The sequence below is a fragment of the Nylanderia fulva genome, unplaced genomic scaffold (genome assembly GCF_048542155.1).
Source record: "Nylanderia fulva isolate GAGA-0341 unplaced genomic scaffold, ASM4854215v1 Scaffold39, whole genome shotgun sequence".
NCBI classification, from domain to species: Eukaryota; Metazoa; Arthropoda; class Insecta; order Hymenoptera; family Formicidae; genus Nylanderia; species Nylanderia fulva.
Window position 1 is genome coordinate 558,396 of NW_028190466.1, and position 72,089 is coordinate 630,484.

General features: G+C 32.2%; 2 protein-coding genes and 2 long non-coding RNA genes across 5 annotated transcripts in view; 1 reads left to right on the forward strand and 3 right to left on the reverse strand.

Moving 5' to 3' along the window:
* Positions 1–9,741: 9,741 nt before the first annotated feature.
* LOC146721974 (uncharacterized) lies at positions 9,742–33,879 on the reverse strand. 2 transcript variants are annotated; one of them, XR_014925418.1, is made up of 11 exons: positions 22,041–33,879; positions 21,725–21,857; positions 21,417–21,526; positions 13,837–13,952; positions 13,462–13,748; positions 13,119–13,265; positions 12,633–12,766; positions 12,216–12,389; positions 12,025–12,115; positions 11,268–11,466; positions 9,742–11,116 (listed from the first exon to the last, which is right to left on the reverse strand). It is a non-coding gene; the product is annotated as an uncharacterized LOC146721974 (long non-coding RNA). The 2 variants fall into 2 exon arrangements; XR_014925419.1 differs by lacking the exon at positions 12,633–12,766.
* On the forward strand, positions 18,808–21,868 carry LOC146721975 (uncharacterized). Its single transcript, XM_085485718.1, has 2 exons — positions 18,808–20,004; positions 21,485–21,868. The coding sequence occupies exons 1-2, from the start codon at positions 18,808–18,810 to the stop codon at positions 21,866–21,868; spliced, it is 1,581 nt and encodes a 526-aa protein (XP_085341844.1).
* Positions 33,880–57,416: 23,537 nt separating the features above from the next.
* LOC114939655 (uncharacterized) lies at positions 57,417–60,134 on the reverse strand. Its single transcript, XR_003821300.2, has 3 exons — positions 59,967–60,134; positions 59,445–59,890; positions 57,417–59,311 (listed from the first exon to the last, which is right to left on the reverse strand). It is a non-coding gene; the product is annotated as an uncharacterized LOC114939655 (long non-coding RNA).
* A 2,230-nt stretch (positions 60,135–62,364) lies between these two features.
* The window catches only part of LOC146721976 (uncharacterized), a 53,327-nt gene continuing 43,602 nt past the window's right edge, over positions 62,365–72,089 (reverse strand). Inside the window, exon 3 of the transcript XR_014925417.1 lies at positions 62,365–64,828. The gene's annotated coding sequence lies outside the window, so the exon portion shown is untranslated. The remainder of the gene's footprint in view (positions 64,829–72,089) is intronic.

The following is a 72,089-nucleotide window of genomic DNA, read 5'->3' on the forward strand; positions in this document are numbered from 1 at the left end:
ATCATGTGAATATTATTGTATTATACAAATATAATTAAAATAAAATTGTATGTCATTATATATTTCATGTGTTTGATAATATAAATAACACAAAATTTTTTCTGTTTTATATATAGTTTTTTATAGAAAAAAATTGATGTATTAATATTATCAAACATAAAATATATAATGGCATACATTGGCTACACTAATTCAGAGGTTATCTTTTTCCTTCCAATGTCGAACAAAAAATACAACCTCTGAACTAATGTGGCCAGTGTAGCCAAAACGAACAGACCTTATAAAAAACAGAAAGAGAGAGAGCGAGAGAAAGAGAGAGAGAGAGAGAAACACGTTGCAGCTCCATCTATCACGATATCACGCAACTAATCTACTGCTCTGTTTTATTCCGCAGCCTCGATTTGCACACACACATATGCGTGAAATGTTTTTTTATATATAACTTTTTTATTAGACTTGCAATCTCATTTTTAATTGCTTACTAATATTTCTTCATATAATCCTTACCGCGCATACTATATTTCATGCACAGACAAACTGCAAAACTTTTTTTATTAAATAAGTATTATTACGAACTGACACAAAGCAGCCGATAACAAAACTGTAATTTTTGATTTTTATATGATTTATATATGCAAACATAGCTAGCGCGGTCCGTTTTTATAAGTACTTTAATCGTGGAAAAGGATTTATTGATCAGTATAGTCAATAAAAAGTTATATGAAAAAAATAAATATTCTCGCATTCGGTCGGTAAAAACATCATTTAGGATCCCCTTAACTTTAATCGTGGAAAAGCATTTGTTATTCTATTAACGCAATAAAAACTACTTGGTGTTGGAAAAATATAATCGTTCGGCCGGTAAAAGTAGACCTCCGGCAGGTATGGTTGCGTATTAACGTGTGAATATTTTTAATATTTTATTATTTTTATAATTGTTCTAATAATTAATATTATATTATAGCACTTGATAAGGGCTGAAATCCACGGCCGAAACGTTGTGAAAATACAATAAATTTAATTATTTGCCAGAATTGGTCGATTGAATTACTACCATTTAATAATCATTCTGTTCCAAATTATTGCTTTGATTATTTAATAAAATGTTATCATCATTTAAAAAATCATTATCATTATTATTATTATTATCATTATTATCATTATTATCATTATTATCATTATTATCATTATTATCATTATTATCATTATTATCATTATTATCATTATTATCATTATCATTAAAATCATTATTATCAATAACAATTTCATTATCAACACTATTATATATTTTTTTACAATTCTGATTATAATATTCATCTAAGAATATTTCATCATTTGCTAATTGATCCGTTTCACTAATTGTTGCTAATGACAGATGAAGTTTTTCATTAACTTTCCGACATTATTTTTCTCTTTGACTTTTTTTATTAAGCATTTTGAATTATATTCAGAGAGACACAAGAAAATTAAATAGATAAAAAGTGCAATAAAAATTTATAGATCCAAATGATTGAATCGAAGTTGAACGTAATATCCAAAAATATAAAATAATTTATAAAGAACCTTTATACTTTATAAGATAGCTGAAACAAACAATATTAGAAAGGAAATTAAAACTTTATATATAGCAAATTGTTTGAATATGTTTAAACTTATACTATTTATAAACTATAAATAACCAATATATATAGATTTTATTCACCACTTACATGTAATGCAAATGTATATTATAGAACTATATATTTTATATTAACAAATTTGCCCATACAGCATGCATATTGAAAAGACGTTCAGAAGATATCTTCGGAATATCTTCTAAACGTCTTTTGAATATGCATGTTGTATGAGTAAATTTATTTATATAAAATGCATAATTCTATTGCTTTTAAAAAGTTGTACTAACTTCTCAATTTTTATACAAATATATATTATTTTCAATTCTGTTTAGGTCCAATTTTTAAGTTATTTTATTTCTTAAATTTATTATTTCTAATTTAGTATCCCAAAGATATCCCGAAGATATCTTCTGAATGTCTTTTGAATAAGCATGCTGAGTGGACATATACTAAATTGAAATTTACTAAATAAAATAACTTAAAAATTGTATATCCATACAATATATATGCGTATAGATAGGTACATTCCTTGGGTTGTTATATCCATGCTTTGACATAAGTAAATAATATTTTTATATATCGAACGACATGTACACCAATTGTGTTTTTGTCAAAACTAATAATTGATTTGTCGAGTTATGTACTGTAACCGTTGATTTTATATTGTCCGTCGGATCGAAAAGGATCCGGGAGATAGGGCCGATGTAAGTGGCCGACGGCACACCTTCGGCGCGGAAAGCGGGAAATTCGCGTAAACACAAAAATTAGGCGCTTGATTGGGCGCCAAGCGCGAGATTCGCGCCACTCTGAAATTTACAAATCGACAAATGACCTTTATAATCAATAAAGTATCCCGAAAATTTCCGCGACGGCGATAATCGACTCGCTCAGATCGTCAGGGGGTAGAGGGGGGAGTTCGGACGGGAGAGAGAACGGAATTCGAGAGAGGCTATTTGAAATCGCTCAAATATAACAAACATTAAATATATTTAATCAATGATGAACGAAGATAGACAGAAAAATAATTGTATAAAAACTTGAATACAATGTTAGGTCAAGAAAGAAAAAATCAATATGCTCTCAATATACTACGGAGTGAACTCCGTTTTCGTGTCGCCGAAATACAAATAAGCGAGGCCGTAATTCGATTCGAACAATATAATACGGCGTATGTACGGCCGAGACGCGGCGCGTTGTTATTGTTCCGCGCCTTTGAGACGACCCGACGCGATTATATCGGACGACACGCGGGACCCGGAAGTAAATTCGCACGCCTACGTGTCGAATAATTATTAACGCACGAGACTTAATAAGGTCCGTGCGGCGTAATTAATTCTGATGGTTTTAGGCAATACAAAATTTCCGTAAACTGTAGTAGGTCCCGCGCGATTTCCCTTGAGATCGATCACGCCGGTCGTCCCTCGCAATATTTTACAAAGAATCAGAAAACTGCGCGGATAATGATATGCGCGAGAAAGAATACGCTATTTCGGATGCGTGACCCTAGATAATTTTCTATTCTCAGATACAGAAACTCTAACAGACGAGAACGACACAATAATCACGAAACGATACGTTTGTTCTACATTAATGTACGAAATCGCGATGACTGTCGGCGTATCCGCGGGAGAGAGAGCCTCTCTTAATATACGCGCGGGAGAGAGCACGCGGTCGGCCGGGCGCCGGGATAAATTCTACGCGGAACGAAACTCTAAATCAAACCTCTCAAAATATCACGAAATTTCCGGTGAATCTAATAACCGGCCGCGGCCGTGACACGCTTCCCTCCCGGATACGGTACTCACAAAAGAATTTAGCGGCTTTACAATATTTTATAGGGCCGTTCGTCTCACCGGTATCGGTGGGTCCTTCGAGACTTCGGCATCCAAACGCAGAAACCTCCGCTCTCGTCGACGCTCCGCCAGACAGTGACGAGCAAGAGGCCTGCCGGGATCACGCCGATAATAAATTTGGCATTTTCCACCCGTGGCGCTCCTTATCCTGGCAAGGCCGCCGGGTGCCCCGCGGGGCCCTGCGAATTTTCTTGATGTAAAGTTTCTTTCGCCGTTCCTCTTTTCTTCCGCATTGAGTTCCGCTGTTCGTCTATAGGGGCCGTCGGGAAGACTCCTACGAGCGCGCCTCTTTGCGATTCCCCTCAAAAATCCGCCAGATCGATTGTTTGATCGATGGTGGAATTTTTGTGTATCCGGATCGGCGGGGGCTCGAGGCAGGGTATCTCCCGCGCCTTTCGTTTCCGGGGCTCTCTCACCTCTCGCGAGAGAGTGGCCATCCCCGTCTCTGGCCGGAATCTCTGCGGAAGAAGGAACATTTTACGGCGGTACCCAGGTTCTTAACAGGAGAAGCAATCCAGAAAATCTAGGTGAAAATAATATTTACCGGGCGTGATCCGGACGTGGTGGGCTCTGCTCGGTCCTAAATCGTCCTCTTCGTCTTCTCCGTCCTCTCACTCTTTCTCTCTATTGGTTTCTCCGGTTGAGACACGTACCCTATGCAAAATTGCTCGCCGAAAACGCCAAAAATCGCTCAAACAAAAATCATACAAAAAGTAATTCGCGAAACGGATGCGCGAAGCGCATCCTCCGACGCGGTAGAAAACGCAAAAATGATTTTTCGGGTGCTCTCTCTCTCTCAAAGATTGGCGAGAGAGCAAAGGTTCCCGAATTTCCCGCCTTCCCGGCCGGGCCTTCGGCCCTTGTGACGGACAGTAAAAAATGTCACGTCACAGTACGTATTTATGAAGTTATTACACACATTTTTCTGTTATTTTTAATAGGTAATATATATAAAAAATTTTTTTACAAAGCAATGTATCGTCAAAATAACAATAATTGTTTATAATTAAATTTATAGTATTTCGTAAGGATTAGCGGCTAAAGATGACATAAGTAAATGTTCGAAACGTTCCGCTGTGTATGATATTTCAATAATAAATAAATTGTCAAAAAATTTGCTCCAAAAAAGGCCTTTGTTCAATTATTTCGATTATATATATTATTATTATTCGAGCCGATCTTTTTTTGTATTATATAATTGTCATTTTAAAAGAACATTTGTTTTTTTTTTTTCAATAACACTTCTTTAAAAATCGAGAATCTCATGGAAATGCATTACCTGATAGACTCTTCCATCTTCAAAGGGATTGTATTGCAGTTGAAAAAAGTTTCTTTAAAAAAAATATAAGTTTTGTCAAAAATATATATATTTAAACTCAGAATTTTTAAAGTATTCCATACAATATACATATAAAAATAAACTATATGTCGATAAAAAATCAATGATCCTGTAATAAGAAATTAATTAAGAATTAACGGGGAATCCCTTTCCAAAAAGTGCATGTTATGTATTCTCGCAATATCTCGAATGTATTGTTGCCTTTTTATCGTAATGCCGATTGGTTGTTGGTTGTCGAGCATTTCGTGCGCTATAACTTTTATATAATATGTTTTGGTTATGCGACTGTCAAACTGTCAGACTGATGATAGTATATGCAATAATTTTGTGTAAAAGTTTAAAGAAAAAATTAAAAAAAAGACAAAGAAAAGTAAAAAAAGAAAATACACAGAGAAAAGTATGTATATTATTATATAATACGTGTGTGTGTGTGTGTGTGTTGTATATATTTTTTTATTGCTTTGTATATTTATATAATTCTATGCCTTATTTTATATTCTCTAGTGTTTATTTATTTATTATTATTTATTTATTTATTTATTTATTTATTTATTTATTTTTTTTTTTTTAATTATTTTATTTAGCGTCTTATAAAGACTAAAATTCTTAGTTTGTAAAACATTTTATTTATAACCATGATTTATGAATATGATTATGTGTGTGTATGTGTGTATATAGTAAATTTATAAAAATAAATAAATGTATAAATTAATAGAAAAAACAGAGTGACAGAGATTTACAGAGAAGGAGAAAAAAAGAGAGAAAGAGAAAAGGAGGCTTATAGAAAAAGGAAAAGAGAAAAAAGGATCTTAGGAAAAGAAGAAAAAAAGAAAGAGGACGGAAGAAAAAGAAGGAAAATAATATTAGGTAAATATTAATTTAACGTATAAGACGGGCAACAAGAGCCAAATCGCGGATGACAATGCGTTATCCTAACGAAACTAAATAATTTTTCGTTAGAATTAAATACCGGTGCACAAGGCACCAAATTTTTACTTGGACACGGCCAAGATTTTAAATATGAAATAATCTCATATTTTGAGATTTAATTTCAATACCCCTTTAACCCCCCTACGGAAAATAAATAAATGAATGCAAGAGAAAAATATAGATCCGAAAATCGCTGAATCGGGAATCGAACCCGAGACCTTTCGCTTGCCGGGCGACTGCTCTTCCAGCTGAGCTATTCAGATCCTTTCGATTCTATACTTTTCTCTGTTATATATATTAATGTTGGTAAACAAACGCATTTTTTAAGCCAGCGTGTATCAAATATAAGAGTTTTAACAAGGCTCTGTAATATAAATATAAATTTAACGTATAAGACGGGCAACAAGAGCCAAATCGCGGATGACAATGCGTTATCCTAACGAAACTAAATAATTTTTCGTTAGAATTAAATACCGGTGCACAAGGCACCAAATTTTTACTTGGACACGGCCAAGATTTTAAATATGAAATAATCTCATATTTTGAGATTTAATTTCAATACCCCTTTAACCCCCCTACGGATCTTTATTTTCCGTAGGGGGGTTAAAGGGGTATTGAAATTAAATCTCAAAATATGAGATTATTTCATATTTAAAATCTTGGCCGTGTCCAAGTAAAAATTTGGTGCCTTGTGCACCGGTATTTAATTCTAACGAAAAATTATTTAGTTTCGTTAGGATAACGCATTGTCATCCGCGATTTGGCTCTTGTTGCCCGTCTTATACGTTAAATTTATATTTATATTACAGAGCCTTGTTAAAACTCTTATATTAGGTAAATATTGTTTAATAACTCATAAATATATTATACTTATTAATTAATATGTAATTTATATATATATGTAAATGTTTTATTTATAGTTAAAGAAAATATGTGCAAATAAGCCTACTGTGAATAAGATTACAGTGGTAGATAAAAAGAGAAGAGAAATAAAGCAGAGAGAAAGAAGAGCGCTTTACTTAAAGTCTAAGAAGACTAAGAATAAACTAAAAAGAAAGAGGAAAAAGGAGAAAAAAAGAACGAAAAATATAATATTAGGTAATAATAATTTATAAAATAAATTGTTAAGTCTATAATGCAGTGTTTAACTTGTATTTGATAAGGAAAACAATTAGATATTTAAAGACAAGGCTCGTGTGATATTATAAAATTAAGATTTAGAAAGACAGGGCCAACTGTAACGAGCATATTAAATTAGTGAGAGATGTAATGTCTACACATAATTGATTTATTTCTTAGTAGATACAATGATAATAAAAATAATAAAACGTTTCGGCTGTTACCTCAGCCTTCTTCAGTAAATATAAAAACAATAAAAATTCTTTTAAGAAAAATTATGACATATTACGCATTAGAGTCTATTTTTTAATGAACATTTTGGTTTAATAAGTCGATGAATTTAAATTGGGTTACGCTTATAACATTTATTAAATTAGATATTTTTTCTAATCGGCTAACCATTTTTTAGTTAAGATGGTAAACTTTTTGATTATGTCAAAAAACATGTAAACGAGTTCCCTGTTGTTAGTAGAACAGGTTGACGGCCCATTCCACGTCATCAATTTTTTTGAACATTATTAGTTAAAATTATCGTCAGAACCGCTTGATATGAGAATTGAAAACAATTAGATGTTATCCAGCATCAAAAAGTTAGTCCCCATCATCAAGGATATTTCCGAGTAAGTTCGTCATTGCAGTATATTTCACCGTGATTGTCTAAGTATATTTTTATTTTTTTAGTATATTAATTTATATTAATAAGTTATTTTTTTATGTGAAAGATCTTAATTGTGTTTAGAATTGCTTACTTAAATTGATGAGTAGTCAAGATTCCGCCAAGTTGATGTGTTCACTATACAAAGTCACAGTATGATGTGTCGAGTTCAAACTGTGACTCCTATTATTATTATTATTTATTTATTAGATAATTCTTCTAGAATGTCAAAATATGACTCGTCAAGCATATCGGTATCTTTTTTTAAGTTTAGACCGTTTTTTTGTTCCTTTATATGGATCATTTCAGAAACATTTCTCTTCTGGAAATTAGATTCGGAATCTAAAATTTTTATGTCTTCCCAATTAAATGAGTGTTGGTAATTAAGGATATGTTCCGAGATGACCGAATGCTTTGACGAATCTAACTTTATATTATTTACATGTTCTTTAACTCTCGTTTTAAGTTGTCTTTTGGTTTGGCCAACATATGTCGCATCGCAGTCGTGACAAGAGATCTTATAAACAACATTGGAATTAGTTGAAAATTGATTTTTATCTTTATGAACCTTGATAAAACGATTGAGTTTATCCAGACAACGATAACCTATAGTCATTTCTGTTTTTTTGATAGTTGATGCAATTTTGTCAGAAATGCTATTCACATAAGGAATAACAAAGAAATTCTTTTTTTCATTATCTCCATCTATTTTAGGAACCTTAGTAGTATTATTATCATTGGTCAAGATATTTAGTTTGGAATTAATAAGATACTTAATTCTTTGATTAATAGCGGAGAAAATAAATTCATCTCGGAACATATCCTTAATTACCAACACTCATTTAATTGGGAAGACATAAAAATTTTAGATTCCGAATCTAATTTCCAGAAGAGAAATGTTTCTGAAATGATCCATATAAAGGAACAAAAAAACGGTCTAAACTTAAAAAAAGATACCGATATGCTTGACGAGTCATATTTTGACATTCTAGAAGAATTATCTAATAAATAAATAATAATAATAATAGGAGTCACAGTTTGAACTCGACACATCATACTGTGACTTTGTATAGTGAACACATCAACTTGGCGGAATCTTGACTACTCATCAATTTAAGTAAGCAATTCTAAACACAATTAAGATCTTTCACATAAAAAAATAACTTATTAATATAAATTAATATACTAAAAAAATAAAAATATACTTAGACAATCACGGTGAAATATACTGCAATGACGAACTTACTCGGAAATATCCTTGATGATGGGGACTAACTTTTTGATGCTGGATAACATCTAATTGTTTTCAATTCTCATATCAAGCAGTTCTGACGATAATTTTAACTAATAATGTTCAAAAGAATTGATGACGTGGAATGGGCCGTCAACCTGTTCTACTAACAACAGGGAACTCGTTTACATGTTTTTTGACATAATCAAAAAGTTTACCATCTTAACTAAAAAATGGTTAGCCGATTAGAAAAAATATCTAATTTAATAAATGTTATAAACGTAACCCAATTTAAATTCATCGACTTATTAAACCAAAATGTTTATTAAAAAATAGACTCTAATGCGTAATATGTCATAATTTTTCTTAAAAGAATTTTTATTGTTTTTATATTTACTGAAGAAGGCTGAGGTAACAGCCGAAACGTTTTATTATTTTTATTATCATTGTATCTACTAAGAAATAAATCAATTATGTGTAGACATTACATCTCTCACTAATTTAATATGCTCGTTATAGTTGGCCCTGTCTTTCTAAATCTTAATTTTAACTTGTATACTTGAATAACTTTTAAATTATACTTTGCATAAAAAATTGTTTGATTTGGAAAAAATGACTACATAACTTTTTTTTAATTTTGTAACTGAAAGTTTTTTTTAACTGAAAAAATTTCAAAAATTTAAATATCAACTTCGTTTTTTTTAATGTAGGAACTATTTTAATTTTTTTAAGTAAATCGATTATTTTTCGTAATATTTTGAATAATAAGTATAAAGGTTAAAAAAATAGAAATTAGATGGTATAAATATATATATATATATATATATATATATATATATTATATTCTTCAGTTTATCGTAATTTCACATATTAGATGTATTTGCAAAAGTTTTAGTCTTGTTTTCTAATTATCTTTTATTCATATATATATATATATATATATATATATATATATATATACTCGTATATATATGTATATATATATATATATGCATTACAAATCAATTTTTAAAATATTTTCTCTTATTTTCTATAACTTTTGTTATCTTTCTGGCAAGTTTCAGATTATGTTGCAAAAAAAGATATTAATTTAAAAACAATAAAATTATCAAGTCATTTTCGTATCCCTGTTACATTTTCCATATGCTGTCCAGCTAAGACATGCTGCATCAACTGAAATAAATATTAACTCGAAGACACTAAATTAAGTACGTCGCGTGTGAAAGCATTATTCAGCTTAATTAATTTATTCAGCTTATTAAGTTTAAAATGGTTTGTTGAGTGATTTAGTTGGTTACTTATATCAAAATTTAAAATAATGAAATTAATATTTATACATATTGTTCTGCTGTTGATAAAGATATTGTGTCTCGCAATACGTGCAAATCCCAGAAAACATTTTGATATTCAATGAATATACATTGCATATACATCAATGGATATTGTAAGATATATGCGTGCGTCCGGCGGAACTCGTCATATTGCGTATTATACATCTTTTACAACTGTTCATTGCGTGCGCATCCGAGCAGGTGCAACACAGGAGCGTGACAGGAGTGGGGCACTGTTCGAAGACCCTGCTCCAAAAAGACCGACGACTAACGGACTCTCTCTCTTTTAAGAAGCGCTATATAGTTGTCGATAAGAAATATACGTGCGGGAGTCATTAGTTTGTACTTAGGAAATAAATTGATTAAGAACAAGAATCTTCTTTCAACTTCAGAAGTGGGATTCAGCTCAGGCTTCACAGAGATCCAGAAGCAGAGGTCATCTGGGACAAAGGGAATAATAAAAGAGTTGTTAAAACACAGAGACTCATGGTCCGGTCGAGGAGATGATGCAGTTGGCTTCTCCGAGACCAACGACTTCGGGTGCTATTCCGAAGAAGGCTGCGCAGCAACGACGAGACTCCCAGGAATCGGCGGATGTCCTTAAGCAGATGCTGGTGGCGATGCAGAGGCAGCACGACCAGATGGGAGCGGCGATGCAGCTACAACACGAGACATTAGGACAGATTCTCCAGTTGCTAACTGATCAGAGGGAGGCGAGACCGGCGCAAACGCAGGCAGGCATGGCGAGGGAGGTTGAGCGAGATACTTCATCTCGTGTGTCCCCGTCGGAGGAAGCAGGACGGCGCTCGACGGAGTCGTGGTCGTCAGGATCGGCGGTGCAGGCGTTGGCTCATCAAATCCCGGAGTTCGGTGGCACGGAGGACGACAACGTCCACTCCTGGGTCCGCAGAGTGGACAAGGTTGCTCAGGTCCACGGAGCGACGGACGGAGCGACATTATTGGCAGCATCGAGCAAACTGACCAAGTCGGCTAGGCGATGGTTTGACGTCCAGGGAGATCTGGCCGTTGAATCCTGGGTCGGCTTGAGGTCAGAGTTATTAAAAATCTTTGACAGGAAAATTCCATTTTATAGATCCATGCAAAAAATTGAGGCAAGGAAGTGGACTTCCAACAAGGAGACATTCAATGATTACGCCATTGATAAGCTGGCGCTATGCACCAGGTGGACATACCTGATCGTGACAGGATCCAGTTGCTGGTGAGCGGAATAATGCCGACATCACTCAGAGCGACGGCGCTGGCGGTGTCCGACGACACTTTGGAAGGCTTCTTGGCAAGGATGCGGACAATCACCCAGGGCGCCACTGACTGGGAGAGGAAGCCGTCATCCCAAGGGCAGCAGCCGAAGCCGAAGGACGGAGCCTGCCGGAACTGTGGAAAGAAAGGGCACACGTTCAAGAAATGCAGAAACGAGGTAGCGTGTTTCTATTGCAAAGAAAGAGGGCATAGGCGATTCGACTGCCCGATTTTAAAAAAGAAGGAGTCTAAGACTCCCGGGCGAGCGCAGAATTCCTCTGGAATTGCGGCGGCGAGTGTGTCTGCGGATACTCATGCGTCTGATAGCGTCGCGGTAGTCCAGGCGGAGCGGACTTTATTGTCAGTTACAGATCCGTTTATTAGAGTTAGTTACCTGGAAAACAGGCGTTGTAATTTGACCGCGTTAGTGGACACCGGTAGTCCGGTATCATTTATAAAGAACAGTATTTTGGAAAAATTTATAGAGCCGGGAAATAAATTATTAAAAATTAAAAGTCCGTTGCGAAACTTGTCAAATGAACCACTTAAAATTTTAGGCATATATAAAAGTAAAATCGGGATATCATGCCTAGAAAACCGGGTAATTTCAGTAAATTTGTATGTTCTCGACTCGAACACCTTTCAAGGAGACATAATTTTGGGACGCGAGTTTATAATTGAGGAAAAGCTTACATTTGTTTATGAGCCAGGCGCGAAGAACGACCGAGACAAAGCCAATTTGTTTGCGTATTTACCGCTTTGTATCGAGGCCGAGCAAAACAATCTGGAACAAATTATTAAAAATCACAACATAGATTTTGACACCGAGACAAAAGACAAATTAAGTAAACTTGTTTGTCATATAAAAGACCAAAATATCGTACCGGTCGAAGATAATAACACCGTTGAAGTTCATCTTAAAGACCCGTCGATTTACGCGTTCGCTCCGAGACGTTTCGCGAATGCTGAGCGGTTGGAACTCAGAAAAATCACCGATGATCTTCTCGAACGGGGAATAATTCAGCCTAGTATCTCCCCGTATTGTGCTCGAGTAGTTCCTATAAGGAAAAAGAACGGGCAAATGAGATTATGTGTAGATTTGAGGCCGTTGAATAGTCGGGTTATCAAGCAGAAATATCCGTTTTCAATTATAGAAGACTGTCTCGCAAAACTCAGCAATAAAAAAGTATTCACATTGTTAGACTTAAAAGACAGTTTCAATCAAATAAAAGTACACAAGGATTCAACTAAATATTTCGTATTCGCTACGCCAGACGGTCAATTCGAGTATACTCGCTTACCTTTTGGTTATTCAAAATCACCCGCGGAATTCCAGAAAAGATTGATACGGATCCTCAATCCGTTGATTCGTGAGGATAAAATACTTGTATATATAGATGATGTTTTGATTCCGTCCGAATCCGTCGAGGAAAATCTTGAAATGTTAGAACGTGTATTAATTATTTTGAAAAGCCATAATTTTCAATTAAATTATGAAAAGTGTAAATTTTTGAAAAAAGAGATAGAGTTCTTAGGATATAGGATTTCAGAAAACGGGATTACACTTAGTCCGCGACATACAGAGGCAATAAGAATCTATAGTCCTCCGAAGGACCGATTACAATTGCAAAGGTTCTTAGGCCTCACCAACTATTTTAGAAAATTTATCAAAGATTACGCTATTAGAATTAGGCCATTGCAAAATCTCATGAAGAAAAACGTGCCTTACAGTTTTGATAGTTCGTGCCTAGAAGCGTTTAACTCACTAAAGAGGGAATTGACCTCACCTCCGGTGTTGAGTTTATATAATCCCTCCGCAGAGACTCAGCTTCATACAGATGCGTGCAGTCTAGGGTACGGGGCGATTCTGTTGCAGCGGCAGCAGGAGGGGAAATGATCCCCAGTAGCGTACTTCAGCTCCGGCACCAATGCGGCTGAAAAGAATTATCACAGCTACGAGTTAGAGATGCTAGCTATAGTGCGTGCGATAGAACGATTTCACGTGTATCTCTACGGTATTGAATTTGCAGTTATTACGGACTGTAATGCTATTGTTTATGCAGTTAATAAGGCAAATCTGAATCCGCGTATAGCCAGATGGACATTGGCTCTTCAGAATTATACTTTTACCATAATGCACCGTCCAGGAAGTCGCATGGCTCACGTTGACGCCCTCAGCAGATGCGTGGCCCATGTAGACGAGCTTCCATTGGAGAGGCGTTTAGAGTTTTTACAGCTGTCCGATCCAAGAATTCTGGAAATCAGTCAGCACCTAGAAGTAGAAGATAGTGATAAATTTGAGTTAAATGACGGTTTGGTATATAAAAAAATAGAAGATAGACTTAAATTCGTAATTCCGGAGTCAATGGTGACAAATATGTTGCGTGTCCACCACGATGATTTAGCTCACTGCGGCGCTGAGAAAACATATCAAAGCCTTAGTAAAAATTTCTGGTTTCCGACAATGAGAAAGAGAGTACAGGATTATATAAATAATTGTCTCACCTGCGTGATGTCAAATAGCTCTTCAAATCGTTTTGAGGGGGAAACACAAGTGTACCCTTTCCCCACGATGCCACTTGATATTATACACATTGACCACTTCGGTCCGTTACAAGAATCTGCAGACAATTATAAACACATTTTAATAATAATTGGCGCCTTTACGAGATTCACATGGCTTTTTCCTACAAAGTCTACTGAAACTAAAGAAGCTTTAATTTGTATTAATAACATAATATCAGTTTTTGGAAAGCCTCAAGAAATAGTATCAGATAGGGGTTCGGTATTTACATCAAAAGAATTTTTAGAATACATTAAAAACAAAAATATCAAGCATCGGAAAGTTGCGGTGGCAGCACCTTGGGCAAATGGTATGGTTGAGAGGGTGAATAGATTTATTAAGTCATCTCTCACCAAATTAATAGATACTCCAAGCGAATGGAAAAAACGGTTAAACACAATGCAATATAAAAAACCACTCCTCAACGTTTAAAGTCGACCAGACTGGCGATAATTTATTATGAATAATTATTTGAAATACAACGTTTCGGCTGTCATTGCAGCCCTTTTCAAGTACATCTATAAAAAGTTCCATCAAAATAATTATAATTTAATACACTTATTCGCAACAAATAATTATACATTTAAAAACAAAAATGTGTTACATACCAAATTTAAAACAGTAAATCAACTTCCATGCAAACAACCGACAATGTTAACGATTGTTTTGATGAACAATGCAAGACTGACAGAAGTAAGCACAAAATAAATAGATGTTAACTGTTCGCAAGAATCTTAGTCACTAAGCGTTAAGAAAATAGAGACGAAGCTAAATGTGTCTTTCGCAATTTAAATCGTCATAATAAAGTCAAATAAATAAAAATAAATAAATAGGTGGATATAAAAATAAAAATAAAAGTAAAAATAAAAACGACTTAAATAACGTCAAGAACACGATCATAAATCCCACTAAAATTCTCCGTATCTTTCTGTAAATTAATACTTTTTCCTTGTTTTTTATGTAAAACATTTCTGCAATTTCTCTTTTTCTTGTTTGTTTTTCTTCATGCAGAATCACCGGAGAGTCCCAACGGAACTCATGATCGTTGCATGTCCGATGCAAACTAACGACAGAATGCAATGTCGTGTCTTTTTTTATGTTATTTCTATGTTCTTTAATGCGCGTTTCTAAATGTCTCTTTGTCTGTCCAATATACGTCGAATCGCAATTCGCACATTCAATTTTATAAACAACATCAGTTCTTTTTAAGTTTTCAATCCCATCTTTACCTCTTTTTATCAATGTGTCCAATTTTTTTGGGACAATATATAAAGCATCAATTCCATTTTTATTTATACGACGCGTAATATTCTCGCTCAGATCTTTAATGTAAGGTAACACAATGCAATTTCGCGTATCAAATTTATTTTGATTGGGTGAGTTAAGATTACCGCCAAATTTAATCGCTCGAAGTCTTTTATTAATGTTTTTGTTTATAATTGTTAACGGGTAACAATTATTAATAAGAATTCTTTTGATTAAATTAATATTTTCTTCATGAAACATAGGGTCAGTGAGTAAAATAGCCCTATCAACTAGGCTTGTAATCACGCTGATTTTATATCTAATAGGATGATTTGACAGAAAATTAATATAGCGGCCTGAATACGTAGGCTTGCGGTACCAATTGGTCGTCAATCTACCACCAATACGTATAACGTTCGTATCTAAAAAAACTCAGAGAACAATTTTTCTCTAGTTCGAACGTAAACTTAAGTCGAGTGTAGAAATCATTGAACACACTAAGCATATCCTCAATTTTTCCCTTCGGAATAATTGAAAAAATATCATCGACGTACCTAAAATAACAATAGGGTTCGAAATCCAATTGACGCAAACAATATGATTCCAAATCGTCCATAACAATGTCAGAAAGAATCGGAGACAAAGGAGACCCCATCGGAGAACCGAAAACCTGTTCGTAAAATTTTCCGTCAAAAACGAAACTCGTTGAGCGCATAACCGTATCAATGGCGTGTAAAAACTGCGCAAGGCTAAACGAAGTAAATTGTGAGATGTCATCCCATCGGTTTTCAATTGCTATTTTAATTAATTCCCACGGGGTGTTAGTAAAAAATGAAGTCACGTCCAACGAAATCATAACATGGCTGTCGTCGATGTGTCTGTCTTTAATAATCTCCACAAAGGACCAACTATCCCTGACCCGAGATCGAGGTCTCTTGCAACGATCATGAGTTCCGTTGGGACTCTCCGGTGATTCTGCATGAAGAAAAACAAACAAGAAAAAGAGAAATTGCAGAAATGTTTTACATAAAAAACAAGGAAAAAGTATTAATTTACAGAAAGATACGGAGAATTTTAGTGGGATTTACCCATACAGCACCGTTAGATTGCAAAAACATTACAACAATCTTTCACCGCAATATTGCAATATTGCAAATTCACTGCAAAATGTTGCTACATCATTGCTGTTGAATTGCAGCAATGTTAAAATGTCCGCTTTTTGGAAGATAATAAAATTATTGATTATCGTTAACATCTTTTATTGTATAATATTGCAAAAAATTATTACAGTATTATATCCAGCAAATACCAAGTTACAGTTATATAATTGTTAGTTGTAATTTTCCACTCAACAATATAATTGTTATAATACACGTATTATATTTTTGAGTGGGAAATTACAACTAACAATTATATAGCTGTAACTTGGTGTTTGCTAGGTATATGTATATATATTACAATATATAAATTATAGAATTTGGATTACATGCAATATTTCCGAATATTAATGTCATGTTGCTACAAGTGTGCTGGAATTTTGTGCACCTATATCTCTACAATGCCTTTATAATGTTGCATTGCAACTTGCAACATTGCAACGTTGCTGCAATATAATTGCAATAATCTGTGCTGTATGGGTATGATCGTGTTCTTGACGTTATTTAAGTCGTTTTTATTTTTACTTTTATTTTTATTTTTATAAAAATCTCTCCTCCAATTTTAAAGTCGACCAGACTGGCAATAATTTATTTTAAATAATTAGTTTAATTTACAACGTTTCGGCTGTCATTGCAGCCCTTTTCAAGTAATCTATAAACAATTATATACATATAAATATAATCTTAATGCGCTTAATCATACCAATAATTATAAATTTACAAAAATATATATGTTTACATACCAGATTAATACAATAAATCATATTTACAGCAAACTCCCGACAAAATTAACCATTGTTTTGATGAACAATGTATAACTGACAGAAGTAAGCCCGAAATAAATAGATGTTGACTGTTAGTAGAAAACTTAGTCATTACGCGTTGAGGAAATATAAAACCAAAGTACTGTGTCTTTCGCAATTTTTAAACCGTCAATACAAAGTCAAATAAATAGATAAATAAATAAATAAATAAATAAATATGTAACATATGACCATATAATATATTAAATAGCTTCAAGAACGCGATCATAAATCCCACTGAAATTCTCCGTATCTTTTTGTAAATTAATGCTTTTTCTTTGGTTTTTTATATAGAACATTTCTGCTATTTCTCTTTTTCTCGTTTGTTTTTCTTGATGCAGAATCACAGGAGAATCCCAACGGAACTCATGATCGTTACAAGTCCGATGCAAACTAACAACTGAGTGTGATGTCGTGTCTTTTTTAATGTTATTTTTATGTTCCTTAATACGTGTTTCTAAATGTCGCTTTGTTTGTCCAATATATGTAGAGTCGCAATTCGCGCATTCGATCTTATAGACGACATCGGTTCTTTTTAAGTTATCAATACTATCTTTTCCTCTTTTTATCAAAGTGTCTAATTTTTTTGGAACGGTATATACTACACCGATTCCATTTTTGTTTATGCAACGAGTAATATTTTCGCTCAAATCTCTAATATACGGCAACACTATAACATTTCGTGTATCAAATTTATCTCGATTAGACGCACCAAAATTACCGCCAAATTTAATCGCCCTAAGTCTCCTGTTAACAATTTTGTTTATGACTGTTAACGGGTAACAATTGTTACGAAGAATTCGTTTGACTAAGAGGCTATTTTATTGTTGTACAAAGAGGCTATTTTAATTATGTGGCGGAGAAATTTAGTAGGCAAATGTCCTTGATGCTTAAATCGTGGATCAAGACTAAGAAGAACATTTGTAAAACATACCAACAACTGATCTTTTTACTACGTTGCAGACGGATGGATATTTCACCTCCGCATATTAACAACGGTATAGCAATTAAATCAAATATTTTCCAGAGCAGAAATGTCACACGTAAATGGCTATATTTCCAGCATCGTAACAAAATCGTGTTATTAAACTTAGAGATAGAGGATATTAATTGCAAATTGCGTGTCTTGCGTGCCAATTTGAATCAGATAGAGAAACGTTTGTACAATAATTTACCGTATGAATTTGTCCTCGGATTTATGGATTATAATAGGCATATTCTCTACAAATATAATAATAAAGAAAAGTGGCGTTTAAGAAAGAAATTCGATTACATTTGTCGGAAGTATTATGGGGTTCGAAATCCATTGACAAAAATAGATTACAGCAAATGGATTGTTAACATTAGTAATTATCGCGTTCCGGATTCAGTTATGAATTTTTTAAGTTTGGGTGACAAGTTTGGCGTGCCCATTTTTAGAAATAATAAAAATGATAGGAAAATCTCGGTTTTGGAAAACATAAAAAATATAGAAGCAAATTATAGAAAGTTTCCTAAGGATAACATCGACAATGTGAGATTTTCAGTAGCGAGCTCAGTACAAAAATTTTTAAGTAAACAAAAGCATGTGAGTCATATTGATAGTTACATTTTTAATAGATACGCTTATTGTTCAAAATTTTTGAAATCTAATAGTAACATTTTCGTAACAAAAGCCGATAAGGGCCAAGTCACAGTATTGATGAATCGGACTGACTATGTGGGGAAAATGAATTGTTTACTGAAAGATGTTTCCACTTATGAACCACTTAATAAAAATCCATTAAACGCTCTCAACGCAAACATCACAACTTTATTAAAATCTTGGTTGGATAATGGACTCATAGATGATTCAATTTACAAACAATTGAGATGTACTAATGGCAATTTGCCTCGTGCCTATGGTTTACCTAAGATCCATAAAGTAGGTTACCCTCTTCGTATCATAATTTCAACGTTGGGAAGTCCGGTTTATTACATTGCATCTTATTTAGGTGAGATTTTACAAAATGCAGTCAAGAAACCTCGATCTCACATTAAGGATAGTTGGTCCTTTGTTGAAATTATTAAAGATAAAAACATTGATGACGATCATGTCATGATTTCGTTGGACGTGACTTCGCTTTTTACCAACACACCGTGGGAATTAATAAAGGCAGCAATAGAAAACCGTTGGGATGATATCTCACAATTTACTTCATTTAACATTGCACAGTTTTTACATGCTATTGACACGGTCATACGCTCGACTAGTTTTGTTTTCGATGGAAAATTTTACGAGCAGGTTTTCGGTTCGCCAATGGGGTCTCCTTTGTCTCCAATTTTGTCTGATATGGTGATGGACGATTTGGAATCATATTGTTTGCGTCAATTGGATTTTGAACCCTTTTGTTATTTCAGATATGTTGATGACATTTTTTCAATTATTCCGAAATATAAAGTGGAGGATATGCTTACGATTTTTAATAGTTTTCACACTCGACTAAAGTTTACGTTTGAATTAGAGAACAATTGTTCCTTAAGTTTTTTAGACACAAGCGTTATGCGAGTTAATGGCAAATTGACGACTGACTGGTTCCGTAAGCCTACGTTTTCAGGCCGTTATATAAATTTTCTTTCGAACCATCCGATGCGTTATAAAATTAGTGTGATCACAAGTCTCGTGGACAGAGCTATTTTACTCGCTGACCCTATGTTTCACGAAAAAAACATCATCTTAGTCAAACGAATTCTTCGTAACAATTGTTACCCGTTAACAGTCATAAACAAAATTGTTAACAGGAGACTTAGGGCGATTAAATTTGGCGGTAATTTTGGTGCGTCTAATCGAGATAAATTTGATACACGAAATGTTATAGTGTTGCCGTATATTAGAGATTTGAGCGAAAATATTACTCGTTGCATAAACAAAAATGGAATCGGTGTAGTATATACCGTTCCAAAAAAATTAGACACTTTGATAAAAAGAGGAAAAGATAGTATTGATAACTTAAAAAGAACCGATGTCGTCTATAAGATCGAATGCGCGAATTGCGACTCTACATATATTGGACAAACAAAGCGACATTTAGAAACACGTATTAAGGAACATAAAAATAACATTAAAAAAGACACGACATCACACTCAGTTGTTAGTTTGCATCGGACTTGTAACGATCATGAGTTCCGTTGGGATTCTCCTGTGATTCTGCATCAAGAAAAACAAACGAGAAAAAGAGAAATAGCAGAAATGTTCTATATAAAAAACCAAAGAAAAAGCATTAATTTACAAAAAGATACGGAGAATTTCAGTGGGATTTATGATCGCGTTCTTGAAGCTATTTAATATATTATATGGTCATATGTTACATATTTATTTATTTATTTATTTATTTATCTATTTATTTGACTTTGTATTGACGGTTTAAAAATTGCGAAAGACACAGTACTTTGGTTTTATATTTCCTCAACGCGTAATGACTAAGTTTTCTACTAACAGTCAACATCTATTTATTTCGGGCTTACTTCTGTCAGTTATACATTGTTCATCAAAACAATGGTTAATTTTGTCGGGGGTTTGCTGTAAATATGATTTATTGTATTAATCTGGTATGTAAACATATATATTTTTGTAAATTTATAATTATTTGTATGATTAAGCGCATTAAGATTATATTTATATGTATATAATTGTTTATAGATTACTTGAAAAGGGCTGCAATGACAGCCGAAACGTTGTAAATTAAACTAATTATTTAAAATAAATTATTGCCAGTCTGGTCGACTTTAAAATTGGAGAAGAGATTTTCATTATTTATTACTGGCGACTCTTAAGGATTATCATTTATTTTATTTTTATATCCACCTATTTATTTATTTTTATTTATTTGACTTTATTATGACGATTTAAATTGCGAAAGACACATTTAGCTTCGTCTCTATTTTCTTAACGCTTAGTGACTAAGATTCTTGCGAACAGTTAACATCTATTTATTTTGTGCTTACTTCTGTCAGTCTTGCATTGTTCATCAAAACAATCGTTAACATTGTCGGTTGTTTGCATGGAAGTTGATTTACTGTTTTAAATTTGGTATGTAACACATTTTTGTTTTTAAATGTATAATTATTTGTTGCGAATAAGTGTATTAAATTATAATTATTTTGATGGAACTTTTTATAGATGTACTTGAAAAGGGCTGCAATGACAGCCGAAACGTTGTATTTCAAATAATTATTCATAATAAATTATCGCCAGTCTGGTCGACTTGAAACGTTGAGGAGTGGTTTTTTATTAATTATTACTGGCAACCTTAAGGATTATTATTTATTACAATGCAATATGTACTTAACAATACTTACCATTCCGCTATAAAGGCTACTCCGGCAAAAATTATGTTTGGCTTTGACCAACGTGGCCACAATGATAGCTCTCTAGGTTTACGCAAGCTCTCATCAATACTGACGTAAATCTGGAAAAAGATAGAGAAAATAGTAGAGAAAATGCATTGCGGGCAACTGAGGTAGTCAGAGAATATAATAAGATGTATCGGGACAATCATTCCAAAAAACCGACAGTGTATAACATAGGAGATTGTATTCTCGTTAGGGACGATCGAGGAAAAATAGGAATCAGTTCTAAATTAAAACCGAATTATAAAGGGCCTTACCAGATTGCAAAGGTTCTAGAAAACCATCGGTACGTAGTGCAGGATATTCCGGGTTTCAATATAACCCAAAAACCTTTGAACACTATACTATCTTGCGATCGTATTAAACCATGGGTTAAGGCGCCGGAAAAACCTATAGAATAAGTGTTAATTAAATGTAAAATGATTGTAGTAAATATAAGTGAATGTATAGTTATAATAGTAGTAATGTAAAAAAGAGAAAGAATGTAATTCGATAACGTAGTCTAACGCAATGTACATATGATAGGCTAGCGATGTATTGTTCATCATTAAATATTGTTATCTGTAAACTTACTAATTTGTTTAAAATAAACTTCGAGGCGAAGTTCATATCAGGCTGGCCGAGCTGTAAGATATATGCGTGCGTCCGGCGGAACTCGTCATATTGCGTATTATACATCTTTCACAACTGTTTATTGCGTGCGCATCCGAGCAGGCGCAACACAGGAGCGTGACAGGAGTGGGGCACTGTTCGAAGACCCTGCTCCAAAAAGACCGGCGACTAACGGACTCTCTCTCTTTTAAGAAGCGCTATATATTTGTCGATAAGAAATATACGTGCGGGAGTCATTAGTTTGTACTTAGGAAATAAATTGATTAAGAACAAGAATCTTCTTTCAACTTCAGAAGTGGGATTCAGCTCAGGCTTCACAGAGATCCAGAAGCAGAGTTTGTACATCGTTTGTAGATCACTATTGTTCAAAATATTAAGAAAAATATAAGCGAAAAATAAGGTCATTTCGAGATATATCGTTCTGCTTAACGGTTCTTAGATTATTTTCGACATCACGCGCTCGAGGAAAAAAAACACGTGTTTTCTTCCAATGTTTTCGATACTCGGCCCGAGCGCCAGCGAATCGGAGTCGAGCACGTACGTGCCACGCGCTTTGTTTGTGATCTATCCGAAGACCTCGTTACCGAATTCAAAAGGTGACAGTCAGTCTGTCCAGAGAATTAGCGGAGCAAGGTGCTCCCTTATCCGCTTTCGAAAAGAATCCCGCGTTGGACTCTGTATTTTAATTGAACGAGAGCGTCGCGCGTGATATGAATCGCGAGTACATTTGTTAATTAATTACTCCGACCGGGTTTAATAAACTATTTAATAAATAGCTTGTGAAAAAAAAGAATCGTTTCTCTCGCTCATTATCCAACTGTTCCGTATCCACGAATCCGCAAAATAAAATAAATAACTTTTGTATGTGGAGAAAATGTACCGAAGGTTCTCGCACGTATAAAAATGGTCCTTCGAGCCGGATAATTAAACAATACGAACAGTGAAGTGCGCGTAAGAGATTGAGAACAGTATCGCGTTCGCTCTCAAAAATCAGGACAGACTCCGATTCGAGTCGTGAAGTCGACTAATCGTAACACAAGTTTTGTGTTGTATTCATGACTGCGTGAAGTAAGTACAGTGCGGTACAGTGAGACAAGATAGTAAAGTCTTGCGTTACGCTATTCTTTTCGTGCGCCGAAATTAAGTCAGCCGCGAGTTTATTACCGTCGGCGCCGCAGTTAAGCGCCCGGTCTTTTTTGTACAAAGTTAACGGAGACAATTAATCGCGTTTCAACGACAGATTGTTCGCGAAATTCGCTGCCGTCGGAATTGTAGAAAAGTGCCCGGCAAAATCAATTTAGTCTAATTAAAGACATTTTTTCGCTTCTCGCTTCGACGCGGAGTCGTTCGCGAGTGATTAGCCGTCGGCTCAGCTATCGTTCCCGGCATAATTTGTGCAGTCTGATTAAAAGACAGTTTGGTTTCGCGCTTCGACACGAAATCATTCGCGAAAGAGTTGCCGTCGGCAAAGGCGCTCGTCTGTCAACTCAGTGTATTCTTAACGAACAATCAGCATCGCCTTTTTCGACAGAACGTCGTTAGCGAACTCATTGCCGTCGGCGTCGCAGTACGCGCCCGGCATTTTCGTGTGGGACACACATTATACTATTCTCGCGCCTCGGTATTCTGCGTGAAGTTTCTGAGGACATAATTCTTTCGCGTCGATACAACATCGCTCGCGAGCCACCGTCGGCGTAGTTACTCGCACGGTGCGTTAATCAAGTGTTCGTCACGTTTCGACAAAAGGTGACACGTAAACTTCGTTCCGACGGCACAGCTACACGTGCCTAGGAAACCCTCGCGACAAGTATTGTGAATTCTCGTTCGCTAGTGAAATTCACAGTTATTTTTTGTGACAATGTCGGAGGCGAAAGATCTGCTGATCGCGCAGATAGACACGATCGCTCAGCTAAAGCGAGTGATCGTGAACTTTAAAAAATTGGCAAAGGCCAATGTGACGCTGCCAAGGACTCAAGGTCGACTGGACGAATTGACGTCCCTCTGAGCATCTTGCAGAGAACTCCACGTCAAGTTGCTGCAATCTACTACGCCCGAGAAAAAGAAGACTTTGGCATACTTCGTCGATGAGAAATTTTTGGTCGCTGAGGAAGCTTACTACGAGACGGCCGACGTCCTTCGTGATGCGATAAGTAGATTAACAGTTGTTACGCCGCCTCCGCTCGATCGAAGTACTGATTCCTCCTTTCGCGATAGTAATAATAATTTTCAGTTGCCGCGGATTTCGTTGCCGAAATTTTCGGGAAAATTTTCCGATTGGGAGAATTTTAAAAATACGTTCGAGTCTCTCGTTGCAAATAATTATGCACTTACTAATACTCAGAAGTTTCATTATCTAAAAACGAGTGTCATTGGAGACGCTGCGTTAGTAATCAATAATTTAAAAATTTCGGACGCGAATTATGATTCCGCGTGGCGACTCTTAGTCGACGAATACGACGACAAATTAACTTTGATTCATTCGCATTTACATGCTTTTATGAGCATACCTGTCATGAATCGCGAGAGCGTGGCAGAATTAAAAAAATTGCGCGACACAGTGGCTGCATCGCTTGCCGCGTTAAACAACATGCAAAGACCTGTAGATCATTGGGATGATCTCCTGGTGTATATAATATCACAAAAATTTAGTGCGAGAACACGCAGCGAGTGGAACTTGAGACGTTCCACTATGAATTCGATTCCGTCTTATAAAGACATTCACGATTTTCTCACAATGCGCATCCGCGGATTGTCGGATTTCACTGACATTTCAAAAGAGAGCGGCAATGTTAAATATGACAAGCAACGGTCGTCAGTTAATAATATCGCAGTTCTAAAATGTATTTGCTGTTCGGGAAATCACTTCATTTCAAAGTGCAAGGAATTTCGCCAAAAGTCAGCAGCGCAACGCATGGAAATTGCTCGTACAAATAAAATTGGTTTTAATTGTTTGAAATCGGGACACATGTCGCCGAAATGCATAAGCAAACAGCGATGCACCCAATGTCGTCGTCCACATCATACATTATTGCATTTCGCGAGTTATCAAGGGCCGGACGTCAATAAAAGTTCGACATCAGAAAAGGCGAGCGTATCGTCGAAATCAAAAACCGACTCTTCGTGCGTTTCCGATAACGCGGCCGTCGCTAACGTTCAAACGGTGAAACCGCCGGACGTCACGACTCCGACCGTGCTTCTCGCGACTGCGTGGGTTGACATTCACACTGCCGAAGGCAGATGTTTTAAAGTACGCGCCTTGCTAGATCAAGGATCGAATTTCAGCTTCATTTCGGAAGCATTAAGTCAAACTATTCGTACAAAAAAGGAAAGAACCGACTTGCAGATTAAAGGTTTCGGCGAAAAGTATACCGGCTCTGCAAAATCTCGCGTGTCATTGCGATTGACGCCCTGCTCAAAAGCGAATCCTGCGTTTCCTATGACAGCATATGTCTTTCAAAAAATTACCTCGTACGCTGCGTCACGGATTCAGCCTGTCGACTCATGGCCGCATTTACGAAGTCTTTCGCTCGCGGATCCGGATCCGTCGAGCCATCATCAAATTCATCTGCTTATCGGAGCAGACATCTACGGTTCACTGTTGAGGCGCGATTTGAGACAAGGTCCGCCCGGTACACCCACCGCTCAATTAACCGCGTTTGGTTGGATTCTCTCCGGCCCTACCGGAAGTAAAAAACGGGTCTCCGCGGAGACTGCCGTTTTAAATTTCGTTTTGGCTCACCGAGACGTAAATGCTCTTCTCCAGAAATTCTGGGAAGACGAAGAGATTTCGTCGACCACCCCCCTCACTGAAGAGGAAGATAAATGCGAACGACACTTCGTACAAACTCATTGTCGTTCTCACGACGGTCGATACATTGTTCGACTGCCGTTCAGGGGAGATCCGCCGATCGACATCGGGGATTCTCTGCCAATAGCGCGGTCTCTGTATAACCGTATGGAAAACCGATTAAAAAATCAATCCGATCTCTGCTCGCAATATAACGAATTCCTCGCGGAATACGAGTCACTCGGACATATGACTCAAGTCGATGAGTCAGAAAAGACGGAGAATTCGCCTGTCTACATCCCGCATCATCCAGTGGTGCGGGAAGATAGTCGCACCACGAAATTACGCGTCGTGTTCAACGCCTCGTGCAAGACTCGAAACGGCACGACGTTGAACGATCATTTATTCACCGGGCCGAAACTACAGCAAGATCTTCCTGCCGTCTTGTCTCGATGGCGAAAATGGCGATATGTGTATACGGCGGATATCGCAAAGATGTTCCGCCAAATTCGCGTGCATCCTCAAGACGTCGATTATCAAAGGATTCTTTGGCGTCCGACGGATGACACTTCGATAAAGCATTTTCGACTGCTTACAGTGACATACGGTATGGCTCCGGCTCCGTATCTCGCGATGCGCGTTTTAAAGCAATTGGCTCTCGACGACGGTGCTCATTACCCCGCGGCGGTTCCTATTTTAAATGAATCTATCTACGTCGACGACACGTTGTTTGGAGCAGACGATGTAAATTCATTAAAAGACACGCGTATTCAATTAATCGAATTAATGAGAGGAGGAGGCTTCCAGCTTCGAAAATGGGCGTCTAATACAAGCGAGCTTCTCGACGAACTCTCGCTCGATCAGCCGGAAGTCACTGATCATCTCGTATTACAAGACGAATCTTTAAAAGTCCTCGGACTCTCGTGGCTTCCTTCCGAAGATTCATTTCGTCTCGTCGTAAATTCAATAAACCCGATTGAGCCCACCAAACGATCAATTCTTTCATTCGTCGCGAAACTGTACGACCCGCTCGGTTGGGCCGCCCCGGTCGTAATTAAAGCTAAAATATTTTTACAAGAACTGTGGATGTTACATTGCGATTGGGACTCGCCCATACCCGACGAATTGAAACTTCGGTGGAGCAATTTTGTTTGGGAAACTCTCTGACGTTTGGATTCTCGCGTCTTATTCGCCTCCGCGAGTGACGCGTAGCGCGCCGGAAGAAGAGGCGCTACGAGAGGCCGTTAGTGCCTAGGACGAACGCTTGAAGCGCTAGCCTCTTCCTTCGTCGTCCCGCTAAGCCAAGTCGGCTTCTGTTCGCGATCCTCTCTTGAAAAAAAGAAACGTGATCGTTGCTTAGGAATCTTTGTTTTGGTCGATTCTCTACTGTCCGTTGAGACGCTTCTGTTCAGTAATAAAAAAAGTTTCCGTTCTGTTCAGACGTTAAGAAGAGATTGATTTGAATATATAATCTTTTTGGATAACTACGAGCTTGGACGCTTTGGAACATCTTAGATTAACCATGAGACGGGAAATATCCCTTGGTTTGGAGGACAAATTCCTTTGAGTTTGCCGGATGAGGAAAGAAAAAGAGCCGTTTGTATTCTTATTTAAAAGGATTAGGATTCGACAAGGTAACAAATCTTTAAAGACTGGCCTAGCCAGGATTCTTTCAAGACTGGCCTAGCCAGGATACNATTAAGACTGGCCTAGCCAGGTTTCTATTAAGACTGGCCTAGCCAGGATACTATCAAGACTGGCCTAGCCAGGATACTATCAAGACTGGCCTAGCCAGGATACTATCAAGACTGGCCTAGCCAGGATACTATCAAGACTGGCCTAGCCAAGATTCTATTAAGACTGGCCTAGCCAGGTTTCTATTAAGACTGGCCTAGCCAGGATTCTAAAGAAGTGGGCTTTTCCCTGTATTCATGATTTTACTAATTTGATTATGAATCTTAAGACTGGCCTAGCCAGGATACTAAAGTCATTTATATCTGTTTAACGTATTGAGTCTATTCGCTGCTACGATACTTTTTGTCTGATTTAACTTACTGAGTTTTTTTATTGCTGCGATACTTATGGTTGTTTAACGTACTAAGTTTATCTTTTTTATAAAATACTAACGTCACTTATGGTTGTTGAGCGCACAAAGATTATATGTTTGTAAGATACTAATGTCAATTATATTGATTGAACGTAATAAGTCTATATGCTTGAAAGATACCAAAGTCATATGTATCTGTTAAATTTACTAAGTCTATTTACTTCTCAAATATTAAAGTCATTTACATTTGAATTATCTTATTGAGTCTATATGTCTGAAATATACTACAGTCATTCACATTTGAGTTAATTTACTAAGTCTATTTACTTCTCAAATATTAAAGTCATTTACATTTGAATTATCTTATTGAGTCTATATGTCTGAAATATACTACAGTCATTCACATTCAAGTTACTTTACTGAGTCTATACGTTTCTAGAATATTAAAGTCATTTTTATTTGAGTTATTTTAATTGATTTATATGTGTTTAATACTTATGTTTGATTTGACGTCTTGATTTATATGTGTTTAATACTTATGTTTGATTTGATGTCTTGATTTATATGTTTAATACTTATGTTTGATTTGATGTCATGATTTATATGTGTCTAATCCTTATGTTTTATTTGACGTCATGAAATTATCATATCTTTAAGACATTTATGTTTGACTGATTTAAATGAATTTCTATATACCGTTCAGATATTTTGTTTTCTACATTTAACGGTGACTTATGATTTGGATATAATATCTATTATATTCCTTAAGCGTTAATATATATATATATACATGTGAAGATTTGATCATAATGAGTAAAGTAAATTGTATGCCTTTCTCACAATAAATTTCTGTTATTATATTTTATAAAAGTCCACCAACTCCCTAAGTATATCCGGAACAAATTTCGTATCGGATTTTAGTGAATTGACAAAAATCAAAATTCCGAGATGGACCGGTCAAACTCCAGATAATTTAACACTCGAAATTCACGGGTTTGCAGACGCGTCAACTCGGGCTTATGCCGCTGTAGTTTATTTGCGCGTCTTTCATTCGCTTTCCGACTATACGATCAGTTTGATCGCGGCTAAGACAAAGGTCGCCCCGGTAAAAACTGTTAGTATTCCGAGACTTGAATTAAATGCCGTCGTACTTTTAAGTCGACTTGTTAAATGGACAACAAATTCGCTTAATTTACGTCAAATTCAGATACATTGTTGGACGGATTCCACGATTGCGTTGGCGTGGATACGCCAGCATCCATCTAAGTGGACTACTTATGTAGCCAACCGTGTATCTGAAGTACAAAATAATCTACCGTCGGCTCGATGGAATTACGTATCGTCAAAAGAAAATCCTGCAGATTGTACGTCACGCGGTCTTTCCGCGTCCGAATTGCTTTCGCATCCACTATGGTGGACTGGACCACCCTGGCTCCAGAAGCATTCTACGTCATGGCCGATTCATGACGCCTCAGTTCCGCTATCTTCCGATGCAATTCACAAGATTGCAATTGAAACTCGACAATCTGCTGTCCTTCACGTAGAAAGTGTAGAAGAATGGGATTTAGTTTATAAATTCTCGAACTGGACGAAGCTCGTCCGCGTGACAGCTTACGTTCTTCGATTTGTTTCTTTGCTCAAGAAACCAAGAAAATTTTCTTGCGCCTCTCCGGCACTTAATGCTGACGAGCTTAATGATGCCGAGACGTTTTGGTTGAATTATGTTCAGAAGAGATCATTCGACTCTGAAATTGATTCTTTAAGAAAAGATAAAAGTATCTCAAAAAAGAGCTCCTTGAGAACTTTTAGTCCTTTCCTCGGGGAAGATGCATTGCTCCGTCTCGGCGGGCGGTTAAAGAATGCCGCTCTCGCCTATGATGAGCAACACCCCATCATTGTTCCACAGGGTCGAATAGCATCTCTGCTTATAGCTCATACACATAAAATTACTCTACATGGAGGAGTCCAATTAATGCTCCGCACTCTTCGCCAAAGATATTGGCTTTTAGGAAGTCGAAACGCTGTAAAACGCCATATCCGTCAGTGTATTGTTTGCACTCGTTATTCCGTTAAGCAATCAAATCAACTCATGAGTGATCTGCCTTCGCCTCGTGTTAATCAGTCTCCACCGTTCACTCACACGGGAGTTGATTACGCCGGTCCCTTCCTCATCACACCGTTCGTAGGAAGAGGACAGAAGGCGAGAAAAAATTGGGTAGTCTTGTTCATCTGTCTAGTAACCAAGGCTATTCATTTGGAGCTGGTTGAAGATTGTTCAAGTGCTGGATTTCTTTCCGCCTTTCGTAGGTTTGTTAGTCGCCGAGGTTTACCGAAAAGCCTTTATAGCGACAACGGTACGAATTTTCAGGGAGCGGACAAGGAAATGAAGAGCACATTCGAAGCTCTGATGAAAGACCCGGCATTGCACGACTGTCTTGCAAATGATCGCATTGAGTGGAAGTTTATTCCTTCTGCTGCTCCGCATTTTGGTGGATTGTGGGAAGCGGGCGTGAAAAGTTTCAAATCGCGTCTCAAGAGAGTAGCCGGGTCGCGTACCCTGTCACAGGCTGAATTCGCGACCCTCCTCTGTCAAATAGAGGCGTGTTTAAACTCACGACCTATCGCGGCGCTCAGCGACGACCCGAGCGATTTGTCCGCGCTCACACCGGGTCATTTTTTGATCGGCCGACCGATCATCGCGGTACCGGAGGAATCAGTACTCGCGATAAACGCTAATCGACTGCAGAGATGGCAACTAATCCAAGCGATGACAGAGCAACTTTGGCGAACATGGTCGCAAGATTATTTGCACTCTCTGCAACAGCGTCAAAAATGGACGGAAAAAACTTCATGTTTTCGCGTAGGCGAGTTAGCATTGTTAAAGAACCCTTTGCTCCCTCCGAGTAAATGGGAACTCGGACGAGTAACTCAGATTAAATCATTTTTTTACAATAATAATATATCATTACAATTATAATAATACAAAACATTTATTATACGCTGTAGAATTTCTACGGAAAATAATTTTATGAAAATACAACGGGAAACCACAAAGTATACACAAGGAAATTGAATTGAAAAATCCAGTCTAATTATTTACGCCAAGTAATGTTTTTGACACAATCCAAATGTATGACTCAACTGTGTAAGTTATATATTAATTTCATTTTTAAAAATGCTAGTAATATTTTTTCTATCATTATCTAATTGGAAACTAAAGTTTCTCTCATTTTCGGTAATAACTGATTCAAAATTATATTGTGGCAGATCAAAAGCCATTGTTAACAATTTTAAAATATTCTTTAGATTTAGCGTCATTTTAAAATGTCCAAATTTTCCATCTATAAGCGGAGAATTCAAAGCGGAGAAATAAAAAAAATCAATTCGATACTATTCGAAGCAGTCACGCGTGTTTGTACTTACATTTATACGCAAAACAAATGAATTTATATATATATATATATATAACAAATAAATTTATATGTGAGAAAGTACAGTAGTGGGGATGCTGCGTAGTTTTTTGCTCAACCTGAATATGGCAACAAATGAATTATTTCTTACGTATTACGTTTTAAAGTAAATGATAATTGTAATTTCGGTAATAATTTACCAGATTCCATTTCTAAACTCTTTTGATTTTCCAATTCCTCACCTATCATTTGATAATATTGAGCAAATACATTAATTTTCCGCATTATACTTTCAAGATTTTGTACAATTTCCAAATCTAAATGTGAATTTAGATTAAATCGATGATCAATCGCTTCATTAGAATCTACAATAAAAAGTTGGCCATAAGTAGGACTTTCATTTTTGTACAATTTCCAAATCTAAATGTGAATTTAGATTAAATCGATGATCAATCGCTTCATTAGAATCTACAATAAAAAGTTGGCCATAAGTAGGACTTTCATTTTTGTACAATTTCCAAATCTAAATGTGAATTTAGATTAAATCGATGATCAATCGCTTCATTAGAATCTACAATAAAAAGTTGGCCATAAGTAGGACTTTCATTTTGTTCAGGATATAATGCTGTATTAATTTGATAGTAAATTTGCCCCTGTATCTTGAAACAATATGGACCAGGTCGTCTATCTTGAAAGTTAATTAAATTTGCGTTAAATGATGCAAACGAAAATGAACTGTTATAACTACGAATATGTTGAAAAAAATTATTAGATTTTACATGAGTTCCATCAAATAAAGAATTAAGAAATTGAGGAAATTTAGGCAATAATTGCAAATACACAGCGCCATGATTACAACAATCATGAAATAAAGTTCTTTTATTAAACATTTTTTTAGACGCAAAATGTTTTGCATTACAGTGAATACAAGACACAGAATACAGTCCATAAGTCCAATATAATATTCAACGGCGTTATTAATTGACATTGTATTATCATTGTATTATCATTATTTAGATGAGGTTGCTTTTTTTGTCGCGATCGATAACGAGATTGACGTTCTACAAAAGATTGTTGACATACTGATTTATATTTTTAAAGTTTTGTCCAATTATTTCTTCATCTAATTCTATTATTACATAATTATCATGTGATGTACCAGCAATACAAATAGTATGATTTTTATTATTAACTGATTTTGGTATTTTATTTGCTACTTTCATAATTTGATTACGTCGATATTAATTTTCTGCTTTTCTTTCAGAACGTCGTCGTTGAATTTTCTCTTCTTCTTCTATATAGTGCACTGTATTTTACGTTTCGGCATTTTACAAAAATAAATATATATCAATAAATATGTTAATTAATAAATATATGTATATTTATATAAATATACAAATATAGTCAGTCAAGTAAGAGCGTGGTCGGGTAAATTTATGAAAAAACTTATTAAATGGTATTTTTATATTTATATATATATTGTACTGAATATAAACAATGATGCAATTATATTAATAATGTGTCCAGTCACCATCGGCGTCGATAATTGCCTGGCATCTCCGAGGCATGCTTTCAACTAATTTAATTGCATATTCTAGGGGCAACGATCTCCAGATACGACGAATCCTATTTGTGGAAGTTGACCAGGCTCGCGTGGGGGCACAACGTGCCCATATAGAACATTCATCGGTAAAAATTACATTATCAAAATCTCTATCGATATTCTCATGCGCCCAAGCGAGTCGATTCGTAACATGTTTTTCAGTCAACAAAGGCTTCTTCATTGTGGGGCGAAATTTCAGGTTATGAGCACGGAGATGAGTTCGGATAGTTTCGTGCGATATATCTAAACCTTTCGACTTTAATTTTGCCTGTCCTTGTCGCAGTGTTAAAGAAGGATTTCGCAAAACCAGATTCACTATTTTTTTTTCGTCTTTTTTGTTCACTTTGCCTATTGAGCCACGTTCTGGTAAATCATCGACATTTTTTGCCACTTTATATCGCTGTATCCACTTCTGTACAAATGTTTTCGACTTTCTCATGTATTTAGCAGCCGCTGATTGTGACATTTTTGGACCTTTCGGATGGGTACACAGGAACACACCTCGTAGCGCGACGCGTACTTAGCACTCATGACGCTTATCGTGTTTCTCTTTCAAAGAATCAAAGACAACTGAATATTTTTTGACAATGCATCAAGGGCAAAACTTCCCTTTATAGTCTCACGAAGGATTTAGAGCGAAATCCTTTATTACCTGTCAATAAAATCGACCACGCTCTTACTTGACTGACTAATATATATCGAACACAGATTAATAATTATGTGCTACTTTATTCATCTCATTAATCTATACATAAAAGTATTAAAATAAGATTACCAAAAGATGAATGTTTTAGAAAATATTTTGTATTTTTTATATCGAAATAAATGAACTTTATAAAAAATATAATAGAAATAATATTTTAATGTTTCGAAAACGTCTCGAAGTCAGCTATAAAACTACGTAATAAAAAATTGAAATTTCCATTAAAAAATTAAATTTAATCTTGTTTTAATCTTTTTTAAATTTTTTCTTTCTTTAATTTTTATTTAATCTTTAATCTTTTTTTAATAAAATATAAAGTTTGCAAGATATTCGACCGTTTCTAGATTTTTGGTATCTTGTACAGAAAAATTTTTTAACAAAATACAGTCAATTATATCCTTTATATACACACATATTTATATAAGTTAATTTACATACAGGCTGTTTATAAAGTCTATCTCTACCCTTTATATTTCAAAAAATTGTAAAATAACAAATAATCATGAAACGTATTCGATTACTTGAAGAAAAAGACTACAGCGTATTGTACTCTCGTCGACGACGCGTCCAACAATACGCTTTCGCGTATTTCTGTAAATGACACTCTCTACGTCCTTGTTTATTTTCATTATATTGCATAGAAGAACATAAAAAAGAAAATTTTTGGGCAAGTTAAAAATTAATACATTTATTTATTCAGAAATTATTTGAAGTCAAAATTCTAAGGCTAATTAAAAAAAAATAGTTATTTGCGTTTAGAAATCTTAAAAATAACGTTAAAAAAAAAATGCTTATCTTTTTATAACAAAAAATCAAATTTAATCTTAAATCTCTTAGATTAAAAAAAGCATCCAAAAAATGATTAAATTCACAGGACAATTTTTAATATTTAATAGAATACAAATAAAAGAAACAAAAGATTTTTTTAATATAACCGTGTACTTTTTAGTAAAATTTGCACCAAGAGCATCTAAAAAAGAAGACTTTTAACGTTTGTCATTATTAGAAAAAAAATGTTCCTTTATTAATAATTTTAAGTATAATTATTTTTGATAGTGATAATTATAAAATCTTCATATATTTGGCTTTTTTCATATATTGTTAAGATTTCATATAAATTCTCATTTTATTACCATTCCAAAAAATTAAAATTAAACTTATATATGAAAAGCAATTTTTTTAAAATAATATATACATATATTAAGTTTCTTTTTTTCAAACACTTATAATATTAAAAAACTTTTTGAAGTACAAAATCATATTAAAAAACTCCCTCAGCTTTTCAAAAATAAGCTCTTGATAAATATATGATTTTCTTAAATTAAATATTTTATGGAAAGTTTTCACGACCTAAAAAAAATTCAAGTTTAAATCTATTATATTTAAAAAAAAATATAAAAAGACAAATATTTTTCAATAAGAACGTAGATATTTGAGAATCGCCAGACAGAATTTAAAAAAGGTAAAATTCTTCTCTCGACCGTACTGGCAAATATTATTTATTCAATCACAACGTTTCGAAAAATATTTTTCAACTTAAACGTTTTTTTAAATATTTTTCAAATATATAAAAGTAATAATTTTATTTTAAAAAATTGTTTTTTTTTCTAGAATTTTAACATCAAATATAATTTGAACAGATCAACATATTAATATAATTTGAACAGATCAACATATTAACCTGCAACTTGCAGGGAAAAAATTCTTTTTTTATATCGTAAAACAATATACATGATGAAAATGTTATTTAAAATTTTTGAGTTAGATTTCTCTTGAAACACTCTTTCTTAAAAAAGACAAATTAAAAAAATTTTCCCAAAATAATTAAACATACATTTCATGATTTTTTATAATTTTGAATCGTTAAAAAAATATAGAAAAAGAAGACAGACTTTATAGACAACTTATATATGTCGACATTATATGTATACAAAATAAAGCATTTAATTTGCCATCTGAATAACTTATAAATTATATGTTGTATAAAGTATTATTAGATATACATTACAACACTAATCACAAGAATACGAATCATTCAGAGCATATATATATTATATATATATATATATATATTTGTTCCTAAGAGTCCGGTACGTTTTTCATCATATCCGTGTTGGTTTACGGAGGAACTGATAGATCTCATAAAGGCAGAAAAAGCTGCTCACCACCGCTATAAAAAGTCTAATCAGCTTTCAGACTACACAGAGTTCTCCGCGTTGCGAGCACAGTGTAAAGTGCTTACATCTGAATGTCTTGCGAATTACACTCGGAAAGCGGAGTTTGAGATTGTTAATAATCCAAGGTCATTTTGGAAATTTGTTAAATCCACGGTGACGCCAAATAGTATACCGACAGTTATACACCAAGATGGTGAATATTTGGATGATTGTGTGGATATTGCGAACTGCTTTGCGGGTTTCTTTGAGTCAGTGTATACGGTCTCCGATGGTCAGGAGCGAGAAATATCATATGAATATGATTTTTGTCTCTCGGGTCTCGATATTGCAATAAGTGAAGTTTTTAATGGCATAAAAGCAATTAGGGGGGATACATGCCCGGGCGTGGATGGGATACCACCGTTGTTTCTGAAAGCGTGCAATTTTGTTATGTCCAGAGTTCTATGGCTTATATTTAACAAATCTTTGGCGGACGGTAGGTTTCCAGGTGTATGGAAACTGTCGACTGTCACGCCGGTGGCAAAGGGGTGTGATAGATCCGTGGTTACCAATTATAGACCTATAAGTAAGCAAAATATTATGCCGAAAATATTTAAAAATATAGTGACTGGTAAACTTGCATTGTTGTTGAGGAACGTGATCGTAGATCAACAACACGGGTTTGTTGCAGGGAGATCAGTAATGACGAATTTGCTGTTGTATCACGATTTTTTGAGCACTACAGTTGAGAGTGGCTCACAGGTGGATGCCGTCTACACTAACTTCAGAAAAGCGTTCGACAGTGTTGACCATACGGTGTTGCTTTGTAAACCGCGCGCGCTTGGCATTGGGGGTCCGTTGTTGAAATGGTTAGTGAGTTTTGTAACAGATAGGCAATTGCAGGTTAAATATAAGAACTGTTTCTCGAGAGAATTTAAAGCATCGTCGGGGGTTCCGCAAGGTTCGCATTTGGGACCACTACTATTTAATTTATTTATAAACGATATTGCTAAAGTCTTTGAGCATAGTTCGTTCTTGCTCTATGCGGATGACTTAAAGATTTTTCGAAAAATCGATGACTGTGAGGATGCAGCACTGTTACAACAGGATTTCCTGCGTTTGAACCAGTGGTGCAAAGATAATAAATTGTACTTTAATCTATCCAAGTGTCAGGTGATAAATTTCGGTAGAAAGAGAGCCGTCATTAAAAATAATTACAAAATAGAAGCAAGTGAATTGACGACGGTTGAGTCAATCCGTGACCTGGGTGTTATTTTTTCCGCTGATTTGTCTTTCGAGAAGCACGTAAACTTATGTACGAGTCGTGCTTACAAGACGCTTGGATTTATAATGAGAGCATGTAAATATTTTGTAAATATTAACACGGTGCGGCTATTGTTTTGTGCGCTGGTTCGGCCGAAGCTGGAATATGCATCGGTTCTGTGGGCTCCATATCAGCAAAATCTTTGTGTCCGGATTGAAAGAGTCCAACACAGACCGTCCGATGTCTTACTCTGATCATACATATGATATCATTCTTAATAAAGTTAGATTAATTACATTAGAAGATAGAAGAATTTTTATGGATTTAATGTTCCTATATAAATTAATTAATGGGCGAAGAATTTGTCCGGAGTTACTGGCCAGGATCAACTTGCATGTTCCAGCTAGGTCTCTAGGAAATAACGCGATTTTCCATGAGGAATGTCACCGGACGTTATACGGTAAAAATAAACCGCTAAATAGATTGTGTATGTTAGCAAATTTATATGCGAATCGGTGCGATTTCTTTCATTCTTCTGAACATGAGTTTAGGCGTTCTGTATTGGCGTGCATCAGCCGACAGGTTGAGGTAGCAGTCAAATAGAATTTTCAAATATTTGGATGCGTGCATGCGTTTGATTTCTTATCGTAATCTTGGCCTTAATCTTGATCTTGCTCTTAGTCTTAATCTTTCCGTATAAGTTTAATTTATATTTTTTTTGTTTTGTTTTATTTCTACTAATCTTTATATATTTCTATATGTCATTGTATTTTTCTTTTTTTTTCTTTTTACTTCTTTTTATAAACTATTGTTTGTACTAGAGGGAATTTTTTCGTTTACATGAATAAATAAATAAATAAATAAATATATATATATATATATATATATATATATATATCATTAAATGTGTTTTTATATTAAAAAAGAGAATTTTTATTTTTATATTTATTTAATTATCATAACGATTACTGCGCACTGAAGAAGACCTAGTACAGGTCGAAACGTTTGGTTTTGTCAAATTAAAAAAAATTTTTTTCTAAGAATTAATAAAAATTTTTTGTGCTCGTTACACAGGGCCTAATAATATTTAATAATTTATCATTGTGTTTGTTTACATACGAGCTTAAGCACTGTTAGAGTTTAGTTGATTTTGTATGGTAATTGTTATTGTATATTAAAAAAATTTATATGTTTAGACATTTTATTTTTATATTATTATATATAATAGACGTTATATTTATTGTATTGTGTTGTAAACATTTAAAAACATATTTAGTAATAAATATAAGTTATTAAAATAATTATATATATAGTAAATAAAAAAATATATAAATATGTAATCAACAGCTATATATATATATATATATATATATATATATATATATATATATAATATATATATATATATATATATATATATAAATGTATGTATGTATGTATGTATGTATGTGTATATATAAGCAGGATGTCTTGCAACGTGATATCCACAGTGAAATTTTGTATTCTTGAGATCATTCAAAAAATAAAGATAATTTTAAAATTTGCAAGATTTTCTCCATCTATAAATTTTTTGCGATATTCTAATGACACCTCCTTTATTCTTATGCAATATTTATGTGGTTCAATTTTTATAAATTTTTTTTTACATAAATTAATATATATATATATATATATTTATATTTTTTTCAAAAGTAACAATTTCTGAAAAATAAAGCAGTCTCTTGCTTATTTTAAATAGTTGTTAATAGTAGAATTATAGTAATAATAAAATAATTTATTATAGTAATAATAAATAGTAGTGTTACAATAGTACAATAGTAGTAATAATTGTTATAAAGTTACAGTAGTAACAAAAAAAAGATATTTTATATCAGAGACGATTTATTCGTCTGCTAATTGCTTTAAAAATATTTTCTCCCAGAACGATTTGCATGTGCGTTCTGGAAGATATTTTATGCCAGACTTATTTATTCGTAAACTGCTTCTTTACATCAGATACGGTTTATGTACCCTCTGCTTAGTATAAAAATAAAACATTTATATTGAAACTTTATTGTATAATATAATATAGTTTGAATAAGATATAGATTTATAAACAAGAGACTGCATTTATTTTTCAAAAATCTTCTTTTGATAATTATATAATAACTGATACATTCAATTTTTTAAACAATATTTTAACATTATTCTTTTTTGCAGGCGACGGATGCTGAAGCTAAAGAGACAAGAGGAAAATGACTCCAGGTATAGCACATTTAAGGATACTAACAATGAATCCATCGATAATCAGAAATCGGCGAAATTACTATCCGATACAATGGATTCGAAAGTTAGTATCCAATCGTTAGTACCCGTGATGCAATGCCTGGAGTCAAATTCAAATACAGATACGTGTAGTAAAAATGTCGAACTTTGCGAAGATAACAATCATTTTGTTATCGAGAATAGCTCTCTGGATATAAATAACATTCAGGAAAGCATGCCTCAAGGGCGTCGCATTGTCGACTTTTTTCATATGTGGAATGAACTTCAGAGATCATTCAATAATCATATGAAAGAAATAGAGTGCCAATTTAAAGATTGAAAACTCATAAAAACTAAAACCAAAGGCCAAGAGGAAAATGATTCTAGGAATAGCACATATAAGAATACTAACAATGAATCCATCGATTTTTAAAAATCGGTGGAATTATTCTCTGATACGATGGACTCAAAAGTTAGTATTCAAAAAGTGCAATGCTTAGAGTCAATTTCAAAAACAGATGTGTAATGAAAATGACGAACTTTGCGAAAATAACAATCATTTTGTTATCGAGAATAGCTCTTTGGATATAAATCATATCCAGGAAAGCATGCCTCAAGGGCGTCGCATTGTCAATTTTTCTCATATGTGGAATGAACTCCAGAGATCATTCAATAATCATATAAAAGAAATAGAATGCCAATTTAAAGATTGGAAAGTCATAAAAACTAAAACCGAAGGCCAAGAGAAAAATTACTCTAGGAATAGCACATATAAGAATACTAGCAATGAATCCATCAATTTTCAAAAATCGGTCGAATCGGATTCCGATACAATAGATTCTAAAGTTAGTACTTAAAAAGTGCAATGCCTGGAGTCAATTTCTGAAACAGATATTTGTAATGAAGATGTCGAACTTTTCGAAGATAATTATTTTGTTATCGAGAATGGCCTTCTGGATATAAATCGTATCCAGGAAAGCTTGCCTGAAGGCCGTCGCATTGTCGACTTTTCTCATGTATGGAAAGAACTCCAGAGATTATTCAATAATCATATGAAAGGAATAGAGTGCCAATTTAAAGATTGGAAACTCATAAAAACTAAAACCGAAAAGTTTAAGACGCATTTTACTTTCAAGTGCCAAATGTGCAATACCGAATTCTGGTCAGAACCCAAAGATCCAAAAATATTAAGCATTGATATGGCTGCTGCAGTAGGAACTATTACAGTAGGAATTGGCTATACCCAATTGGAAGAGCTGTGTGCAGCTATGAATATTTAATGTATGTCCGATAAAAGTTATATTCAAAATCGAGATATGTTAGTAGACGAGTTTGAGAAAACAGCCATGGAAAATATGAAAATGGCTGGCCAAACTGAAAAGCAACTGGCTTTCGAAAGGAACGATGTTATAAACGGTATTCCGTACATAACTGTAATAGCTGATGGTAGTTGGAGTAAAAGATCGTATGGCCACGCCTACGATTCTCTTTCCGGTGTTGGTACTTTAATTGGTTACCACACGAAAAAAGTTCTTTTTGTCGGTATCCGCAATAAATATTGCACGATATGCGATGTAGCGGAACAAAACGGAATCGAACCAAAAATCCATAAATGCTATAAAAATTTCGATCGTAACGCAAGCTCCACAAGTATGGAGAGCGACGCCATTGCAGAAGGCTTTAAAAGTAGCCTGGAAATGCATGAATTAATTTTTAGAACAGTTATTGCCGATGGCGATAGCAGCGTCTATCAGGCCATTATTGGTAGCAGACCATATCGGGAAAAAATGGTGAACGTGAAAAAAATAGAATGCACCAATCATTTGCTTTGCAATCTATGCAAAAAGCTGCAGGTGGTAGCAGGGACAACTCAACCAAAAATGCATAGAAAGCACGATTTCGTCCAGCTACGAAATATTGTAAAGAACAATATTATGAACATACGAACAGAAGAGATAGAAGCAATTAATTTACGAAATAAACAAGAGCAACCTCACCATGATAAAGCTAGAAAAAGATATATTAAACATTCCTAGTCATATATTTGGTGAACATAAATGATGTAAAGAACGCGGTCGTATATGTGACCTTGATGAAACAAAGAAAAATTATGTACCGTTTCTCAAGTTACACGATCTTTACCATAAAATAGAGAAGGCTATCATATATTTAAGCGCTTATTCCGACGGTTTGTTGTACAAATACACCAACAATCCTGTAGAGTTGTTCAATTCGATAATCTGCAAAGAAATTGCTGGTAAGCGCATTAATTTTAATAACCGAGGCTCTTACAATACTAGAGTTGCGGGGGCAGTTTTGCAACATAATTAGAAACAAGGTCTTACGGAAATGCATAAAAGCATGGATAAAAATGTTCCTCTTACTGTCAAGATTCTGGAAAAGCGACGACAAATTAAAGTTGCAAGAACTAGAGAATCTCGGAAAATGAATGAACGGCAAAAATGTAAAAGGAAGTCAGAAACAGATTGTCATTACGGTCCGCAATCACAAAAACCTGATCTTCTACCCGAGGTTTTTGAACAACTTCGACAAAATCATTTGGAAAAGTTGTTTGAAAATGGGAAAAATTGGAGACAAATTGAACGTAATACAATAGAGCAAAGTAATTCAGATTTGTGGCATTAACTGAGACAGGAACTGTTGACGGCGTCTAATTTTGGAATTGTATGTCGCATGAGACCGACAATTTTTTGCGCCGCAACCGTAAAAAACATTTTATTTCTTCTTTCTATCGATACTGCGGCTATGAAATATGGTCGCGAAATGGAAAAAATTGCGAGAAAAGAATTGGTCGTAACATTAAAGAAGATAAAATTTTGCGGATTATTTATTGATATTAAAAATCCGTGTTTGGGTGTTTCTCCAGACGGACTCATAGATGAAGATGGTCTGGTAGAAATAAAATGTCCTTTATCAGCTGAGCATTTAACAAGCCATAAAAATATTGCCCCATTTGAAAGGCATCTTTGATAAGAAAAATCCAGATAAAATGAATCAAAATCACCGATTTTTCTATCAAATTCAAAGCCAGTTAAATATAACACAGCGAGGTTATTATATTTTCGCTGTGTGGACGCCAAAAAGCTTGAAAACAGTACGTGTTAATAGGAACACTGTATTTTGGAGTAATCAAATGCTGCCTTTTTTAACACGTTTCTATTACGATTGCATGCTTCCGGAAATCTTGGACAATCGGCATAATCGACATATGCCAATTAGAAATCCAAGCTACATAGTAGAAGCTCAACAAGAAGTAGCTAAAAAAAGAAAACGAACGAGTCTTCCACAATGTAATGTAAAAGATAAAAATATTGCCAAAGAAAAAGAAATGTATCGAATCAAATATTTCATCAATGGAAACAACTATAACTGCTTTGAATGCAGAACAAGATGATTGCATCGTAGTTAGTTCTTTTGATTCAGTAAAGGAAAATGTATTACCTTTAGATAGTCAAATAAATGACAAATCATTGGACCAATTTTTGCGCGTCATAAGAGAGAATTCTTGTTTTGAGATACAAAGTGTGCAATATTTGGAATATCCTCGTATAATTGAAGCAAGTTGTAACGACAAAAACTTACAAATTATTGGAGGAAATTGCAGTAATCACTGGCGATGTATTTCTTTTGATGGCACCAAGCTTCGAGTGTACGACAGTCTATCTGGCTGTACATACGAAACATTGAAGGCTAAAGAAAAAAATTACATTCATCGCCGTTATCCACAAATAAATAAAAATAATATAATATTTGAAAAGGTTCAAACACAACCTGATGGTATATGTTGTGGAATCTTTGCTGCCGCATTTGCTACAACTATAGCTTTAGGAGGAAATCCCTGTAATGAGACATATTCTACTGATGTTAAACGTATGAGACAACATTTCTTTAAAATTATAGCAAAAAATAAACTGTTGCCTTTTCCTAACTAATAAAAATTTATTATTATATTAGAAATGTGTAATTCTAATAAATATTGTTGCAAAAAAGTGTCTAATACAAATGTCTCATTTGCAAAAATCGGAGAGACAAAAAAAATACATACATGTATATTATGGTTGCGTTCTTACGGGAATGGGTGATGGAAGGGCCCATTTCATTCTATATATGCATAAAAATGTTTTGTATATTATATAATATTCTGTTATATTATATAAAAATATACAGCTGGTTGTTTAAATATATTTGCTATTTTCTCAAATATTGATAAGAGGAAAAAAGCGAATTGTGCGTACTGCATACATTGTAATTTATAGAAAATTACAGGTAATATCAATATACGTACCATACACGTATGCTTATACCATACACGTATGTGTATACATGTATGTGTATATGTATTTGTATATATGTATGCATCTATGTATGCATTTTGTTTGAGATGTTAAGTAAAATTTTTGTAAATTCTAGAATTTTCCATCCGCGTCAATAATAAAAGTCACGGTCTTTTTTGTATGTTTGTCACGGAAAAAAGTTGTCATAAATTAAACCTGTCATCTCATAAACATTCTTTGCACACAAACAATTAACGGTATCACAACCGTTTCGCCGAATAATTATTTTCAGTGAGCATGCGCGGCTTACCACGGGCGCCTCTTTTCACCAATAATTATCGCGATCGCCCGCGCGCGCATGCTTTCTGCCAGCCGTCTTCCGTTAATTTTGACAGCGGCCATAATGAGCTGTGCCCTCGAGTCACCTCGAGCACACTTAAAATTGCTCGCAATAATTGGCGCTTCCCGAAAAAGTGGGTTTTCTTCGGAAACCCATAAAAGAGAGCTCGCACCCGAAATCCGGGTCTTATCGCTTTCCGCAGTGACCGCATAACGCAACCGCATATTATTTTGATCCGCTAAAATCTCGTTGACGACCGCCGCTTATTCCGCACTTTGTTCTCGATTAGATTTTCACTGAAATATTTAATGTTATAAGTCTTGTTCAAGTATTTTGTAATTAAGTGTGTATTGAAATTAAACTTTTTTAATACAAAAGAAAGGGTGACTTATCCTATTGTGTCGCGCGATCCTCTCTCACGCAGCGCGTTCGCGAACACATTTATATATGTAAAAAATATATACATATATATACATGTATATAGATGCATATATCCATGCATAAACATATATATAATATGTACATGGTGATTCAAAAGTCTGGCAATGACCAATTATCTCCGAAAGTAGTGGTCTTATGAAAAAAATACTAAAGGTGTTGACTTTTACTTAGGTGTCAAATTTTGAGATCATTTATAGGTCAACTTAATTTTTTAAATTGAAATCCTTTATTTTTTATTAGATATTCTTGTAGCTTATCTCGACAGCTTTCCAAAGCATTATAATAAAACATTTTTTTATGAAGTACTTTTTGAATTATAAAGATTCGAAGCAATTGTTTGACATAAAATTATATCTTTGTAAAATATTCAGTTTTACGTTATCATACTTTTTATTTTTATGCACAAAATAATGAGACCAATTAATTGGTGTAAAGAAAATGCACCCAACAAACATAAAATATAACTGCTATGTTACATGTATATAACGTGCATGTTACATGTAACATATACGGTAATTTCTCACTCATAGATGTAACATTTGTAATATGACATATGTTATTTATACATATATTGTAATTACATCCCAGATAGCATCGATATTGTAGGATGCCGGAAGATAATCTTTCGCTAAGTCACTATCCTATCTGGGATATAATTACAATAAATAATAGAACATATGTTATATTACAAATGTTACATTCATAAGTGGGAAATTACAACTAACGTGTTTGTTACATGTTACATGCACGTTAATTACGTGTTATATAGCAATTATAATGTTGTTTGCTGGGCAGTTGCTTCTTGAAAATTACATACGTCTTTTGCAACTGTGTTTTCTTTGCATCTATTGATTGGTCTCATTATTCCCTGCATAAAAAGTATAAATGTATAACGAAAATTGAATGTTTTACAAGATATTGTCAATTTTATAAAATAATTGTTCACTTCAAACCTTTATAACTCAATAAGTACACCAAAAAATATTTTATTAGTGTTTTAGAAAATTCTCGAGATAAGCTACAAGAATATCTAATAAAAATAGGGGGTTTCGTTTAACAAAAGTTAACCTTGAAATGACCCTTACGTCAAAGTCAAGGTCACCATAAAATATCTTATTTTCCCTAGAAACAATTTATATATAACAATATAAAATTGTATAGAAAATAAAATTATACATATAATTGCAAAATTATATATGAAATATGTCCATATATAATTAGATAAAAGAGCTTTTTATATACATATAATTATATAAATTTATATATATTGTTACGTCCCTGGTTTACATCCCCTGAGCACATTCATCCCTTTTCATCCCCTGAGCATCATCGCTAGGAGGGTTGTTTATAGACAACCGATGTTCGAATGTTTTCGGGCGCCATGATTAGATTTGGTCTAGCTGTCGCACCGTGCGGACGCTTACGAGACATGGATGGACATTCTGGCCTATTACATATTGTATTTCTTCACTTTATTGTATTGGGTCGTTTCATTAAAACTCCTTTTCATATTACGAGAGTTTATTCATTCCGGGCGCGAGTGAGAGTGTGTGTGATACCTTTTTGTGAGACAGCGCAAGAGACGTCGCGAGGACGTAACATTTTGGGGGCTCGTCCGAGATCGAACGAACAACGAGCTACGAAAAATAATTAAGAAAATTCGCGCGAGAATCGGTTTCAAAGTAAAACCCGATACGTTTGACGGGAAAGTTCTGCTGCGGGAGTTCTTCTCCCAATTTCTTTTAGTCACGCGCGCGAATAATTGGGACGAATCCGCGAAGACCGTTGCTTTGACCGCGAATTTAAGAGGAAAAGCGCGAACTGTTTTAGAAAATATAGAGAATTTAGATAACCTCAGTTTTGCCGAATTAAAATCAAAATTAGAATTACTTTTTGGGGAGGGAAATCTTACTCAAAACTATTATTCTTTCTTTACAAATCGGAAACAAAAATTTGGGGAAGACCTCGCTTCTTTTGGTGCCGAATTAGAAAGATTGTCACGACTCGCATATCACGAATGTCCTTACGCGGTGAGGGATAAAATCGCGTGCACGCAATTTATCTCTGCTCTCTATGACGGTTTCTTGAGAAGGACCCTTCAATTAGAGGGGATAATCTCTTTAAATTTGGCCGTTGAAAGGGCAAAAACTATAAAAATTATTCAAGGAGAAAATTTTGAAAGAAAGAAGGAAAATTTCGGAAAATTTAACAGCGCGAATTTCCAAAATGTGGGGAGGAACGACGCGCGAAAGGATTTTGATAAAAGAAACGGGAACGATAATAAGAACAATGAAAACAGCGCGCGAAAATCAGATTATGAAAATAGAAATCCTTCGAGAGGAGGATGGCGAAGAAATAATTTTTCCTTGAAGGGCAAAGAGTGTTGGACGTGTAGTAAAACGGGACATTTTCGATTTGAGTGTCCTAAGGAGAAGGGAAACGCGGTTTAGTTGAGCTGTGCGGGGTGAGCTCGACTTTTTCCGAAAAAGCCCCGATATCGAATCGATTTGTAGATTTTAGTATTGATAGAGTTAGAGAAAATGATTTTTATTATCTCGGAAAGGTTAACGGTGAAAAATGTTCTTTAAAAATAGACACGGGCTCCGATGTTTTACTTATAAATGAAAAATTGTTGAATAAGGATGTAGAAAAGATTCAAATTAAAAATTGTAATTTAAAATATCCTACAGAGGAGAGAAGTTTTAATTAATTTTCTAGTAGAAGTTAGAGTAGAGATTGGAAGATATTGTGTTTCTATTCCTATGTTTGTCGCCGCCATAAATGATAATTGTATTTTGGGAACAGACTTTCTTAAAAAGATTAATTTACAAAATATTTTTGATGATGAATTTAATGAATTAAAGTCATAAGAAAATAAAACTTTTAATTGTTCTAGAATTGAAAACTCTTGTAAAGTTCCAATTATTTTAGAAAATCTTTTTGAAAATAATTCTTTGAATTTGAAAGAAACAGAGAAAGAAATTTTTGCAAAACTTTTTAAATGATTTCTCTGATGTATTTTCTGAAAACTGTAGGCTGGCAACTGTAGTGTTGTAGAACATGTCATTAACATAAAAGACTCTCTCCCCATTAAGCAGGCACCTCGTCGAATTCCCATTCATTTAAGGAAGGAAGTAGATAAAATTATTGAGGACATGAAGAAACAAGGAGTAATAGAGGAATCGCAAAATCCATGGATCTCTTCGGCCGTTATGGTGAAAAAGAAAAACGGCAGTATAAGATTTTGCATTGATTATCGGAAATTAAATAATGTGACGGTAAAAGATTCATACCCTCTTCCCAGGATTGACGATATTTTAGATCAACTCTCAGGTAACTCTTGGTTTTCCACATTAGATTTAAAGAGCGGTTATTGATAACTAAAAGTCCGTTCCAAGGACAAAGAAAAGACGGCTTTCTCGATCGGCAGGGGTCTGGCAATTTACAGTAATGCCGTTTGGTTTATGTAATGCTCCCGCGATTTTCGAAAGATTAATGAAAAAAGTCTTACATGGCCTTTTATCAAAAAAATGTTTAGTATATTTAGATGATATAATAATTTTTGGAAAAACTTTTGATGAAATGTTAGAGAATTTGAATTTAGTATTTTCGCGATTGAGAGAAGCTAATTTAAAAATGAATCCCAAAAAATGTATTTTCTTTCAAAGAAATACGAAAGATTTGGGACATATTATTTCAGAAGAAGGCATTACTACGGATTCCGAAAAGATTATAGCCGTGAGAGATTGGCCGGTCCCCCATACTAGAAAACAGTTACGAAGCTTTCTCGGTTTTTGTTCGTATTACCGAAAATTTGTGAAAGGATTTTCTTCTTTGGCAAAATCTCTTTACGTGTTAACAGAGAATCAAATTAAATTTGTTTGGGGAAAAGAATGCCAAGATGCTTTTGAGAAATTAAAATCGATGTTATCGTCTTCTCCGATATTATTCTTTTCTAAGAGAGAAGATGAATTTATTGTAGATACTGACGCGTCTAATATCGGTATCGGTGCAGTGTTATCCCAGAGACAGATGGGAAAAGAGAAAGTGATCGCTTATTTTAGTAAAACGCTTAGTAAGACTGAGCGGAATTATTGTGTGACTAGAAGAGAATTGTTAGCAATAATAGATTCTTTGAAATTTTTTTGTCATTATCTTTTAGGTAGAAAATTTGTAATTCGTACGGATCATGTATCGTTAAAATGGTTGATGTTTTTTAAGGATCTAGAAGGACAATTGGCTCGATGGCTCGAAAGACTTCAAGAATTTGAGTTCAAAATTATTCATCGAAAAGGACAATCTCACGGGAATGCCGATGGATTATCCAGGCGGTCATGTGAGGCTTTCGGATGCGAATACTGCGCTACAGTTGAAACGAAAAACGCAGAAGAAAGAGAGAAAATGGTCGCTTGCATTATGCTTGCGGGAGAAGATCTGGAAGAGTGGCGTCGTGCTCAGCAAAAAGATCCAAACATTTCATTTATTATACGAGGAAAAGAAACAGGAAAAAGACTATTGCATTCGGAAGTTCCTACCAAGAATGTTTCAACTCAGATTTATTGGTCTTATTAGGATTTTCTCGTTCTAAAAAATGGAATTCTCTATAAGAGATGGGAAGCCCTAAATCTTCAAACTAGTCTCCTTCAATTAATAATTCCTCAAGATCAAAGAGATTTTACAGGAAACTCATGATTCTCCGTCCGGAGGACATTTCGGAGTTAACAAGACTCTTGAGAAGATTCGAAAAAGATTCTTTTGGGCGAATTGTAAGCAAGACATTGAGAAGTGGTGCAGAACCTGCAAGATATGTATATCAAAGAAAGATCCTTCTGGGAAAGGAAAATCCCCTTTGCAAATAACCGTATTTTAATCGCGCTCTACTCTACATAATGTATAATGCAGAAGGATATTCGACACACTTTGACATTATTTGACACAATATTTCTTGTCGAATAATCTCACGTGAAATATTTTGTGTTTTCACTATAGTAAAAATTAGCCAATCAAGAATGCTTACTTTTGTCATTTTCACTAGGTTTTGAGATACACAATCGACTCCCTCGTGTAAGATTCTTAAAGTTTTTTAAAATGGAGATTACTTCGTCGGCGGTCAAATCGTCCGTCATAAAATCACAAATGACGCCAACTAATGCTTTGAATAACAATTTTAACATAAACTCGTTTATAGTTCTACCGACAATTGTGCAGTTCATTTATAATTTAGAAAAAAAGATCAAAATTGTCCTCGGGATATCTTATAATTTCTACTCTTAATTTCCCTTTGGGAATTATTAATAATATAAAGATTTTCTACGAGGACTGCGAACAAATCGGCATCTATTAATCCTGTAGCTAAGTCAATTAATAGTCCAATAATAATATCAATAATAGAATAAAGACCTATTTTCCTGAGGTTTTGTACAGTCTTATCCTAAAATTTAGGTTTCATTTGAAATAACGAATAGATAGTTATATTTCATTTTATTAAATATTTTATATGAGTATACAAATGTACATCTCTAAAGTAAAATCGATATTAACGAATAATTGTTTTCCGTCGGATATTATTAATAAATTTGTGAATAATAGGTTAAAATTGCTTAAGACACGAAATAATGACGATCACAATGTGGATAACGACAATTCAGTTAGTAAAAAATTTGACCGTATTATACAATTACCGTATGTCAAAGAACTTAGTGAGGATGTTTCGAGATTATTACGATTTACTGGCATTCAAAGCGTTTACTGCATACCGAAAAAATTAAATACATTAATTAGACGCGTCAAAGATCCATTACCTTTAGAAGAAAAAATAGGAGTAGTATATAAAATTAATTGTGCAAATTGTTCCTCATCATATATTGGTCAAACTAAACGACAATTAGGCACACGTATAAAAGAACATTTTAATAATTTTAAATTACACAATAGTAATTACTCAGTTATAAGTAACATAATCATAAATTGGATAATAGTCATGATTTCGATTGGTCTACTCCAGAAATTTTACATCATGAGAAATACGTAAGTAAACGAGAAATCGCGAAGATGTTTTTTATCAAAAAATTTGACAACACAATTAATTTACAAAAAGACACGGATAATCTAAATAATGTTTACGAAAAACTAATAAAGGTCGTTTAGTTTGATCAAAATAGTGAATATATAAGGAGCTCGAAATCGACACGATAACATAGTTATTTCGTTTTATACTATCATGTTATTATATGATGTCATATTCTAAGATCAAATTTTTGTTTTTTAAAAAAAGTTGTGATTTACTTTGATTTAAGAACATAGGTATGGTTGCGTATTAACGTGTGAATATTTTTATATATTTTATTATGTTTATATTTATTTTTCTAATAATTAATATTATATTATAGCACTTGATAAGGGCCGAAACCTACGGCCAAAACGTTGTGAAAATTCAATAAATTTAATTATTTGCCAGAATTGGTCGATTGAATTATTACCATTTTTTAATCATCATCTGGTGACTTCATAGTTTTATATCAGTACTTAATTTAATTTTGCAAATAGGCTGTGTATTGGTCTATTTGCATATCGCTTTCTAGTAATTGGTCCTTTAGTCTCGTACTTAAATCGATAGGTAATAACTCTTCTTGTGAGGTATCTTCTTTAGGTTTAGATTCCCTATTTAATTCGAGGTAAGTTAATAGGTCTGAAGCGGCTGCCGGTAGATCTGGAGTGTGGCTTTCCGTAGGCTTAGTTTTAATTCTATTAGACGCGGGTGTTAAAGCTGATTGTGAGTTGGTAGAGTTAGGAGAGATGCTAGTCTTCCAGAAGCTGCGCAATATGTATCGAGGGAACGAAACCGTCTCGATTGTTTTGATGCGAGGTTTATTGGTAATCTGTTCGCGTGTTAACCAACGCAGGCACGCGGCTGCGTGCTTTGCACGGGTCTTTACGCCGGCTCGATGGTTTTGTTTATTTCGCCGTTCGTTTTTAGCTTTCCGGTTGCTCATCTACAATGGAATTAAAATGCGTCTAGATCAAAGTATTTATTTGGTTTTATGTAATAAGGGGGGATAAATAAGTAGTTCTCGGGAGGTGAAGGAAGTTCGATGGTTGGAAATGAGGCAAAATCATCAAGGGCAGAATTGTACTGTTCGATAAAATATAATTACATAAAAAAATTATTTTTTATATTTAAAATAAATAAACGTAGGAAACTAGAAAAAAATAAAAACAAATAAAATAATAAATAATAAAATCTGATATTTATTGAATCACTTATTTATTTGGATGGTGTTCAGGCTAGGACCACAAACGTAGCCAGTTTAATTTAATTTTGTAATTAAATTGTTGACTTACACTATGGTTTATTCTCTGATGTTATATTTTCTTGACTTTTTACTATTTCCTATATTTATCTTACTAAATATGTATAATAAATAAATATTTATAATTTAAATTTAAGAATATTGTCAAAGTATGAATTTTCTCGGATTTACCTTTCTCTTTATTAGGAATCAAATTAAAAATCATTATAAAGAAATTAATTATAATTTATATACAATAATTATATATATACATATATATTTGTAATATATATTATAAAATATATATTATATATAATAATATATAATAATAAATTTTATTCAATTTTTTAAAAAATTTCATATGAAAAATATGTATTTTTTTTATATACAGTTAAAGCAACAAAAATTGTGTATAATTTTATTATTTATTTAGCTAGAATGCATAAATGTATTCTAGATTTGTTTAAATTACTTGAATCAATATGATTACACGCGTTTTTATGAGTACATTTTTTATAATTTATGATATTACTTTTTTTTGCGTTCTTTAACAATTATCGTCTAACATAATTCGATTATTTATCTTCGATCATAATATTAAGAATTTTTATATGTCTTTTTGTTAATAATTTATTTCTCTTGTCTTCTATGAATCATTATTCTTAATCGTTTCTAGCTTTTATAATTTATAAATTATTTAATGTCATATAATATTAAATTTCTTTTAAATAATTTTTTTTATAATTGAATAAAAATAAAACAATAAGATTAAATCATTTTTTTACAATAATAATATCATTACAATTATAATAATACAACATATTTATTATACGCTGTAGAATTCCTACGGAAAGTAATTTTATGGAAATACAAAGGGAACCACAAAGTATACACGAGGAAATTGAACAATTGAGAAATCCAGATGAATTATTTACGCCAAGTAATGTTTTTGACATAATCCAAATGTATGACTCAACTGTGTAAGTTATACATTATTTTCATTTTTAAAAGTGCTAGTAATATTTTTTTTCATATTTTATATATTATATAAAAAAAATCTTTTAAAAAGAGAAAAAGAGAGAAGTATTTTTTAATTATATATTATCTTTTTTCCTCCATTTTTATATACATTAATAATAAATTATTTTTAAAAAATTTTATTTTAAAACAATATACTAATTAAATGCTCTTTAATTCAAGTAAAGTATTACACATATAAAAAGCTAATAAGAGCAGAAGTAATATTATGGTTATAAAAACTAATTTGTTTTAAAAGTAAAAATAATATTAAAATTTTTTATTTATTATCGATATATACAAAACAAGGATGATAACTATATATGTATATGTATATTCATATGCCAAATACTTTTTTATCTACATTTTACAAAATGATATTTTATGTATGAATTTATAAATAATTTATGTCTGAGACATTTTGCTCTAAAATCAAAACTAAAAGAGTTATGTGGAGTGCACACTTAAAATGACACATCCTGTATATATATATATATATATATATATATATATATAAAATTTTTAACTTCTTGAATTTGGTAATTTAAACAAAAATTAACGAGATATCAAATGTTTAATGTTTTCAATCTTTAAAATTCTGAAATAAAACTATAAGTTAAAATAAGTAAAAAATTATTATAAAAAATAAAAATAAAATAATATTTAAAAAATGGGTTCCTCCAGCGAAGATTTGGAAACATTACAATAAGATGTTGAAAATTTATTAAGTGATGAAGATAAATCTAAAGTCGAATCAATTGACAATGAGTAAGTAAATTACGTATATAAAGGTTAAAAAATATCATATGAAAATTATATATTTTTCTTAAATATAGTTAAAGCAACAAAAATTGTGTATAATTTTATTATTTATTTAGCTAGAATATTTATATAAATAATAGAATTTTATATAAATAAAATTTATATAAAAAAAGAAATTAATTATCTTTCCTTTTTTTTGCACTTTTGATATAATAGTATATATTTAATTAAACTTTATTCTTCAACTGGCAATCGAATCATTTTTTTATTATAGAATATATTTAATTAAATATATATATTTAAAATAATCAAACGTAGAAAACTAAAAAAAATAAAAACAAATAAAGTAATAAATAATAAAATCTGATATTTATTTATCCACTTATTTATTTGGATGGTGTTTAAGCTAGGACCATCAAAAGTAGCCAGTTTTACAAAAATAAATAAATAATTGATGATTATAAGTAAAATATATAACTTTTCTATAGCGCTGAGTAATAAACATTTTAAAACAAATAAAGATTCACTATTTTTGAAAAAAGTTTATATTTAATTCATTTGCTTAATTTATAATAAACAATAAATATTTTAAAGTAAATAAAAATGCAATATATTTAAAAAGTAAAGTGATTGAAACTATGTTTAATTATTATATTATTATATTATTATATTATATAATTAAACAAATACTTTATAAATAAATTTTTTTAAAGAGGTGCAATATAAAATATTAGATTATTTGATTAATTATTATATATAGAATATTAAATATTTGATTAATTAGAAACTAAAAATAAAACATTAATTAGATTGTATAAAATTGTCTATAAAATATTGATCATGCATTTGGATGCACGCATTAAATATTTTATTATGTATTTTTAATATCTTTTTTAAAAACATAACATTTTACTAATTTGAATTTAAGTAATCCAAGTATTTCTACATTATATGCACAAATTTTTTCGATGGTTATATAGTAAAATATTTTTTGCATAACATATTTTAGTTTTTTTTAATGTATACAAAAAATGTAGTTAAACTCATAAAAATAACAATTTTTATTTGTATCTGAATTTCTGAGTAAAAACAATTTTGTAAAATTTTATATGACTTAAACGAAAGTCAAAATATATGCGAATTGGATCTTGTATAAAATTTCAACAAAATTCTTCACTGATTAATATTGAATTTTAGTCAGTGGAAATAAAACATCTTTTATTTTCAAAAATTTTCCAATCTATTATAAATTAAAATTTTAATATAGATAATAATCTCAGGACTTCCTCATCTCATTCTTGAAAAGAATTGCGTGCTAACATGAAAATGTGAGATATATTATTTTATTTGGATCAATAATTATTATCAAAATAACTTGAGAACATTATGTAAATGTAAATGAAATATTATGCTTTATATTCTCGTAAATGAAAATAATATTAAAATTTTTTAATAATTATCGATATATACAAAACAAAGATGATAACTATATATGTATATGTAAGTTTATATGCCATATATTTTTACATCTACATTTTATACAATGATATTTTATTTATGTATGAATTTATAAATAATTTATGTCTGAGACATTTATCTCTAAAATCAAAACTAAAAGAGTTATTTGGAGTGCACACTTAAAATGACACATCCTGTATATATATATATATATATATATATATATATATATATAATAGTATATATACATATATACATATACATAAATCGTTAAGTGATGTAAGTCATAATGCACGATTAAATTTTAAACTTCTTGAATTTGGTAAATTAAACAAAAATTAACGAGATATCAAATGTTTAATGTTTTCAATCTTTGAAATTCTGCAATAACTATAAGTTAAAATAAATAAAAAATTATTATAAAAAATAAAAATAAAATAATATTTAAAAAATGAATTTCTCCAACAAAGATTTGGAAACGTTACAAAAAGATGTTGAAAATTTATTAAGTGATGAAGATAAATCTAAAGTCGAATCAATTGACAATGAGTAAGTAAATTACGTCCCTCTCTCTCTCTCCCTCTGTCTCTGTCTCTCTCTCTCTCTCTCTCTCTCTCTCGCTCTCTCACTTTCCCTCTCTCTCTCTCTTTCTCTCTTTCTCGCTCTCTTATATTTTCTTTACTTTCTCCCCAGTACAAAAGTTTTAGTAAAAATAAGAACACATCTATTTAAACATTGTATTAATGTTTTGAAATAATATTTTTTTTATTTTTTTTTAATCTTTAATAAAATATATATTTATTTAAAATTCAATAAAAGTTTAATTTAATATTTTTTAATTATTATCTCTATTTACACGATATAGTTAACTCTCAATGCCTTCAAAAAATTTTAATATTTAATTTAATTTTGTAGTTAAATTGTTGACTTACACTATGGTTTATTCTCTGATGTTATATTTTTTTGACTTTTTACTATTTTCTATATATATCTTACTAAATACGTATAGTAATTATTTATTATAATTTAAATTTAGAATATTGTCAAAGTATGAATATATATATAATTTTATTTTTTTTCATTTTCTCGGATTTACCTTTCTCCTTATTAGAAATCAAATTAAAAATCACTATAAAGAAATTAACTATAATTTATATACAATAATTATATATATATATATATATATGTAATATATATTATAAAATATATATTATATATAATAATATATATCAATAATTTTATTCAATTTTTTTAAAAATTTCATATGCAAAATATATATTTCTCTTATATATAGTTAAAGCAACAAAAATTGTGTATACTTTTATTATTTATTTAGCTAGAATGCATAAATGGATTATTAATTCGTTTTAACTACTTGAATCAATGTGGTTACACGTTTTTATAAGTAAATTTTTTATAATTTATGACATTACTTTTTTTTGCGTTTTTTAACAATTATCGTCTAACATAATTCGATTATTTATCTCCAATTATAATATTAAGAATTTTTATGTCCTTTTGTTAATGATTTATTTCTCATGTCATTTATGAATCATTTTTCTTAATCGTTTTTAGCTTTTATAATTTATAGATTATTTAATGTCATATAATATTAAATTTTTTTAAAATAATTTTTTCTATAATTTAATAAAAATAAAACAATAAGATTAAATCATTTGTTTACAATAATAATATCATTACAATTATAATAATACAAAACATTTATTATACGCTGTAGAATTCCTACGGAAAGTAATTTTATGGAAATACAAATGGAACCACAAAATACAACCCTTTTTAGTCAAATTTACGGAATCCTAATCACATCAAATTTATATGATAACTAAAAGAGAAACACTAATTCTTTCAGAATTCATACTGAAACGAAACACGATTCTGTAAGTGCGACTAAGAATTATCCGAGTACACATTTGAATATGTAACCCTTTAAATATTGTATTAATAAATTATGGATCCATAAATAATTTTTGATTTATTTTATTAACTATAAATACCAAATATTATTGATGAAGTATGCCATAATTAACTATAATATATTATAATTGAAAGATGCCATAATTGACTGATCAATATGCGTAAAAGGATCAAACAAGGAATAATAAATGTACTGCTAGACATAAGTATTCGTAGAGATCAACTTGGCGACACGATGGCTTGTAACCTGACCTCGTATGACCCCCTGCCGCATTCCTGAGCTTTAGGAAAGAAACCAACACCCTACGCCGAACCAAAGATTTAGGAAGCGAAATATTATCTTTATCATTATAAGCTACAACTCAAACTATCAAAATGCTAGCCCTTGAATCCTTACAGAATAACGTTGCACGTTCTTTTATTTTAACAATAAAAACCTCTCAATTTTTAATATAATGAATATTCAAGAAATTACAATCTCCACATTTTGTAATGGCTTCTAGGGCACGCAATTTAACCATTTAGTATAAATTATTAATGATAAATATTAACGATTTATAAATAAGCAATTCGGAAACTATTGTAAAAATTTCCATTCGTTTATTAAGAATCGTAATTATACTGCGCCAACGAACCATCTTAGCTGATGGACCACTCTTCGCCCCCTTTTCGATGACACAAACCAAATTCCTACGGAACCATAAACATGTCAAAATCTAAGCACGCCTGGTCCTCCTAAGGGTATATAAACCGCGGATTTGGCGTCCTGCAAGCACTTTGCTTCTCGTCAACCTCTAGAATAGGTCATTTTGTATTACTATTTTCTAAATTCTAAATTCTACACTTAGCCGATTACGGTTAATCTAGTTTTCGTGTCACTTAGTACTTAGATTTTTCCTGCGAATTCTTATGTTAGTTATCATTCTCGTTAACTCATCTGATAGTTTAAATTCGTAAATTCCAAATTGTACGATTATAAGTCACAGACTTAGAAATTGTTCATAAATAAGAAATAAAGAATTAAAATTAATATAAAATCAGTGCACGTCTGTTCTTCCAATTCCACCCTGAGACCGAGGTCCCCAGGAGAACTACAGCCCAGGCATAGTCACCAGGAACAACAGAGCAGATCTTCATCTCCGTGCGAAATCAAGTAAGAACTAATCCTTTTAATCCTTGATCTAATTTATAATCTCCTAATAACTAATTAACTAATATTATAAGGATGAACATATCCTTGTAAATGGACAGCCGGAAACGCAACCTTGTACGTAAGAAGAAGCGTACACGCCCTTCAATAATTAGAAAATACAGATCAATCGCGACTACTTTCTCGAGTTCTCAAGAGAGATTATCCGGAGATAAACAATTACCTGAGTCTCAAGAGGTGATCTCTCTTGATTTACCCCAAGGTTCCGAATCAATTGACAATTCTCAATATAAAATAGAACCTTTATTCCCAATCCCCCTTGAGGAAATTGATAATATAATCAACGAATTAATAGAATCGTCTAAGAATTCCTATCAAGATTTTCCACCTTTCGAGGACTATAATTTTTCTGCTGTCTCTTTACCAGAATTGGTAAGCTCAGGACTGATAGAACCTCCCCTTGAAATTGACGACTATTCGAAGTATCCAAATCTTTAATAATTTCAACTCGCGATTATTTACCGATTATTCTAAATGTTCAAATCCTTGATAATAGACCATTATTTTATTTTATTAATAACGTACTTTAACTTCATATCTTATATCCTAAATAGGAAATACGATTTTGAATTAATATTAATTTTCCTGGACGATATTATATATTCCTACGAACATTCCCTATTCCTAAAATTCCCCAGATCCGAAAAGTCAGTTCCAGCTCTCGGCGCACCCAGGGTATAGTCGGTGCATGCAGATTGCCCTAAATAAATAGAGAGCTAACCCTTTCTTCATAGACCTAGAGTAATAGAGGAGGAAAGAAGGTCACTCAGACGTGACACAAGGAAGGATCGAAACGTATAATTAAAATAATTTTTTGTCTTAGTTTTTGTTTTTTACTTACGCCTTTACCACCCGCGTTGCGGCTCTTATTGGCCTATTATTGGATTTTTATTGTGTTTATTTATCAGAGCCTTATATATTTTACTTCTTAGTTATTTTAAATTAACATGATTTAAAAAAGAATTTCTCACTCGCTACAGCATTGGGCTGTTTATTAAAGCAACTCTTTAAAGAAGGCTCAAACGTAATTTTATCATCCTCTAATTTCGACTTATTATGACTTGACAAACTCATTTTTCAAATTTGCGACGTGACTTATGATACACCCTGTATATCTGTATCTATATTTCTACCTACTATTTAGGTTTCCAATATAGGCAATATATACGCTTGATATCCAAGAGAATATCGCAACGTAGACCAAGTCTTCTAGCTACGCTGCGATATATTGTTAATACAATTGCTTCTTGACCAAATTTATGTTGTAAAACCTGTGCCAAATATCACAATAAAGAAATTAATTAAGAAGAATGAGAAGTTATATTAAATATAATAAACATATATATATATATATATATATATGTCGCTAGTAATTATAATATATTATAATCCATACGGACTTACATTATCTATGCACATGTATTCCAATTTTGAATCGTTCCATTTGCATGATCGAAAGTTTAATTTACCAAATATATATTCCTGGAGTGTATCCATGACCTGGATACTTTCTGCTTCGTCCCAATGATTATCATCAATAATGTTGTTTTCCCAATAGGAAAAAATTGCAGCGGACGTCGAGAATATTGAATGGTTGGGATGTATCTTTTTGAGACAATCCAATACACCTTATGCGATTCTATCCAACGATATTTTTACGTTCGAGTGACGCACATCTTTCCTAGGTTGAAAATACTGTGCCAGGAGAGTAAAGATTTCTTCCAAACGCCGAACTCCAGGTGTTCTTAGCAATATATCCAACTGAGTTCCTACCGAATATAGCTTTGTATAGTGAGACATTTTTATATCGCAATATATTTCGATTATATCGCAACAACTTTTCCTAAAAACTATATGTATTAATTAATATTAAAGTATTATACATCAATCTGTGAATGGAATAGCACTATATATTAGGAATCCTACCGTGAATGTTGTATAAATAAACTTTTAATTTCATCAGCAATGAACAAATATTTTATCCACATTTTAGGTTTACAATTTTTCTCAAAAATTTTAATTGTCCTTTTCCGATAAAAAATATTTTCAATTTTTATTGTTTTGTATATCATATTGATATCACTGAATGTGCAGGCACAATACTGGTCAAAAAGTATTTGAGATAAATAATTTTTTAATTCTCTCACACAGATGTTTTATGACAAGTATAAGGAAAATGAGCAGAAAGAATCTGAAGAGGAAACGTACTGGAAAAGAAAAATAACATAGATTTTATTCAAACAGGCATAAATACTGGTCAAAATGTATTTGAGATAAATAATTTTTTAATTCTCTCACACAGATGTTTTATGACAAGTATAAGGAAAATGAGCAGAAAGAATCTGAAGGAAACGTACTGGAAAAAAAAGAAAACATAAATTTTATTCAAACAGGCATATTTATGCCTGTTTGAATAAAATTATATAAATAACCTTTAATTTCATCAGCAATGAACAAATATTTTATCCACATTTTAAGTTTACAATTTTTCTCAAAAATTTTAATTGTCCTTTTACGATAAAAAATATTTTCAATTTTTATTGTTTTGTATATCATATTGATATCACTATTGTTGAATGTGCAGGCACAATACTGGTCAAAAAGTATTTGAGATAAATAATTTTTTAACTCTCTCACACAGATGTTTTATGACAAGTATAAGGAAAATGAGCAGAAAGAATCTGAAGGAAACGTACTGGAAAAGAAAAATAACATAGATTTTATTCAAACAGGCATAAATACTGGTCAAAAAGTATTTGAGATAAATAATTTTTTAATTCTCTCACACAGATGTTTTATGACAAGTATAAGGAAAATGAGCAGAAAGAATCTGAAGGAAACGTACTGGAGAAGAAAAAAACATAAATTTTATTCAAACAGGCATAAATACTGGTCAAAAAGTATTTGAGATAAATAATTTTTTAATTCTCTCACACAGATGTTTGATGACAAGTATAAGGAAAATGAGCAGAAAGAATCTGAAGAGGAAACGTACTGGAAAAGAAAAATAACATAGATTTTATTCAAACAGGCATAAATACTGGTCAAAATGTATTTGAGATAAATAATTTTTTAATTCTCTCACACAGATGTTTTATGACAAGTATAAGGAAAATGAGCAGAAAGAATCTGAAGGAAACGTACTGGAAAAAAAAGAAAACATAAATTTTATTCAAACAGGCATATTTATGCCTGTTTGAATAAAATTATATAAATAACCTTTAATTTCATCAGCAATGAACAAATATTTTATCCACATTTTAAGTTTACAATTTTTCTCAAAAATTTTAATTGTCCTTTTACGATAAAAAATATTTTCAATTTTTATTGTTTTGTATATCATATTGATATCACTATTGTTGAATGTGCAGGCACAATACTGGTCAAAAAGTATTTGAGATAAATAATTTTTTAACTCTCTCACACAGATGTTTTATGACAAGTATAAGGAAAATGAGCAGAAAGAATCTGAAGGAAACGTACTGGAGAAAGAAGAAGTGAGAGAATTAAAAAATTATTTATCTCAAATACTTTTTGACCAGTATTTATGCCTGTTTGAATAAAATTTATGTTTTCTTCCTTCTCCAGTACGTTTCCTTCAGATTCTTTCTGCTCATTTTCCTTATACTTGTCATAAAACATCTGTGTGAGAGAATTAAAAAATTATTTGTCTCAAATACTTTTTGACCAGTATTTATGCCTGTTTGAATAAAATTTATGTTTTCTTCCTTCTCCAGTACGTTTCCTTCAGATTCTTTCTGCTCATTTTCCTTATACTTGTCATAAAACATCTGTGTAAGAGAATTAAAAAATTATTTATCTCAAATACTTTTTGACCAGTATTTATGCCTGTTTGAATAAAATTTATGTTTTCTTCCTTCTCCAGTACGTTTCCTTCAGATTCTTTCTGCTCATTTTCCTTATACTTGTCATAAAACATCTGTGTGAGAGAATTAAAAAATTATTTGTCTCAAATACTTTTTGACCAGTATTTATGCCTGTTTGAATAAAATTTATGTTTTCTTCCTTCTCCAGTACGTTTCCTTCAGATTCTTTCTGCTCATTTTCCTTATACTTGTCATAAAACATCTGTGTGAGAGAATTAAAAAATTATTTATCTCAAATACTTTTTGACCAGTATTTATGCCTGTATGAATAAAATTTATGTTATTTTTCTTGTCCAGTACGTTTCCTTCAGATTCTTTCTGCTCATTTTCCTTATACTTGTCATAAAACATCTGTGTGAGAGAATTAAAAAATTATTTATCTCAAATACTTTTTGACCAGTATTTATGCCTGTTTGAATAAAATTTATGTTTTTCTTCCTTCTCCAGTACGTTTCCTTCAGATTCTTTCTGCTCATTTTCCTTATACTTGTCATAAAACATCTGTGTGAGAGAATTAAAAAATTATTTGTCTCAAATACTTTTTGACCAGTATTTATGCCTGTTTGAATAAAATTTATGTTTTCTTCCTTCTCCAGTACGTTTCCTTCAGATTCTTTCTGCTCATTTTCCTTATACTTGTCATAAAACATCTGTGTAAGAGAATTAAAAAATTATTTATCTCAAATACTTTTTGACCAGTATTTATGCCTGTTTGAATAAAATTTATGTTTTCTTCCTTCTCCAGTACGTTTCCTTCAGATTCTTTCTGCTCATTTTCCTTATACTTGTCATAAAACATCTGTGTGAGAGAATTAAAAAATTATTTGTCTCAAATACTTTTTGACCAGTATTTATGCCTGTTTGAATAAAATTTATGTTTTCTTCCTTCTCCAGTACGTTTCCTTCAGATTCTTTCTGCTCATTTTCCTTATACTTGTCATAAAACATCTGTGTGAGAGAATTAAAAAATTATTTATCTCAAATACTTTTTGACCAGTATTTATGCCTGTATGAATAAAATTTATGTTATTTTTCTTGTCCAGTACGTTTCCTTCAGATTCTTTCTGCTCATTTTCCTTATACTTGTCATAAAACATCTGTGTGAGAGAATTAAAAAATTATTTATCTCAAATACTTTTTGACCAGTATTTATGCCTGTTTAAATAAAATTTATGTTTTTTTTCTTCTCCAGTACGTTTCCTTCAGATTCTTTCTGCTCATTTTCCTTATACTTGTCATAAAACATCTGTGTGAGAGAATTAAAAAATTATTTGTCTCAAATACTTTTTGACCAGTATTTATGCCTGTTTGAATAAAATTTATGTTTTCTTCCTTCTCCAGTACGTTTCCTTCAGATTCTTTCTGCTCATTTTCCTTATACTTGTCATAAAACATCTGTGTGAGAGAATTAAAAAATTATTTATCTCAAATACTTTTTGACCAGTATTTATGCCTGTTTGAATAAAATCTATGTTATTTTTCTTTTCCAGTACGTTTCCTTCAGATTCTTTCTGCTCATTTTCCTTATACTTGTCATAAAACATCTGTGTGAGAGAATTAAAAAATTATTTATCTCAAATACTTTTTGACCAGTATTTATGCCTGTTTGAATAAAATTTATGTTTTCTTCCTTCTCCAGTACGTTTCCTTCAGATTCTTTCTGCTCATTTTCCTTATACTTGTCATAAAACATCTGTGTGAGAGAATTAAAAAATTATTTATCTCAAATACTTTTTGACCAGTATTTATGCCTGTTTTAATAAAATCTATGTTATTTTTCTTTTCCAGTACGTTTCCTTCAGATTCTTTCTGCTCATTTTCCTTATACTTGTCATAAAACATCTGTGTGAGAGAATTAAAAAATTATTTATCTCAAATACTTTTTGACCAGTATTTATGCCTGTTTGAATAAAATTTATGTTTTCTTCCTTCTCCAGTACGTTTCCTTCAGATTCTTTCTGCTCATTTTTCTTATACTTGTCATAAAACATCTGTGTGAGAGAATTAAAAAATTATTTATCTCAAATACTTTTTGACCAGTATTTATGCCTGTTTGAATAAAATTTATGTTTTCTTCCTTCTCCAGTACGTTTCCTTCAGATTCTTTCTGCTCATTTTCCTTATACTTGTCATAAAACATCTGTGTGAGAGAATTAAAAAATTATTTGTCTCAAATACTTTTTGACCAGTATTTATGCCTGTTTGAATAAAATTTATGTTTTCTTCCTTCTCCAGTACATTTCCTTCAGATTCTTTCTGCTCATTTTCCTTATACTTGTCATAAAACATCTGTGTGAGAGAATTAAAAAATTATTTATCTCAAATACTTTTTGACCAGTATTTATGCCTGTATGAATAAAATTTATGTTATTTTTCTTCTCCAGTACGTTTCCTTCAGATTCTTTCTGCTCATTTTCCTTATACTTGTCATAAAACATCTGTGTGAGAGAATTAAAAAATTATTTATCTCAAATACTTTTTGACCAGTATTTATGCCTGTTTAAATAAAATTTATGTTTTTTTTCTTCTCCAGTACGTTTCCTTCAGATTCTTTCTGCTCATTTTCCTTATACTTGTCATAAAACATCTGTGTAAGAGAATTAAAAAATTATTTATCTCAAATACTTTTTGACCAGTATTTATGCCTGTTTGAATAAAATTTATGTTTTCTTCCTTCTCCAGTACGTTTCCTTCAGATTCTTTCTGCTCATTTTCCTTATACTTGTCATAAAACATCTGTGTGAGAGAATTAAAAAATTATTTGTCTCAAATACTTTTTGACCAGTATTTATGCCTGTTTGAATAAAATTTATGTTTTTTTCCTTCTCCAGTACGTTTCCTTCAGATTCTTTCTGCTCATTTTCCTTATACTTGTCATAAAACATCTTTGCAGAAGGCCATCTGAAATACGAACAACGAAACAATATAATAAGAATAATATATGATATTTTAAATCGGCCAATAGAGAGCCAAAGCGCGAAAAATTAATTCTTCGGAACTGTATCTCTTGGTTTGAGATTACTAAGTTCCATATATAAATTAATCTCGAACTTACATATAAGTATATTTTATATAGGAATATACATAAAGGAATATTTTCCTTATGGACTTTCGGAAGCTCATAGGCCTTGGGGAGAAGGGAATCGCTAGAAAATAAATAATAATATTCCTTCTTATTGATGATATCTTTTTTCAACCATTTTAAAAAACAAATATTAAGTTCTTTTTCTATTTTAGATGACGGGTTATTTTTAACTATGATATAAGTAGAATCATCTTTTAAAAGACTCTCAACTTTTTTTATATAGAATTCTTTATCTAATGCGACTGTAATACTGCCTTTATCTGCTCTAGTAAATAAAATATTATTATGAATTATATTACATTATTACAAATAATTAGATAATTTCTGGAATAAACAAAAATTGCAATTATGTCTAAATTTTCATAATAGTATTTTTTATTATTAATTGTAAGTAAAATTTTCGGATTTTATCCCCTGAGAATTTCTTGGAGACAATCGTCAAGGGTGTCATTTATATGTCATTTGTCGTTGTTTAACAATGCCATATTGACCGAATCGAACGATGACCGACGTGCGGTTTAACTACAATTTATTGTTGGCCGCATATTATTTGGATAATTTTTGTTAATCTTGTTTCTCTGTTCTATATTTTGTTATTAATGTTACTGAGTTTTTTCGTTATTTCTTCTTGTATCGTTATTTCTTCGCACGAGTGATTTATATTGTATATAAGTGTATACATATACAGGGTGTCCCATAATTCGCGAACCACCGCGAATGGACAGATAGAGCGTGTTAAACTGAATAGAAAAGTCCTGTATCATTTTGCGATATTCGCAATAATTATTGAGTTATTAACTAAAATATCTAAACGAATGAGCGGGTAGAAAGCGATAGGCCGGACTCGGTGTGCATGTCGGATGACTTATTTGTTATATGCCGCTTAGTATCAAAAGTATCATTTTACTTTTCGGCGCCACTACATTGGTCGCCGCTCGCTGCCCTGACGCCGCCTCTCAATCAAATAATGCTTTCTACCTGCTTATTCGTTTAGATATTTTAATAAATAACTCAATAATTATTGCAAATATCGCAAAATAATACAGGACTTTTCTATTCAGTTTAACACGCTCTATCTGCCCATTCGCGATGGTTCGCGAATTATGGGACACCCTGTATATATACGAGGGCAGTCCGATAAGTCTTAGCCTCATCGCCCGATGGTGCCAGTATCGCAAGAGAGTTCGTATCTTGTTTTGACTGGCTGGATCGTGTCCGGATCTTGTCTTGACTAGCTGGATCATGCTTGGACTTTGCCCTGATTGGTTGGAGCATGTAAAATAAGACTATCGGAAAATGAATATTTTAAGAAATATATATATATATATATATTTTGTTTTTTTATCAAAATGTAGTAACTTTCGAGCTTTATAACTCGAAAAGTACGCAATGGGAAAACATTTGACTATAGTGTTTTGGAAAGCTCTCGAGGTCAGCTACAAGAATATGTAATAAAAAATAGGAAGTGCCGTTTAAAAAAATTGAGGTGACCTTTGCGTGATCTTCAAATGAATATCCAAGGTCAAACCAATGGACTCATCTTATAGCCCCTTCGAAATTATACAACACATGTCTGAACCATTTTTCGATATTTTGCTTAGTTTATGAGAAAATTAATCATATTTTTTAAAATGGCCCACCCTGTATATATATATATATATATAATAAATATAAATATAATTAATATATATACATATAATAAATATAAATATAATAAATATATACATAATAAATATAAATATAATAAATATATATATAATAAATATTTATACATATAATAAATATATATATATAACAAATATATAAAAAGACATTATTTAAATCACAATTAAAATAAAAAATCACAAAGCAAAATAGAAAAATACTTATTAAATTACGAAAATTTTCATTATTCTTAAGGTATTCCTCAGAAAGTTTTACTTGTTCGTCATTTTTTAAAGGATATGATGGCATGTTATCAGGACGAATAATATGCTTTTCATTTGGCATGAGAAAACGTGAAAGTCTACAATGAAAGCTCAAAATTCTGTTTAATTTCAAATTTAGATAATTTTAGATGGCCCAATGGCAAAAAATATTACGATAAGATATCTAAATATGAAATATATGAGCTAAATCTAAAAGATATTTCGGAATTTGAGGAGAAATCTGTAGAAGAATCTGAGGAGGAACCTGAACAATTGATGATTATGAATAAAAGTTTAAATTTTACAGAAATAGGAATATATAGTGTGAAGCTGTCAAAAATATTATATCTGAAATACTTGATAAGCTTTATGATATGAATGATTCGATAGCTCATATAGCAGATTTTGATTACGAATATCAATTAGAAAATACAATGGCACCTGAGTATGACATAAATAGAATGGAACAAATAGCTACAAATTTCGTAACGAACACTTGCATCTCTGATGAAATTAAATATTTGTTAACAACCGAATCTTCACGGTATGATTTACTATAAATTAAGTGCTTTGAATATCATAGACTGAAAAAATATACTTATTGTTAAAAATATTAAAAATTATCCATTGCAAACTTATGTAGAATCCTACATTGCAAACCCATGTACAATAGAATTGTATGAAAAATTATCGATTATAAACCCATGTACAATCGTAACAAAAATAATGAAATAAAAAAAATAAAAAAATGTAGAATCGTACCATAAAAAAACTTATCTTTTAAAAAAAAAGATAAACAAGATGCCAAGTCCATGCGCCATGTGAAAAAGAAATAAAAAAATTTTAGTTAAAAAAACTGGGAGCGCTGCTAAATAATATTCTAACAATATTAAAATTAAATTGTTACTTTTAAACTCATTACAGTTAAAATATGTTTTGTGTTTAAATTAATTAATGTTACTTTAAGGTGCATTGTAATTTTGAAACTTAGCAGCGCGCCCAGTTTTTTTAACTAAAATTTTTTTATTTCTTTTTCACATGACGCATGAACTTGGCATCTTGTTTATCTTTTTTTTTAAAAGATTAGTTTTTTTATGGTACGATTCTACATTTTTTTATTTTTTTTATTTCATTACTTTTGTTACGATTGTACATGGGTTTATAATCGATAATTTTTTATACAATTCTATTGTACATGGGTTTGCAATGTAGGATTCTACATAAGTTTGCAATGGATAATTTTTAATACAATTCTACATGGGTTTGCAATGGTTAATTTTTCATAGGATTCTACATGAGTTTGCAATGGTTAATTTTTCATAGGATTCTACATAGGTTTGCAATGGGTACGATTCTACATGGGTTTGCAATGGTTAATTTTGCCTAGGATTCTACATGGGTTTGCAATGATTAATTTTTCATAGGATTCTACATGGGTTTGCAATAGGATAGGATTCTACATGGGTTTGCAATGGATAATTTTTGTTAATGGCGTGCCCTTAACTGGTCGCCTTTTTTTACCTTTTTTTAAAGGTTAATATATACCCGTGTTTGTATTATTTATTACACTCGTCTATAATCTGTGCATGTTTCAATGCAATATAATTTTTAAATACTTAAATGTATTTTTTAAAAATTATTTATTTAATATTTTATATTTATATTTTTAATTATATTTATTACATTTATGTTTAGTATTTATATATATTATATTTTTATATATTTAATTTTTATAGAGCGGTAGTGTGGCTCACTGATAGAGCGCCAGACTCGTAACTCGCAGATCGCGGGTTCGAATCTACTGAGTCACGTAAACATGGAATATTTCATGGAATTATCCGCGCTGCGCTCACCACCAAGATCGGGGTTTATCTCGGTGGGAAAATTATCTCGGGTTTATCACGTCTTTTGGAAAAGATGTTAAACAGGGGGTCCAACGGTTGGAGAAGGAGGAGGAAAGGATAAGGTTGGAGAAGTAGCCGGTGCCTGCCAGGAAAAAGGAGGAATGGGAGACAAGAGGGAAGAGGAAGGAGGAAGGAAGAGGGAATGAAGTGGATTAAAAAGGAGCGTAGAGGTTTGGGAACGCTCCTATCAGAAAAAAGCGCCAGGACAAAGGAGGAGAAGGAGAAGTGAGGAAAAAGGAGGGAGGCAAGTTCGGCAAAAAGGAGAAAAGGGGAAAATGGAAGAAGGGGAAGGAAAGGAATTGGAAGCAAGGAGGAGGGAGACGGAAAAAGGAGGAAAAGGGTGAAGGTGTGAGGGGACCAAAAGGGAGCATAGAGGTTCGGGAACGCTCCTATCAGAAAAAAGCGCCAGGGGAAATAGTTTTGAAATTGTAAGGTAGTAGAAGAGGATTGTAAAGGTTTGGGTACGCTCCTTAAAAGCGTCTTTAATCCCTAAGGGGACAAATAAAGCAATGAATAAAAAAAATATTTAATTTTTATATTAATTATATATATACATATAAATTTAATTTTAATGAGAAGTATATATATAGTTTCTTAGAAATGTACCATTAAGCAACAGATCAATTACCAAAAATTAAATTACAATAATATTCATAAACAAGCAATTACCTTTGCGAAAACTTTTAATCTATATATAAGCTTTACGAAATATATACCGGCTGCTTTCCAGAATTGCTGACACGTGCATCGAAAATTGATAATATCCTCAATACTTATGTTACCGTACTCAAGAATAATGATTATCATCTTTTCAGGTAAGCACGTCATCGAAGCCATTGCACTATTTCTGTATAATTAAATTCTTGTGTGATAACGTATATGTGAAAAATATACCGTAATACTGATCTCATACGTTTGCGATTTTAGAAAGCACGAATTCATGTCTTGAGTGTATTCCAGAATATTCCCACACCAAATGTCCACTCTTTTCATTTAAACCTAAACTGCAAACCCATAGACTCGAAAGAACTATTGTATTTTTTCTCACTATGCAGTTGTCCGGTGACTGAGCGTATGAAAGAAACACGAAAATGGGAAAAACATAAAAGATTTGTTAAAGTTGAAAACGTAAAAGAGTTGTCAACATACTTTTAGAAAACTGTTATCCGCTTGTGTGACGTGATCTTTAATACTATTAACCAACGTCTATTAATTTTATTCAAAAAATTAAAAAATACCACAATTAACGATAACAACAATAATAATAATAATAGTGAAAAAACGTCTTTTTTCACTATTCCATTTTTACCCGAATTGACGGAACAATTTAGAAATATTATTAGAAACATGAATATTAAATTATTCTTCTTTAGTTTTAATAAATTAAATAAATACATACGAGTACATAAAGATACTATTTCTACAATAAATAATACAAACGTTGTTTACAAAATTAATTGTTCAAACTGCGACGCTTCTTACATGGACCAGACTAGTAGAAGACTGACCACAAGAATTTCTGAACATAGGAAACACATTGTTGGAAATACTAATACTAAATCAGTAATAACGGACCACCGCGTTAATTTTAACCATGAATTTGATTGGAACAACATTAATATTTTAGATAAAGAAATTTATTACGGAAAAAGATCAGTATCAGAAATGATATACATAAAAAGACAAAATAATAGTCTCAATTTACAGACTGATACTGAAAATCTATCCGATATTTATATTGAGGCTATAGAGAGACTACCTAAACTCTAAGGTTAAATAACAAATACAAAATAATTATAATTGTTTGTCACTTTTCGTTTCCAACTGAGCTTCAGTTTCCTCTGAGCCGTTCTACTGACATGAGGATTTCACTAGCGTTACTGTTGTTACTGTTACAATTAAAATATTGTCACATCATAAATACTTGTAAGTTTTTATTAGCATTTTTTTATACCATATGTTAGATTATTGTTTTATAACGCACTTGACTTTGGATCTTATAATTATTGAGGTGTATTGAGAAAATTATTTTAATTTATAGGATGCGATTAATATTTTATATTCTAACACCTGCCAACCTCGTAGTCAGAAAACTAGAGAGGATCGCTTCCCACAGTAACGTGAATGTGATAGTTTAGCGAGAATCATATTAATCTTACGACGTTTTATTTCGTTCACTGATGTAAGGGCGTTTAAATATGTTCATTAGACGTTTATACGTTAAAAACATTTAGACTTTGTTGAATTTAATTTTGCTTTTTATATTGCGCTGAAGAAGATCCGAAAAATTGGATCGAAACGTTCGCTTCCTAATTTGTTTCAATTTTCGAGTCTATTTTTATAGTTTTAATTTAAACTGTATTGTTTGTATCAGTATACATGGATTAGATGTAATAAATTAGTTGTTTAACCTTGATGTTGAATCTGCTCTTATTAGCCGCTTATATTTGTAATACTTTATAAAAGATTTCATATCCGCCCTTAAGATAGAGAATACCAGAATGTTTTGTAGTATATTATTGTAGTCGTAGATTCTAAAATATAAAATATATATACAAATAATTAAAACAAAAATGTTTGAAATGATTGTGATACTGAGATGCAAATCTCGAGGGCAAATCAAAATAGAATACTTATTTTTTGTACATTATAATATAATTGTATAAAATAAATTTTTATATGCGCGTAATAAATATTGAGTCAATTAAATATATATTTATTGTTATACAAATATTAAAAAGCACATTTACACAACGTGATTGATTTCTTCGCTAAGAAATATTTTTCAGTTTAATAACTACTATCTATCTATTCAGTTTTGATATTTTGAAACACTCTGTTTAATGTAAATAAAATTAAATGAAATTTTGAGTGATATTTGAAAATTTTTTAAAACATAAATTAATGTGATAAAATATATTTATGAAAAATATCACATTTAGAAGAATCGTTTTTGCAATTGAATATTTGATAATTTTTTTTTTTTTGACCTCACTCACAACAATAAAGTTTACTTGCGACATTTAAGTGTCTAAGAGAATGAAATGTTCTTAAATAAAACATATATGTATTTATATGTAACAATCATTTTCGCAAGTTTTTATTTTTTTACAAAGGTTTTTTTGTTTGAAACATAATCATTTTCGCAAGTTTTTATTTTTTTACAAAGGTTTTTTTGTTTGAAACATAATCATTTTCTCAAATTTTTATTTTTTTTCAAAAGTTTTTTTTGTTTGAAACATTAAGATTTATTAATAACTCCAGAG

What these genes read in the sequence shown, in the direction of transcription:
- LOC146721975 (XM_085485718.1), top strand. Translation starts at nt 18,808, where the DNA reads ATGAATTGTTTACTGAAAGATGTTTCCACTTATGAACCACTTAATAAA. An exon ending in ACAAAAATGGAATCGGTGTA is followed by an intron (nt 20,005 to 21,484) that starts GTATATACCGTT and finishes CCACAATGATAG; the next exon opens with CTCTCTAGGTTTACGCAAGC.